This window comes from Poeciliopsis prolifica, unplaced genomic scaffold (assembly GCF_027474105.1).
Source record: "Poeciliopsis prolifica strain line A6 unplaced genomic scaffold, Auburn_PproV2 SCAFFOLD018, whole genome shotgun sequence".
NCBI lineage: Eukaryota > Metazoa > Chordata > Actinopteri > Cyprinodontiformes > Poeciliidae > Poeciliopsis > Poeciliopsis prolifica.
The window spans coordinates 9,035,959-9,108,047 of record NW_026562393.1 but is presented as its reverse complement, the minus strand read 5'-3'; the positions used below and the strand labels follow the sequence as shown (position 1 = coordinate 9,108,047).

Below are 72,089 nucleotides of genomic sequence, written 5' to 3'. Positions count from 1 at the left end.
TCCATTCAATTCCATTGAGTTGGATTCTTTTCAGTGTTATCCTTTTAAAAAAAATCAGTTTAATTCAAATTGTGTTCACATCAAGTTGCAGACTCTAAATCAGTTCAATTCACATCAGTTCAATTCATTCCAGTATAATTCAGTCATATGATCATAATCCAGGGGGGAAAAATACAAACCAATTTGAACCTTATTGCAGAAAAGCTCATATCAACTCAGGCAATTCAATGTGATGAAAACGAAGAAGGACAAACATTACATTTTTGCAAATGTTATCAAAAATTGTCATCATAAAATATTTGACTGAGCATTAAATTACTCTATGTTCCAATTATTCATTAAAGGCAATTTGAAACAAACTGCATTTTTAGCTTTGACTTCAAGAAACTCTGGGCTTCTTTAAACCAAGTAAATTACATTTACTTGGTTTAAGTCTTTGCTTAACCCTTTAATGGATTATTATTCACCTGGTGACATTGTTATTAGAGCTGTGCATCATTTGTGTAGTTGTGGTAACTAATCTTATTACCTTGTTATACTGTGAGCTAGAAGTAGCATGCAGACATAAAATTAGCAAGGCCCAAAGATGGAACCTTGGGGCACCCCGCATGTAATATACACAAAGACTTCACAAAGAAGTCCCTGTTCTTTAGATAAGTCTCAAACCAGTCAAGCACTGTTCCCCGAACGTCCAACCCAGCACTCCAGTAGCACAACAAGATGCCTCTTTTTGTTTCCCATTTTCTATCTGCACTGCTCAAATGCCCAGCTTTGCATCAGAGATGCTCATGGTTGATGATTTTCAAATTTATTCACGACTCTTCCAAATGAAGGGCACAAAAGGCTGAGCAATCAGTCCAAGGCTGGCTGCTTTTGGCCCAGAGAGAAGAGCGATACTTTACAAGTGGAAGGCAAGCATGGCTGATCTGAATCATGAAGAATAATGTTTAGCCTGGCACATGATTAGGGATGTTAATTTCTTTGCAGTGGGGGTAGGGGCAAAGGGGGCTGGCACTTGATGATGTCACTTTGGCTATTTGAACAATCTGGCAGGCCCAATGCTGGCAAAAAAACACTGCTCAATTTGCTGGGGCTCCTGCTCCATTTGCCTGTTAATGAGCGCTGTTGTTGGAGGTACCCATGTGTACCGTGTCATGAGGCGAGCAGGCAGCACCTTCACCTGACGCTCTGACCACAGAGGAAAATGGCAGCCGCTGTGACAGATGTTTTTGCAGTCCTGGGGAGGAGGCCATGAGAGACCTGTACAGTCAGAGGGCCTGGATGAATCGTTTGCAACAACTGCTGCGACATGTGTTCGCCTCTGTGTACATCCAGCTCACTCTGAAACAAGGAGGCAGCTCTTTCTTCAAAACGACAACAAAAACATCAAGCAAATGTCACTGTGACTAAATGTAGTCGTGATCAAATTGACATCAAAACACTGTGTGCACATTTTTTTTTTTTTTTAAGAAAACCCAAGAGCATATTTCAGTTTAAAGCGTTAAAGTGTTGTGTCCTGGTGTTTTATTCAGAGGGAGGAGCCCTCAGTGTCACAGGATTAATGGTCAGGGTAAACTCATTACCTTACAGTATGACAATAGCACTTAATTACTAATGAAAGGATCGGCACTCTGCAGCCTGTGGATTACTTGATCTATCACTGAATAAACCATCCAAGTGACTCATTTTAAACTTAAAATGTTACTTTGACAAGGGATGTTGAGAAACAAGTTGGGGGTTTTTTTCAGCTTTGATTAGAAGGAGGAAGAAGGAAGGTGGTGCTAAGACTATGCTTGCATGACGGTCATTTTGAGTGTAGATTATAAAACCAACATAGCAGATTTAATACTTACTCCACTGCAGTCTTGCTCTAAAACAGCTGGTGCTGTCATTGTGGAAAATCAATACAACACAGGAAGTAGCAGCTAAAGAGCAGCAAGTCCATTGCTGAAGTCCTCACAGCCTTGAGACTAATCCATATATTTTGAGACTAAAACTTTCAGTATGATTAGATATCCTTCGACAGACCAACATAAAGTAGCACATGTCAAGTAATTATGTGTTTTTGTTAATTATGTCTGTTGTTAGTAGTGTACCCAGAATTTCAGGATGGCCTTTCAGTTTAGTTGGTTGGCCAAGTTTCAAAATGTTTTCAGTTTTGCTATTTTCTTTCTGTTTCTTGTATTTTGTTCTCTTACAAACCTCTTAGGCCTTTCACACTACAACTGTATTTATAATGAGATTAGATTTTACACACACACACACACACACACACACACACACACACACACACACACACACACACATACGGGCTATATTTTCTTTGTAGCTGACTTCTGTGGAGTGTCATTTTTACTGGATTTCTTTCAGCGATGTTGAAAATAAATGCATATGTCACACTTTTCAGAATATTGGTAAAAAAAATCACTGAATATTTTGACAATTATTCTATATGGGCTGTGGGTTTATTGCATACATCCTCTACAAAACAGATTGACGTTCGAGGGTGCAGCATCATAAAATGGCAAATATTCAAGGAATATGAGTATTTTTGAAAAATATTTGTACTTAATATAAAAGAATATCAACATAAACTCTGAAAACAGAGTTTGCGACACATTGAATGAAATGTGTTAGTAGTTCTTCTGTACTCTGCAACAGCATTACACCATGCATTAATAGTGCCAGCGATAAAAAAGACAGGCAACTGGACTGAATTTCAATGACAAAAGCACTGATCTGATAGAAGTATAAATACAGTGTAATTCAGCAAGGTTTCATGCCTGGTTAAGCATGTACATGTTCTGGCAGGCCCACTAACTGATACTACTTCAGAGCAATATTTCAGAGCACATCAACATCCTGGTGAAATTAACTCTGATGTGTGAGCAGACCGCGGGTCCGACGCTCTAAGCTGTCTCATGATTATATAGAGACAGATAGAGCAGAGTTGTGCAGGAAAACTCCCCGCAGTCTGCAAGCTGTCTTGGCAAATTTAAATACACCTCTGAGAAAAAAACGGATGCAAAAAAACGCTCTCTAATGTTTGCACTGCTGGAAAATAGGTAATAGATGCGACGCCCTGAGAGTGTTTTCAGAGGCAGTTGGTTTTTCCTGTCTGATTGCTGAATCTGGGGTTGATATACAGATGTAAATACGCTGCTCAGGAGCACACTCCTCCGCCTCCTCTTTTTCCTCCCTCTGTCTTCTCTTCCATCTGTCAGACAATAGTTTAAAATTCTTAATCCATGAGCAACCATTGAACATTAGTGCAGTGCAAATTACAGATGTTTTACGGTCTCCCCCCTCTTCCCTCTATATTTTTCCCCTGTTTTGATCTGTGCATCCCACTGTCACTCAGTGTCGCATGCACATCCCTTGCTCCTCTGCATTCATTAGACACCCCGTGCCATCATGGCACCATATGACACTGTCATCATTTGGTAATTAAACCTTTGCTCGTTTAAATATGAAAAGCTGGCAAGGGTGTGATCATAAACAATGTTGCGCAAAGCAGATTTGCCAGACTAAATGAGAATTCAAGCAGCATTATGCCAAAGATGTTTATTATTTATTACTAATTCAGGGATCCTACTGAGTTTGGAAAAGAATGGAATCTTGTATAAAAACAATATTTATATCCCTTGGCCTTCCTCTATCCATCCATCCATCCATCCATCCATCCATCCATCCATCCATCATCCATTTCCATCCATCCATCCATCCATCCATCCATCCATTCATTCATTTGAGAAAAATGTGATTTTCATGTATAACTTCCGTTCATCTCTTGGACCAAATCAAAATTGAAAATAAATGTAATAAAAGTTACTCGTTTACCGCACAAGTCACTGCGACTCATTAGAATTTATGTAAACAAGCCCAGAAAGTGCTCCATAAAACAAACATCTATTGCAATGGTCGTTGTCACAGCTTCTCCCTGTTCACTGATAATATACGCAATAACACTTGGATGGAAGAGAGATTTTTAAATTCTACCTCTCAATCACAAATATTGCACATAACATCGGTGCACTGTTCAGCCTTCTATCTTATAAAGACAGTTATGCGCTTGATCATGTTGGACCTCCAGACAATAAAATTTCCTCTACGCATGCAGGACGAGCATCAACCCCGGCTCTCATCTACATTCACAGAGGCCTCCGTCACTGAAGATTTAGTCAAACGGCTGTGAAGAGGAGGGTATAGCCCGTGCCATTACAAGCCAAACCACGGCTTTTTATTGCCCCCTAACAATCTTCCTCAGAGTCGTCCTTTTAGCGCAGCTCCGGGTTGAGAAAGTGCATGGGAGGAGGCCATTCAGTCACATTATGGCTTTCCATAGATCAAGGTCACAATTTTCATGATCATTACACCACTGAAGGTGACAGGAAGCATTTACAGAAGTGATCAGGAGCTTATGTAGGAGTTGCTCATCCGTAGATTTCTGTGGAGAGGAAGATGTGTGTGTACACAGCCCCCCTGCCCCCCTACACACACATACACACACACACACACATACACATACACAAACTAATCAGCCAATCACACAGTGCTGCCATCATTCCTCATATTATCATGAAATCATCACACTAAAGAAAGCAAGGGCAAAGACAGAGGGAAGAAGGGAAAAACAAAATGACAAAAGGGGAAGATTATTAGTGGTGCCACCAAGGGGAGATCAGGGGGCCATTTGCCACCTCCATAAATTTACTGGCTTCCTTCCTCAGTCCAACCCATCAAGACAGACACATATGCCAGTTTGCATGCCAGTTTATGTAATTATTGACAGAAAGAGTTGTAGCTTTATTATTTTTTTTTTATAATTATTTGGAATTGTTATCTTTTAACAGTTTATTTATCACTGGCTCCAGAACCCACTCTGCTGCAGGTTCTTCAATGAAATGGAAGACAGTTGAAAGGTTTATTTCATTAACTCGTTTCAAAACGTGAATGTCATGTATTATACATTTTTATTCTACACAAGTTGATATAGTTTCTTGGGTGGTTTATATCAGCTGATTTTGATTATTATGGTTTACATCTAATGAAAACTTGAAGCTCAATTCCAACGTAAAAGCCTTGAATGAATCTTCATGTACGGTACAGAACATACACTCACTGCGTTTCCCTCTTCTTAAATTACTGCATCCATGTGGCGTGACATAGAAATCATCAGCCTGAGATTTTGCTGAGGTGCTACAAATGCCCAAGGTTCTATTGCAGAGGCTCTACTACATTGTAAGGTCTGGTGTCTCTCATCTACAACTCAACACAGTGGTTGCTTTTGGTTCTTTTGCACTCGGGTTCACTGATTTTAAGCGTTTGTAAAAGAGATTTCTGACCATGGAGAATGGACCTCTCCGCTTTTCTTCTAAAGAACTATGATTTCAAAGTAAACAGCAAAATCTGACTTTATTTGAAAAAAGTATTTTAGGCCACTGAGAAGCAGTACAGTCCTTTTGCTCTTTAGTTGAGGTAAAAACATCTCTGGAAGTGTCTCTGGTTTAAAACAAGAAATGTGTCAAATGTAGCCCTGTCCTGATGGTGTCTGTGGGTGGCGGTGGTGAAAGCTGTGGTTGTTGCTGCAGGTGATGTCCAGTGAAACATGAACACATGAATGAATGGGCTTTGACTTTACAGCAATAATGTTGACCTTTACATCTCCAGAATTGGTGTACTGCACCTTTTGGATATTTCTTTGGGTTCTGCACATCCAATTTGAATTGGGGTGATACAAGACCACAGCAGAACCTGATGATATAATGACGAGTATGTTTAAATCCACAATGTTGGAGCACTGCATCTTGAGAATCAGAATTCAACACCACTCGTATGTATATTCTAGTTGTTCCTGCTGCTTGTGCACTTTTTTCTTCCACACTTTTTTCTTCCACTAAACTTTGCCTGAACATCCAGCTTCGTAAGCAATGAGCTTTTGTGACTCACCTTCCTTGTGGACAACTACAAGGAAGTTGGCAATATTTACTAATATTGTGCAAGTGAGAATGTGACCATAATTCAAAATTCCTCTTGTAAAATTTAATGCCAATTTAAATTTAATGTTTCACTCCAACAAACGCATGCAAACACGCACATATGCACATGCATATAAATAAATACATGCATATGGAGTTTCATGTCATTCAATTAATTAACTGACAAGAAGAAATTCGCTTTTTGATAACATTTTAAATTTTGTTTATTGAGATGAACCTCTGCCATGATGAGAAAAATCCTGATATACTGTCATGGTGTTGCAGTTTCTTTGTGCTACCTCAGGATTATCAGTTGTCCCCCATGTGGCCGCCTCCCTGAAAACTTTCTGGACGTGCCTCCGGAAGTTAGAGAAACCAACTTGGCTCATGGAAACATACATTTTCTTTTTGCTCAAAGCCTGCAGCTATGGGGTGCATGACTGCTACATTATGCATGCACATGCCAAAGGCTAACACATGTCAGCGGCCCACTGGACAGAAGCTCTGTTTCCCATATTGCGGACATGTGATTGGAAGCTGTTGGCTGTCTGGTTGGGGCAGAAGCAGCTGGCAGGGCTCCTCTGAGCTGCCTCAGGCTGATCTCTGCTGCACACACAGTCACACACGCTGCAAAAGACTGATCCACTGGAGGATCCTGCTTCTCCCACAGTGATGAACACAGGGCCTTGTGGGGAGGGATGTCTCATAGTGCTTTTCCTTTATCCACTCAGATACTGGCTTGTGTGCAGATCTGCTGCTTGTTGAAAACAGCAAAGGTGATTCTCTGCTGGACCGAACTTTGAAATAAAAGAAGAGATAAAACAAGCTGTTCAAATTAACCAATTTGCATACATTTTTGGGGTAGATTTTTCATTGTTAAAAATCTCATTTCAATGTTGTGGAAAGCATTTATTATAAGCAACATTCTTTGTTGTTTTACAACGACTATGTGGAAGGGCTTTTCCAGAAATAGAGCCTGTTTTCTTTAACTCCTAATCCCCTAACTAACTATCCACACTTTAAGTTACAACCAGAGGGGGCACACATTTAACTATTCATGTGGAAACTTTGATGGGGAGGAAATGGGATTTAGACCTTGTTCCCAGTACGACAAATGCAACACTTTTTTCTTTTTTTTTAAATGACAAGATACAGTCCTATTTTAATCCGACCCTGCAGGGCACATTTAACAGTTACTTACCAAATCTGCATAATGAAGAAAAACCTATGCTTTGTCTCACAATTTAGTGGATTAAATCATGCTGAGAGATGCAAAGACAAAGTCATATGCCAAATGTTTTTCTTATTTAGATAATAATAATAATAATAATAATAATAATAATAATAATAATAATAATAATAATAATAATAATAATAATAATAATAATAATAATAATAATAATAATAATAATAACAACTTTCAATCTTTAAATCCCGTTCTCAGAGCAAATTGATCTAATTAGCATTCGGATTCTTAAAACATAAAATCTCCTAAACCGCTGGGAGTTTGTGTGTTGAATGTTGTGCAGCCATCAGCTGAACAGCCGACCTGAAAACTCTGCAGCTATCAGAGGAGTTTTAATTGGAGCTAAGCCGAACATGAAGGCAGGTGGTAGATTTAAAGTGATTGGGAGGCGGCTTTTTTTTTTCTTTTTTTTTTTTTTTTTCCTACTCGAATTTATTTTATACTGACAGAGAGCAGCAGCACGCTCTTTCCTCTGTGGGTTTTATCATGTGAAATATACGCCCCTGCATGGCAATCGTAAACTTTCGCATAGACTTTTACGTCTATGGTTAATTTTTGATGATTCGCAATTAAGAAGGTGATCCGAGCGAATGCACTCTCATGCTAAGCACCAAAGCGCGTTTAAAAAAAATAAAATGTAGAAGACCTGCACGTACTAACATGACAGTGAGATGTTAGTTTGCAGACAAAAATAAAATAATAATAATAATAATAATAATAATAATAATAATAATAATAATAATAATAATAATAATAATAATAATAATAATAGTAGTAGTAGTAGTAGTAGGCTACACATTTTGTCGTGCAGAGCACATTTGAAAGTTTTGAGAGTCAAAAAGGAACAAAACTGTAGATATTCTAGGAATATTATAGCTTTAGGTTGCAATTTTAAATGCAAATGCACAGAAACACTACTTTAGTTAGTTAGTTAGTTAGTTAGTTAGTTAGTTAGTTAGTTAGTTAGTTAGTTAGTTAGTTAGTTAGTTAGTTAGTTAGTTAGTTAGTTAGTTAGTTTAAATAAAACCTGCCTAACTTGGGGAAAATCACTTGTTACAATAGAAAAAAGTTGGACTAGTAACAAAGCAAAGTGATCAAATACACTATTAATACATTATATTATATTATATTATATTATATTATATTATATTATATTATATTATATTATATTATGAATTATTCAATTGTTTTTGTTTTATATGCCAGACTGTAATAAAATTACAATTATTTAAAATAATCCAAATCTTGTTTACTGATAACAGGAAGTGGGGGCAATATGGCACTCATATGTAAAATGTAACAGGATTGTGATTAGAACAGTGAATAAAACAACAATAAGCATAAATAAAAGCAAAGAGATCAGGCTCTTTCATTTTGCCTTTAAACCGGAGAGTCGATGGAAATCAGTTGCAATGATTCAATTAATTATGAACAAAATTAAAAGCCAGAGCAAAAATCAATCGTTGAGAGTGAAGCTGCATCTGCTCACTTCTGCGAGTTTTGTAGCCCGGGATCCATAAAAGTATACAGGAGGAAGTCTAACATAAACCACCGCAGTTTTTTTTTTTTTTTTTTTTTTTTTTGTGGTGGAAAGCACAGACATTTGCGTTTGTAACCACTGTAGAAGAAATAAAAACCCAGACAGCGCTGATATTTTCAGAATATTTATTTCAAACATGCATACAATGAAATGTTGGCCTTTTAGAACGCTCTATGCGTAAATCAAACTAATAGAACATTTCCTTTAAGACCAAAAAAAAAAAAAAACTTACACCCAGAGGAGTCAACTCCCTTCTGCAGGCAAACACGCACCGATTGGTGACGCTGGTCTTAACGCAAGACAATCATCGAACAGGCCTGCAGTTAAAGGGAAACGTTGAGATAAAACTGACAGGACAACTATTTGAATAAAAGTTCTTTACCAACATCCTCCTGATCCCGAGCGAGTGTGATCCATAATGTGCGGAGCTGCATGCTGGACCAGCGATGCTGCTTCTCTCCTCTCCTCCTCCTCCTCCTCCTCTTTCTCCTCCTCTTCCACCTCCTCCATGCCACCTCTCCTCTCTGCACAGGCCATTAGGAAGCGGGGCAAAAGATAAATTGCTCTCTGTCAATACATTACACCTCTCCTAATGGGTGCACGCCAGGCTCCGAAAACATTTTTGCAAACTCTTGACATGCGGCTGCGTCGTCTTAAACGCTGCAGCTGTGAAGCCAGAGAGAGAAATGCGGGGTTGTGTTTGAGTTTAAACTGGAGGAACTGCTTCTTTCCTCAAGTTTATTATTCCTGGATCTCAGAAAAGAAAGATGAAGCTAAAAGTTGCAGTAACGTTTCTTTGACCTGTCCTGCTTAATTTTATCCTGAATGCGCCGATTATCTGACCCTCGCATTGTAACTGCTGAACAGGGTGGCCTCCTGGAATAAAGAAGAACGAATGAGAGAGAGAGAGAGAGAGAGAGAGAGAGAGAGAGAGAGAGAGAGAGAGAGAGAGAGAGACAGGGGCCACACCGCACGTGCTGTTCAAACAAAAGTTAAACAATAAATAAAAAAATCCAAAATTGGGATTCCCCTCGATCCCCTATTTTCTCCCCCTACTTATTTATTTATTTTTTTTATTTTTTTACATTAGATGGGTGGTGGCGATGGTTGGGAGCAGGAGGAGAGAAAAGTGGGGGTGTAAAACTGAAGAAGGGGGCGACGATGGGGTTGAGGGGTGAGGGGTTGGAGAGGGGGTTCTTATAGTAGGTGCGTGTGTGGAGGGGTGTAGCTTTAAGGGAAATGTGCAGCCGGGTGTGAAATTACAGCCTATAGTGCTACATATTGTACCAGAAGCCCTCTCCAAAAACAGTAACAAAAAGAGAAATCATCCCCTAACCTGACCAGGAGGCTGCCTGCCCCAAAGAGATGGCCCCCATCTCAAGCCCCAAAATATGGTGACATAATGTCATTATTATTATTATTATTATTATTATTATTATTATTATTATTATTATTATTATTATTATTATTATTATTATTATTATTATTATTATTATTCAGTAAAACAACAATAATAAAAGAGTTAACCATTATCAACTACAGATGATCAAATTTATTAGTTACTCAATAATCAATCAATAAAATCTGAGTTAGATTATAAGCTTTATTTATAATAAGCTAGATTGTTTTTTTTGTTGTTGTTTTTTTTTTTAGCAGTGACACGTGAATTGCTTGTAAACAAGAGTAACTCACTTGCAACAAGTATCCAGTGATAATCTTAGACAAACAGCATTGATTGAGATTGTTCCACTTCAAAATCAAATACTCATTTACAGGCTTACTGTTGGATAAAATAAGTCTGTCTATAAATAGTTACTAAGTTCCATGTCTCTGCTATTGCTGTATATTAACAGAGTTCGCAAAATGCAACGAAAAACTACAATAGCATGACATAAAGAGGTCATACAGTAAAGAACTGCTGAGAATACAAATGTTTCACAGAAAAAATACAATCTATATAGTAACTTTTAAAGATAGTTCAGTGTGTAAAACACATAAATTACTTCAGTTCCAACAAACTTTCCAAAATGCACTTGCTCAGCTAAATTAGCCAAAGCCTCCAAAATGATTTCCCCCAATCATTGGAAGAAACCAAACATAAGAATTGATTTGTGATAAATCTTCACTGTAATTCACATTTTAAATGTATTCTAACATGATGCGTTTCAGCCATTTCCCTAAATCACTAAGATGTGACCTTCATTGCCTCAGACTGCCTCAAGCCTCAGCAGCTGAACTCACTAGCATGTTTGACTTTAGCATAAGTACTGTCACCAAACAATAGTCAAAAATGCAATAATAATAATAATAATAATAAATATTTTAAGTCTTCAAATATATTCTTCTGTGGATACTGTTGCTGAGAGCAGCATCTGACTGAAAACTAAAACATTTTCAGGCTCATTCCAACATATATATTCAGAATAATTTTTATTGAAATATATACAAATTTGAGGTATCAATGAACATGACATTCATACATTATTTTGCTTGAATATGTTGTTTAATCATTAAGATTTATATGTGCAATTTTCTTTAAAAATCACTTTAATTACTGATTATGATATTCTCCAAAAATATTTGTGAATAATTTATTAGTGTATATATATATAATTCTTTGTGAGAACCTTCTTTATAATTTGTCTAGATCACATTGAAATAACGTTAAAATAGTTTTTTTTTTGTCTAATAATCACTTCTGTCTTCTATCATAATTTCATATTTAAAAAGTTACTGAAAGTTAGCAGTTATGTCAAAAAGCATCATGTATCTAAACATAAGTGTAAACATACAGCTTTTTATCTATCATTTTTTTATTCTGGAATATCTTTCCCAAAAGTTTTTTTTTTCTGCATGACACTTAAGTGCTCCCTAAAATGTGATTTGTTTCAGAACCCCTTAGTTCAGCTGTGTTTAGGTTTGAGAAACTATACAGCGCCATCTACAGAAGGAGCGTTGTTATTGGTGCAGAGGGACCTTCACCTCCGACCATCACCACGCACTGTAACTCCCACTCTGGAGCAGCACAATCATCACACCATCAGCTGCGTGCAATAAAGGTCAGCACATCTATTTTTAACCTTAATATATATTTAATATCCAATTAAATCAAGAAAAAACATCAGGGGCTAATCTCTGGGGCCTGTTCGGGTTGAAATTCAAAAAAAATTATATATATATATATATATATATATATATATATATATATATATATATATATATATATATATATATATATATATATATATATATATATATATATATATATATATATATATATATATAGTCACCGGTTTTTTTCAGAATTGCTTTTATTATCATTAATATAATGTGCTCTTTGTCCGACATAGACACAAAGATTTGTTCTCATTATTTTTGATACATTTTTTTTTTCCAAATTTTACTGTAAGCAAGAGCGTAACTTTCTACTGTCTAATAAACACATGTTTGCAAGTCGGACCCTGTCTCTTATTTATTACCCCTCCTCTTTTTTTTTTTTTTTTTTTTTTTGTGTGTCAGAGAACCAGAGACCTCCTCATTTGGACCCCCTTTTTTTCTTTTTTTTTTTTTGCGCTGGCGAATCACAAAGTGTTGGCATCTATTGCCTTTGTCTGACAAGTCATCCATATAAGCAAAGAGGGGGTCTTGCAGAGGGGAGGAGGGGGACGGAGAGAAAGAGGAGGAGGAGGAGGGTTGCAGCTTTTAGAACCACAGACACAGAGAAGAGGCTTCATTCCCAGCTCCAAAAATCCAGCCTCACGCAGCCTATTGCGCCAAGAAAGCCAGAAGCCGGCGTGTGAGCCTTTCTTCGTCCGTGAATCGAGTCCACCAGGACTGAGGACATATCGGGGGGGGGCCTGTACGGAGAGATTCCTGCGAGACAAAAAATAAAGAAAAAAGAAAAAAAAGAAGGAACCGGGTTCGGTGCTGGCATGCTGTGAGAATTACCTCCAGCTTTGAGAAGCGCTCCTTCCGTCATGCAGTGCACCTGCAAGAAGACATCCAGTTGACGGACGGGACTGCTGAGAAAAAAAGGAGAGAGAGAGAGAGAGAGAGAAGAGGGGGAACTTTAAGGGGAAGAAGTTGCCATCGGATCGGGGCTGGAGGGGGATCCAAATTATAAGTCCCTCCATCGATTAGAATCACATTTTTTTCTCCACAATTTCCCCCCTCGATAGGAAGGCGAAACGGCGACTTCAGTTGATTATCTGTCTTTCCTTTGCTATCCAATGGATATTCACTGCAAAGCAGACCCTTTCACGGCGATGCACCGTAAGTAGCACAACCCGAGTTTGCCTGCCGCTGCAGCTTTTTACACGCGTGCATATGGATCAAAATATATTTTTACACACACGAAAAGGAAGACGCTTAATTCCTGCACACTGTAGCGCAGCGCAGCAGTTGTTAAAGTGCAGCCAGCATATAGCGCATAAAAATACGCAGAACAAAGGCCAAACTGAGACATTTCGGACTAATTGTGACTTATCCAATATCAGTTCCGAAACTAATTAGAATTCCCCACTTTATTTATTTATTTATATTTACAATTATCCGTGAAAACGCCTCCAAAATATGCAATAAAAATGAAATGTGTCACAGTAAACAAAGAGCACGCTTTTCAGCAGGTGCTTTCTCTATTTTACGCGTGCACCCAACCTGAATCTTTCCGCGCGCCCATATGCGCGTGCAAGGCCTAATAAGTCAGGACATATTAGTTACACATCTATTATTCAAATTATCCGTGCAACTACATCCAACTTAAATGCGCATAAAGGGTGCTTTAATCCTAATTTGAGGAGTAGCTCTCCATAATTGATTACCTCTTTGTTTACAAGATGATGTGCAATATGAGTAATCAGAGTTAAATTGTAGGGGAACATAATCAACATGCATGCGTGAATGATGAGCCCTGAGAGTGATTCGCAGAAATATCACAGTGGGTGCAGATGAGAGTAAAGAACAGTTATGAAGTATTTTGTTTCATGGAATTAATCTGTATTTTCTATTACTTTTACGGTAAAAAAAAAAAAAAAAAAAAAAAAAACGATGTAAACTTACGCGGAAGTGTAGAATGGGTCAGAATCTCACATAAAATAAATATTTCTGAACTTAGCAAGTAATTACTACATTTTGTGGGTTTTTGTTTTATCTTATTATCGAAATATTATCCAGTCATATTTTTTTGCAGTAGAATTAGTCTGGCTATTTTGAATACTGGAAAGTTAAGGAAAAAATATATAGGCCTACATATTTTTTCATTTCAAAATTGTTCCCTATTGTAAATATATTTGTATTTTCCATTTTAAAAAAAAAGAAAATACATATGGAAATAAACAATTTTATTTTTAAAAATTACGTAAAGCAAGATACGTGAGCACCCTTTCTGGCATTAAAGTAAAAAAAAAAAAAGTTTTCAAACGAAACTATTTATATATTAATCACAATTTTCGTCCGTCACTCCATGTTTTTTTCTTCTTACAACGTAGTAAATCATTTTCCTATTCTTTTTGGGGGTTTTTATCCACGTTTGTTTCATTTGCATTTTATTTTTTATTATTATTTTTTTTCATAACGACCTTATGTAATGTTACGTCTGTGTGTTTTTGCTGCTGTTGTGTCCCACGTAGGGCACGGAGGTGTGAACCAGCTCGGCGGGGTGTTCGTGAACGGCAGACCCCTCCCGGACGTGGTAAGGCAGCGGATAGTGGAGCTGGCCCACCAGGGCGTCCGGCCCTGCGACATCTCCAGACAGCTGCGGGTGAGCCACGGCTGCGTCAGCAAGATCCTCGGCAGGTGAGAGAGAGGGGAGGTGGGGAAGGGGATGATTCTCCGGGAAAGGCAAACTTGAATCTAAATAAGCGTGCTTTTCTTTATTTTATTTTTATTTTATTTTTTATTCGTCTTCACAGTCCCCTAAAGGTGGGAACTTTGGGTAAATCAGAGGCGCAAAACTTCCCTAAAAGTCACGTCGTTTTTTTGACACTGCACCTGTTTCCTTTCACGTTGCTTCGTGCGATGCTTCGTTTGTTTCTAATGTTCCACTCTTACTTAAACTCCAAAAACAGTCACTTTTCAAAGAATTCACCTTTTTTTTAACACTTCTGAGTTTAAAAATGCATGAAAGGTTTTAACATTCTTATTTCTTTTTGTTGTTCTTGTTGTTGCGCATTCAACTCTTGCAGATACTACGAGACTGGTAGTATCAAGCCTGGAGTCATCGGTGGGTCCAAACCCAAAGTGGCCACTCCGAAAGTAGTGGAAAAAATCGCAGACTACAAGAGACAAAATCCCACCATGTTTGCCTGGGAAATCAGAGACAGACTGCTGGCAGAGGGCATCTGCGACAACGACACTGTTCCCAGCGTCTCATCTATTAATAGGTAGGAGAAATGATATGCAGCTTCAAAAGTTACCTTATTATAAATATGTATTGCTTTGTAGTGCTTAGATTTATGTTTAATGATAATAATAATCTTTTAGTTTTATTTTACGAGCTATTTTAGTAATTGAAAATATTAATAGCAAAAATAATTGATGTTGGCTTATTTTATTATTTTGACATTTTTAGAAAATATTAAAATTATTTTAAAAAATCACATGAATCATTTTTATTAGATAATCAAAAGATGAGGCTGTGTTGGCATTTAATTTGGAAATTAACATAATAATGATGATTATATAAAAAGGAACAAAGCTTAGCTAAATCTAACTGATGTCGGATGGATAATGAAGGGAGCTGACAAAAAATAAAAATAAAACAATAGTTTATCACATCAGCCTATCTCTGCGGCCAACTGCGGGAGCAGCACATAGCTGGAGCGACTTCTCAGAGGTGCAATTCAATCTTTGAGATCAACCCCCCTCCGGTCTCCCTCCCTCTGACAATCAGCAGTTGTACATCCAGGACTGAGTGAATCTGTCGAGATGAAAACCGATCAATATGCGGTGACCAGAATCCCGTGGCGCTATAAAGCAGGCCAATTTTCTTTAACGCATCTAAAGTGCAGGAGGGCTGCACTGAAAGAGAGAGGGAGAGAAAAAGAGGGCATTTCTGGTGATTTTTATTTATTTATTTATTTTGTAAAATGTTGCTTAACTCAAAATTTAAAACAAATGCTTAAAATCTCATGATAATATATTGTTGCATTCGAAGATAATGGTGCGTAAAAATGCATACGAGAGGAATATTTGTAGTACATCAGGTCAAAATATAGAGCAAATTTTGCTCTTGAAATGTTTGAAGTTTTTTGTTGTGGCTACACCCAAAACTAGGGGCCTCTGGCCCCTCACATCACCTCTCTTTACCCCACCACCACCACCAGAGATCCCTGGTGATGAACTTTGGTTAAGAGGCACTGTTCCATATAGAGGCAGCATCAGCATTACATTTTAATGAGCTGATGGGAGAGCCTGGACAGCTCCACACAAGACATCTTTTAAATAGAGAGAAAGAGAGAGAGAAAGCAAAAAAAAAAAAAAAGGAAAGGGGGGGGGTTGAAGAAAATTCATTTCATGCTTCGTGGCTGCTTAAAAAGCCCCATTTAAGGAGCCTCAGACACATGTATGTGATAAATTCAAAATGTACGTTAATATAATCAAAAGAGCTATAACTTATTTTTTTCCAATTCCAATTAAAGGTAGGTCTATTTTGGAAAGGAAGATGGAATTGGGGGAGGCTTTGTGTGTCTTTGTTTATATGAGGAAATTAAATTCTGAATACAAAGAGCCGTAATTCTATCAACCAAATACGAGAGCTGGTGTGAATTTCCATCTTGGGTGGCCCCAGGCAAGCAACAGGAGGAAATTTTAGCTTTTTTTTTTTTTTTTAAGAAAATTATTTTTCCATAAATAAATTATTTTTACATAAATTCAGTGTGTTTAAAGAGTGTGGCACTAGTGATGATTTACTCCTGGTTTAATCGGTCTATTTACTGTCCCAAATTAAAGTAGTATGCCAAAAATGTACTTAAACGTCTTTTTCTGTATCTTGTTTGAAACAGAAAAAGATTTTCTCAAATCGTGTTTAAAACAATATCTGTTCAGAACCAATTGGAGTCCTGTTATTTTAGATTTAGAACAGCTATTTAAATGTAATCCAGAATCGCAAAAATTTTATGTAATAGCCCCTTACTTTCATGCTTTTAGGAGTCTGCAACCAAATGCCAACTTTGTTCTAAACAGAAGGCCATATTTTTGTTACGATGCTTACATCATGCACAGTACAGGGTGTACTCACTTTTCCACTGCCTGAACTTGACAGTAAGTAGGAGGAAACCTATTAATTGGGAAAATTACAGGAAACTTTTGTATGGACTCTGGTGACCCCTGACACACTGGCTCCCTGGGCAAAGGCCGTATCACCCACATCATATATCAAACCTTATTCCTTTCATTCTCTTGCTCTGTAATCCAATGCCACCCACAGTGAACATGAAAAAAAAATCCTTTGTAGAAGAAGAAAGAAGAATTTGTTTTGATGTAGCAAATGAACACATCTTTAACGGTTCAATTTTGAGATAGATTGTCACTGGAGATTTCCAAAAGAAAATGACTGGAAACATTCAAATGACAGAAGACTTTTTTTTCTCTCTCTTTAGATGCTTAAAGAATAATAATAATAATAATAAAAAACACTGGAGCCAAACTCTTTTCCAGTTGGGTGCTTCAGTGGATTCCAGTGGGAGACAGTCTGACCTCAGAACCGTTAACAAAAGAAGATGCTAGATTTAAACACCTTTCTCCTGCATGCATTATTAAATACAACAGAGTTAGTGTTGTAGCTATAAAGAGCCGCCAAAACCAACACTTTCTGCTTGACATAAAGTGAAGAAAAAATAAAAACTAACAAAAAAAAAAAGAAAAAGTCTTCAATGGTGCTCGATATTATTGATTCAGAAGTAAAGCAATTTTAATATCTCTTCAGGGGATTTTCAGCAACAAGCAGGTCATTAATTCATTCTGCTAAATTGCTTATTCAATATGAAGAACATGGACACCGAATAAAATTTTTTTAATTTATGTCGCGCAGACAAGTCAAGGGGTCGAATAACTGTTGTGGGGGGGAGGGAAAAGAAAAAAATTAAAATATCAATACATGCTTTTTTTCATTTGTGACACTGTCGAATTTATTTCTTGAAAACCTCCAGGCTCCTGCGCTAATATTACGATCCAAAATAACTCAGATTTTACTTTTAATCTTTAGGAATACAGAGGACAAAAAGTGCAAAATCACAGAAATCACTCAGCAAACCTCTGGTGAGGGGCTCCCACGGCATCCATGATGAATAGTTTTAAAGTTTACAAATTATTGTGACAGCTCCCTCTCTCCCCGAGTGCCATTCAGATTAAAGGAATCTAATGCTGGCGTAAGCTTGTGCAAGGCAATAAGGAACTATTGCTTTCCTGTCACATATAATTTATAGCTTTCTATTTGCATCTGTTTGCCCGTGTGACTAATCCCCAACTTTTTCCTCACACTGGCCTCAATCAATACAACCTCATCCGCATTGGCACATGGGGGGCCATGGGTTGAGTTTGATCGGTAACTGTGAAACCCCTTCCATCCTGGGTGGGTCAGGGCGGCGGGGGGCAAGTGGGTGGAGGTGGTGGCTGCTGATTAGTGTGGGCCAGGTAGAGCCAGTGAAGCTGATCATTGAGGTGAATTGATGTGATTTTATGCTTTGTTTGCAAGTTCACCCAGACCAAAAAGTGCAGTAGAGAGTTGGGTTTTTTTTTCTTTCAGCTTTTATGACAAAACCACTGACCACATCCATGTTTCTGAACGACTTGAATTTGATAATTTTGTCACAAAATATATTTTTGGAAGCTGCCATGATGCTCAAATAAGAGGAAAAAAAAATAAAAGAAGTTTTCTTAATGTTGGTGATCAGACCAGCTTTATGTCCTACGGGTCTGGTTCTGGAGGGCTTAGGGCTCCCGTTGATCCTTAGAGCAACAAAACTACTTGAGGCAAATTTTTCTCCGGTCTGTAGGGAAAGGCTTACTTTTAAAAACTGTCTTCAGTTTTTAAAAGCAAACTGAAAACAGATATGTTCAGGTAGGTTTGCAGTTTCAGATGTTTCTGCATAAACTTATTGGTTTAGTAAAGATTTTAACAATCACCAGAAGCTGATCTGTAATCATCGGTGAATGGAACAAATACAATCTTAAGGTGCTCTCCAAAATAAATAGATACATTTTGCACACAGTAATATACAGTTATTTGCATCTAAGACAGAGTCGATAACATTGTAATTTGATCCGAGTTGTAAAACACTGCAGCCAAGTTATTTTGCCTGTTGGTAAAACATTTTCGAACTAAGCAAGAGCAGTCAACTGAGGCGCTGACTTTGCAGTAATACCACCTCCTGAGCAAGTGAGTAGCGACAGTGGACAGTTGACTGCATCAGCTTTTCAGCAATCCTGCATAATGTGCATGCATGTGGTGACAGTTGAAAGGAAAACTCCTTTTTTTTAACGGCGGCAAGGTAAAAGCGAGTCATTGAAGAAAAACTAGTGTATAAAGATTTGTATTCAGACGCGTCCTTGGAAAAGTAGACAATAGAATCGGCAACTGTTCTTATCGTCCTGATGTGACCCCAAAAAGCAGAAGAATATCTACTTTGGCTTTGACATTTTAATGTTTCTTTGCTTGATGACTTGATTGCATTTCCTCACTTCCTTATCCTCGAAAATTATATATCTGTTTGATCATTTTTTAATTGTTTGTTTCCTTAGTTTGATCATTTTTAGAATGGTTTTATGTCTGTTTATCTTTGGTAAACACTTTTATACTTCTCTGCATAAAACGTATTTGGAAAAAAACATTTCACTGGATACAAGTTGACTGAAAACCACTCATTACATCTCTTTTCTTTTTGCTCCAGGATCATCAGAACAAAGGTCCAGCAGCCTTTCCATCCATCTCCTGATGGATCATCGCTTTCAACGCCCGGTCATACAATAGGTAAAGAACTACCATCTCAGAACCTGCACATGTGATTGTTAATTTTCATAAATTTTTTTAAATAAAAATTGTAAAATGAATGATGGGGATTATTTATGAAACATTAAGTTAAATCTTCAACTTCTCATTTGAAATTGGTACATTCCATGATTAACTGAAAGATGGAAAACAATTTCTGTACACAAACCGGGAACCATTTCTAAAACTGCTTCAATTCTGATAAAAGCTACTTTTTTTTACTGTCAGTGTAAATTTAAAAAATGTGAAAACTGATGAAAAAACAGAATTTACAGTCAGAATAATTTTTAATAAAAAAAAAAAAAGAAACTTAGTATTTCTAAACACCCCAAATCTTTAACTAAGGTTGTACGTTTCTAAAAACCTGCTTTATCAAACCAGATACTTGTTTTCTATCCTCTGGAGGAAGTTTAAGATGAATAGTTACACATAATAAAATATTTATTGTGTGTAATAAAGAGTTACACATAATAAAATATAAGGTCTGTCCTTATTCTTACTAAAATATTCTTATTAAAGACAAGTTTAAGCAGTCACAACAAAAAGCAATCTATGCATCTTCATATTTTACAGAAAAGAGATAATAAACATTATGTTCTTTTCATGTGAACTTTTCTGACTTTAATTTCTTGTATCAGTTTTTCATAGTGGTTTATAAATTGAAAAGTTACAGGACAACAGGGTTAGCTTTGAGCTGAACACAAAACTACTTCAATAACTGGGATCGATTTGAAGATCAGTGTGTTTAATTGTGAGTAGACTTTGCGTGTGGTGTATCACAGAGGTCTGTGTAGGGACAAAAAATATGCGTATGTATTAATTAAAAAAGTATTTCAAAGGTCAAAATGTGATATTTGCTGATGGGTGGGTGAAAATGTACAGCAACTTCAAATTCATAAGAATAAAGCAGATGGTTTAACGGATGTATTTGGTCACCTAAGCTTAAATCAAAGCAAAATTCATGGCATTCCTGTATTCCTGTATAAAGAAAGAAAAAGAGTACCTGAGATCAAATTCCCATTAGCTTTGACAAAAACAGTAGTAAAATGTGCTGGAAACCTCATATTAACCACATGCAAACACCTGTTTGAAAAAACTAAGACTAAGCACACTCTAAGCCAAAAATCTGTTCTCTTGGTGGAGCTGTGGAAAAAAGACTTTAAAAAGTTAATTACCTCATCATTATTAGCAAGAAAAGAACAAAATTAGAACACCAAGATTTACTGTCAGGATTAAACCGTTCTGTTACAGAGAAAGTGTTATAATTTAAGAGACATATTCAATTTAAACATATAGCTCCACGCAATTAATGTCTTAGTTTCTTATGTACATACTGCCTAATGAGTGTGTTTGTGGACTTGCATTAAACTATGCATATTGGTTGATATTGACAGAAATTGATTTGTAAACTCAGTAACCAGCACTAAAGAGGAGCAGATTTACACTCCTTTTCAATCATATAAATTGAATGAGTAAATGTGATGGCTTCATATAGGTTGATACATTTGTTCACTTTTAAATGTCCAAAATAAAAAAGCCAATCAATTAATTTTCTTTTTGCGTTTCCCACAGTACCAAACACGGCTTCCCCACCTGTAACCAGCGCCTCCAATGACCCTGCGGGATCCTACTCCATTAACGGGATTTTGGGTATTCCTCGATCCAACGGAGAGAAGAGAAAAAGAGATGACGGTAAGAGGGCCATGTTTAAGATTTAATGAATAAATAATGCCTAAAAGGGCTGAAAGAAAGTTTCGCATTTTGAATTGCTTTATCCTACAAACTCCTCTGTGCTGAGCTTGCATTAAAGCCTGCCTCAGTTCCAGTATGACCCCTATAAAACACCTGAGTCTGGACTCCGTTACACCGCTGTGTCAACCTGCCAACGAGTCCTTTGATTTGAAGACACGACCTCCGCTGTTGTCTCCTGCAATTAATCTTTATGGAAGTGATTAAAGGGCTTTAGATAATTACATGTCAAGATGATGTAGCCAACCACACAGGTCAGTCAAGAAAGCTGCTGTAGCTCTGAGGAGAGCGTTTCAGCCCCCCACCCCCTCACCTCCCAACAACCAAAAGTAGCTTCATTTCTTCTGCTGGGTTGGTGGGTATAAGGAGGCCTGAGGCGATATAGATTATTGGTTCTGTAAGCAATAGGCCTCCCTAATGTCACTACATAAGAAGCTGATGAGAATGGCTAAACAGATTCAGCCGAGTTAGAAGGCATGCATGGGTACGGAGCAGTTATCTCAAACAGGGTGGGGAATGAGTGCCTTATTTCTGCAGTTCTCCTGAACGAGAGCTAATCAGAGCTCGATGGCAGTTTACATAGCGTCTTTCTTTGTTCTGGCGTTTGTCGGAGGGGGGGTTGAAGGAGAGGTTTGTGGGATATTGAGTGGAATTGATGTTTTATGTGCGTGTGGGGAGGGTAGGGATGACTAATGACCTGTCAGAGGTAGATTTCCTGGCAAAGATATAAAAACCAGCATGACGTGGACATGGCAAATGACATAATCAAGTCTTTTCCCTGTAAGAGATGCAATCGCAGGGGCATAATGCAAACGTCTGGTGTTTTCTGGAGGTTCATTTTCAGTCGTTCGAGGACCCTCTCGTATTAGCCGGGGTGTAATGTCTAGTCACTGAATGATAAAATGCGGGCATTTCTATGCAGATTGCTTCTGAAGGGCAAAGAGGTATTAAAGGGCATGCAGGGGAATAAGCAGCGTGTTTGAGGGGAGAATGGCAGGGCTCTTTTTTTGTGGAGGTCTTCCAGCTGACAGCGCCATGTTTCTACAGCTATTCAGCCTCAAATGATTCCCCTGATGTGTTGCCATCTCCATGATTTAGGTGCTCGGCCAGCGTTACAATGAAAGAGAAGAGAGCTGTGCGGTGGGTGTGTGGAAGGGTCTGTGTTTGTGTCAGAGCAGGACTTGCTCTGAGAGTGGTGAGGGAGTTTTGGTTTTTATATATATGTACTCCCTCAGTGCCTTGCCTGGTGTCTACCTGAAACCACAGAGTCACAGATACTTTATCTCTCCCCAACATAAACTTGGCCAAACACACAAATGTACACGCATGCACACATGGTTGCAAAAGGAATGTCTTGCCTTGGGCCACAGTTTGTAGGAATAGTATATTACACAAGGTGCTACCCTGTAGACACAATCGTCCTGTTGCTCTTTTCTCTTAAAGAGCACCTCACCTAAAAGAGATACAAAAAAAAGCAAAATTTTAATACTTTTTTTAGGGAGGTGACAGCATGTTTAGGATTTTTGCTGTAATAAACAGTCATTTCTTGAGTGATTTCTCTTATAAAGATTGTTTAATAAGTTTTATTACTTGCTTATGTGGCCTGTGGGAATCAACAATAGCATGCATTCACTCTTAAAAATGCAGCCACTCAGCACAAACAATGAATGTAATTATTTGCAGAAATTATTTTAGGTAATTTACAACTATTAAGCTCCTAAATTTATTTATTTGACAGTATAATTATGTTTCTATATAACTTCAAGCTTAATTATGTTGAGCCAATGTCATTTTAAGTTTATTTTAAATATTGCCAACTTACTATTTGAAATGAGAATAAACAAGAAGTCTGATTAAAGTTTTCCTCTACGCTGTTTATTACAATCTGGTAGTAATATAAATGTGAATATTGCTGGAGCTTGCATTCTGCACAGATTTCCATCCTTATTTTCAGTAATATTTATAATATGAATAATTTATTTTACAGTTTTTACAGTCTTTTAGGATTTATATTTCTTCAATCAAGACGTCTGATCTGGCTGGTTCAATTTTTTTTTGTCTTTGTAGGTCATTATCCAAAAAGTTTCTTTATTTTAGGTCAAAATATTTTGCATGTTTACGAGGTTATTTAAGAAGCACAGCATCACAAAAAGCAGCTTTTAAACTTAGTGTATCATCTACCTGTTTATGGTGCCCCAATTCGTCTATGAAGAAAATACTTATATTCAATGAATTAGAATGCCAGAAATGTTCATTTATTTTTAGAACACAATTCACTAAGTGAAATGCATTATATATTGCACATAGACTAATGTTTTCAAGCTTTTATTTCTGATTATTTTCTGCTTACAACTAATGAAAACATGTCATATATGATTACCATATTACCAGATATTAATAGAAATCCCACCTGTCGACAGGTTGTTTTCAAAACAAGCCTGATCCGAATGGATTTTGTAATTTACTGCATGTGACTATATCCTGCAAAAAGCAGCTGCATTTGGGAATTTCCGAAACTCACTGTTAAGAGAAAAAAAATGCCCTTAGTTTTATTGCTGTGCTTGCTTGTTGATTTTATCGTGTTTTCGCGATGCCTTGTTTGCTATTTAGACATATTTTACCTCGCTCAGTAGGCCGTAGTCTATACTGCGTTAATGCTTGGATTAAATTTCCTCACAGCGCAGTAGCTTCCCTGAGCTCTATTTAAGTTGGTAAGCCTCATGATTATTATGGCACAAGCAGTCATTATCAAACACGAACAAAAAAACAAACGGAGGGAAAAGGAGGAGGGGAAAGAGAGGGGACAGGGGAGGGGAGAGCAACACAAGATCCAGTAAAATGGATTGGCTGTGGAGCTCCCAGTATTTGTTTTAGGCCGTGTCTGTGGCTCTCTGCCAAGCATGCAGACAGCTCCTAAGTTTCCAAGTCAGCAGTGCCCTTAAAAAAGGTCCCCCCCTCCCCATTACAGGAAGGATGTAGAGATAATGTAGTGTGACACACGTTATGTACACTGGGTCTCTGCTAGAAGAGCTTCAGGGACACAGGTGTCATAAGAGCCATTAATCTACCATTGTCACGTGTTATTGCAAATTAAAAGCACCGTGTTACAGTTGGCAGCTATTGTTGCGAACGGACAGGGAGCGGGAATGCAAGCGAGACCCCTGGAGACGGTGACCCAGCCTTTGGTGAACACGGCTGTCCGAGCCTTTTACAAATTGTCACGTATTAGAATTCACAATTCTGCAGAGAAAAGCTATTACTTCTCAGATTAACATCCAAGTAGCTTTCCACCACCCCCACTGATTCTGACTCTGTTTGCTTTGAGAAAAAACAAAGAAAAGAAACCCAAAGAGGAGCTCAAGCTGTGTTTTACTGAGGAATGCAAAGACAATTTGTCAGTATTTAGAAACAAATTTCATTCATTCACAGTATGAAACCACCTGAGCACACAGAAAATATGAAGTTAGAGGTGAGTTTTGCATAAATGGCACCTTGATAGACTGATTAGAATATTATCAATCGATCTGAGTCTGTGACCCAGCAGATATAAATTTGAGGTATGTATTAGGGAACTCGTTTATTTATTTATTTCATAAATAAAGATTTTACAAATATAATCAGCGTAGAATCTGATGCAGGTTGGACTGAACCAACCCAATCTAAGAATTTCAAAATTTGAATTAGATTTTCCAGTTTCACACCAAAAAGAAAATTGGCTCTTTACTTTAGCAAAGACTCAGGAGGAATGAAAAGCAGCAAAGACCTGCAACACTGTCTGTTCATAGCTACAACTTATTACCATATTTTTTAGGCAGGTTTTGACAACAGGAACTGATTCTTTACCCCACTCTGTCTCTATTGCCTGACCTAAGCAGGGTTTCCAAATCCAGTCCTCGAGACGTACCATCCTGTTGCTTTTGACTGTGTTCCTTCTCCCATAACACTGAACTAAATGGAACGAATTCCCTCATCACCTGAGGCCTGGTAACAAGCCATTCATTTGATTTAGAGAAGAATGCATCTTGAAGCTGGAAGACAGTAGTTCTCGGGGACTGAACTTTGAGCTCACAAGTATCCAAAATCATAACTTTTAAAGTCCACTGAGTAATACAGAATCTGGAATTAGCTGTTTTTTTCTTCCAATATCTGCATAAAAATCCCGCAACACGATAGCACCAACAGGAAGAGGAATCTTTTTTTCTCTTCTTGTCATTTGAAACCATTTTTTTTAACACATGTGGAATATGCCATTCAGAAAATGTTGTCTATAATCTGAAAATGAAACAACTTGTAATAATTTGTAGCGTGACGAACTTGATATGTCACCTTTTTGCAAAGGATTGGGTACTTTTTGTGACTCAGATCAAATGTTATTAACTAGAGCCGAGGAGAAAAGTGAATGTTTGTGTTGTAAAGTTGCTGGAACCGGTTCTTGAACAGTGGGTTTGAAAAATGGTGGGAGCTTTACATTCCTTTCAAACAGAGTGTGCATTTCCCTAATGTAGAAATGTAGAAAAATAGGAATAAATTCCAGGGAAACAAGTTCCAGTAGAAATATGTTTAGGGCCGAATAATCAAAATGTTATTGTTTTTTTCTGCCTATGGTGTCTACTACATGGTTGAGTCAAAACATGTACGTATTTTTTATTCTAAAGCACTTTTGCAGCCTTTACCCCAATACCGTCCATGGTGGTCAGACCGATCTGTTGTATTAAGAGCTGCCAGTGAATAAAGTGAACAGAAACAAACCTCTGACATGAGCCTGTCAAGCATGATACTTTATTTCAGCCTTCTTGCTTTTGGTTGAGTTTCTTTTTTTTTTTTTGATTTATGATCAAAACCCAGGCTGAAAAACGTCCTGATAAAGATTGTAAACATACAATTCCAGAGCAGAGATATCCACTGACCATCTGAACGTACATGACCGTATTCTATGATTTAATTATTTCTTCTCTCTGCGAGTCACGTGGACTAAAATGATGGATCTGAGATGAGTGATGGAGTAGGCCTCCCTGTTCTGTTTACCAGCATCTGTTTTGGGGGGAAGGAAGAATGCAGAAAGTCAGAAAGCAACAGAATGTCTGGACCTAAACACAACAATCCAAATTAGATTAATAAGCCATTTACCTCCATTTTTGCAGTTATTCCATTAGGCTCACTCCAGAAAATGCACAAATCTACACATTTTTAGCTTATAGTAAGTGAGAAGCTGCAAATATTTGGAGTTTTGCTCATTAATTGAATTTCCATCAATCCACTGAGCAATTTTGTGCCCAGTCCTTAAAAACTAATTACAGATCTTTAGTGATGCAGAACAAACATTTTACATTCCACAGACAGTATTTCATTTGTGTTTACATAATCAAAACATTCAATTAGAAAAGCAAAATGCAGCTGAGTTCATCCAAATGGATGCAAATGAGTTTTAATTTGATTCCATTTAGTCCAGAATTGAATCAGGCAGGGAAATTATAGAGGTGTGTTGTTGCAAAAATGTATGTTGGTTTGTTAAGGTTATAAGAGCGAATGTCTGTTGCCATGTTATGTAAAGAAACTATAGTGTTGGTAGGAGAGAAACGGAGCTGGAATTTGGAGAAAGTTTTCCCTGATTTCAAGATGTCAGCTCAACCTTCAAACACATTGAATGAAAACTTTAAGGCCTCCGTTTTCGTTTTTATCGTCCACTCAACTCAGGCTTTTGAGAGCAAAGCCAGTTTTGTTTGCGGAGTCGCACAGACTCATTCGAGTCCTTAGAGATGTGTTGGATGAAGCTGCTTGCTGGGGGTCATGACCTTTGGGTGCCAAACCCGCAGAGAGGAGTCTGTCTTACGGAGCTGGCTATCTGATCCTATGGAGGCCGTTTCCTCGTTACCAGAGTGTTAATGCAGACTGATGTCAGGATGAATATTATCACTCCGAGGGATAATCAATAAACGAGCAGAGAGAATGAACAGCCATGTAGCTCACACATACAGAGCCACTGTGGTCAAAGATTGTTATCACTGCTGTGTAATGAGCTCATTTGGGGTATGTCCAAACATTTGCCTTGACTTCCTGTTGTGAAAATCTGCACTCATGGACACTTAGTGGAGCTTTTCTTCTTTATATTTATCTTTTAAAGTTAATATCCAAAACTTCTATTTCAGCTTAATTCAGAATAAAGGCAAACTAATTAAGCAGTGTTCATAGTTTGATGAAAAATGCATCAAAAAGACAATCACTTTTTTGCTCAGGGTACCAGAATAGTTGTCACCAAGACGGTGCAGGAATTGAATCCAGGTCTTTCTGTTAGGAGTCTGCACGTCCTCCACATGCATGTGTAGATTAACTAGGGCTACATTGGTTTCCCCCCACAGCCAAATGCACATTAAGCGTACTCTCCTCATCAATATACACGAGCATCTTGGACCTTGCGGACAAGCAGGCACCCCCAGTTGTTCTATTTTTAGCAGAGCCGAAACTCAGCGTTCCACTTGGAGACATACAGCTTTTTATTAATGGGGCAATAATGTGGTGGCTTATTCACTGACCAATCAGAGGAGAAGATGAAGAAAGGATCCGAAAACAGGAAATTTGCCACCAGAATGTCATTGCAGTTTTGTTATTGCTGGGAAATAAATTATTCCAATATAAAAGACAGACAATCTTTCCTCGCTTCTTTAAAACAGTTGTTGTTTTTCTCTGTCTCCTCATTAATCTGATTATTTTTGTTTATCTGCTGTGTATTTGATTGGGGTTATTGTCAGACTGATGACTTATTCAGGATGTAAATACCAAGAAACTACCGGTTCATTATGCTAAGATAATGTCAAAATATTATAGAAATATTATAATGCTGCTACACAAACTGGGAGGGGAGTCTTATCTTTACTCAGTGTCATTAATGGAGTTGTCACAGAACACTGCAGGTTTGTCAGAATTGATGAGGGCAGATTGGACTGTCTTCAGTTTGAATGGGAGGAAGAGTGTGCAGCTTGACCCAGGATGGCTCATCTTGTGCGTGGGAAGTGGTGAATGACAAATATGGTTGTGGGTGGGTGAGGGGCGGTATTGATCAGGTGCTGTGGCTCAGGCAAGCTGATGGAGAGTAATTAATGACTCTATTTGCTTTGGTCGAAAAGAGAGCAACTGAGCTTGATAAAGTGACCAAGAGAAGCAGTAACAGGTGAGTGGGATTCATGTGGCTGTGTAGATTTATTTATTTGTGCCAAATTGTCACAGAAAGAGTCAGAGTTGTTGTTTGCTTGTTATGTATGTTTGTAAAGAAGTTATTAGGATTTGGTGGATATGTGCCTCTTTATTGCTGCTATGTACTAATATAGCCATTTTTGGACTGTTTGGACCAGAATGTCTTTTTTTTATGATTTCAAATTACAACGCAGTCAGAATCTCTTTATTGTTCCTTTGTTCTGTTTAAGTTAACTGTTTGAGTTAACTGTTTAATAACTGCTAGTCAGTTATCTTCCATATTTTTTATTTATTTATTTAATTTTCAAATGTGGAGTCATGGCAGAGTTGTGAATTTCCTCTATTGTCTTTCTCTATAGTCTTCTATTGGTGATTGAATCCAATCATCACAATAAATACCTGACATTTTTTATGCCAGGTAGTGGAAAAAAGTGATTTTAAAGACTCTATAGGAATACATTTTCATACTAAGTACATACTCCTGTTTTTTTTTTTTTTAAATGAATGTCAGCCTCTGAAATATTAAAAAAGTTTTATGCTCTGGAAACAAGGAAACTGTTAATGTTTGCTTTTAAACTATATCCAACATTATAGTCTGGCAAAAGGTTTGCTGTGCTGTTACACCATCATGCATCATCCTGACTTCTTGTCCTCAAAGATGTAGTATACTTAAAAAAACAATGTTAAGTATACTTAAAGACAAAAAATAACAATGTAGTTAAAGTGTAATGTATTCATATCTGCCATCACAATGCAGGCATTACAGTCTGTTGCATCTAATCAAAAATGAAATCATACAGTAAAACAGTACTCTAAGCATGAGAGAATGTTGTGAGAATATTTTAATGTTTTGTGTTAAGTGATACTGCGGCACCATGTAAAATACTCCACACCAAAGCAATGTATGACTTTGAGTTCCTATGTATTTATTGTATAACATACCTTTTAAGTCAAGTGCTTAACAAGAGCTACCATTATATTACTCATCAAAACTGAATGAGCACTGATGGCTGCATTTAGACAGTTTATTTGGAGATACTAACTGTGTACAAGTCAGGTTTTTGTGCTTTTCTAATTCTGAACTTAGAAACAATTTACTCATAAGGCAGTTCGACTTCTCTGCTGTGCTGATACAGTTTGATGAGACTTTATGTAGTGTTAAGTATACAGTTAGGGCATAAGCTGACCATATTTATGGGTTTTTCTAAAAAATTTATGACAATCAATAGCTTGGCATTCTCAAAGACCAGTATTGTTTATGTCTTACTTCTTGCAAAATTCAAATACAATCTGCTGAAAGCGAGAAGTAAGTTTGAAGTAAAAGAAGAGAAGAACTGCTTACACTACGAAAAACTGCAGAGACTTTAGAATTAATAGTTGACCATTAAATAATAATCTATTTGACCATTCTCATAAGAACTGTTATCTATTTTTGTACTTTCCTCATGATATTAAACTGTTTTTATAAAAAGAGAGATAACTTTCTGTGGTGAACTTATACATTTTTTGTCTTGTAGCCAGTAGGGGATTCTATTTTTTTACTAATAGACAAATTACTACGCCTTTAATAACCTATCTAAAAGCCGACATGATGTATTATGCCTTCTGTGTTGTTGTGAGTTTGTTCCTTCTATGAACTATTACAGTTGTGAAGAAAACAGTGAAGTAACTGCTCTCAACAGTTAAAGGAACGTCGACTACAGTGGACCCTCACGTATTTACAGTTCAGTATTCGGGAATGTAACTCCAAATTATTCATGGGTTTTATTTCAGTTTTCTATATAGCATATTGAAAATATAATGCATCTTGAGAAGCTAAAATCTCTTGTTCCAAGAAATTTGGAAAAATAAATTTGTTCCAAATTGCTGGTATTTGCAAAGCAGCCATTCAGGAGCTCCTTTTTCCTCTTGCCACTGATTAGCTGCACCCCTAAGAGTGGAGACAAGAAAAACTGTAGATGTTAACTTCTGCAGAAGTGACAATATAGTTTCTAGTGTGTGGATTATTGCATATTAAAGTATGTTTAGTCTTTGAAGTATTAAAATAGGCAGGTATAAGCTCAAGAATTTGTGGATTTCCGCTATCTGCAGTAATGCACAAATGTAAGCATTTCTTCTTTAACTCCTGCTATTCAGTTCTTAACTTGTGTTATTTTCATGTTTTTTTTTTATCTGCAAACTGACTAAAAAAGTACAGGAAATTGACAACAATAAAAAAAAAAAAGAAAATCTTCAAAGCAAGAATAAACCAATGATTCTGTGAAACTGTTTAGATAATCCAATAAGAAAATGTTATTTTGTGCAACCAAACCGTAGAAAAACGATATCTTCCACATCTTGGCGTCAGCACAAATTTGTGTTCACACAATTCCAGATTCACTGACACACACTCCTTCTTCCACTCCATTTTGCAGCTCATCCATGTCCTTTTTGTGGAGGTTTTTGAGGTTCATCTTTTGACCCTGGAAAAAGGTCACGGAGCCGGGTGGAAAGGCACTAACCCTCTTAAATTGGCGCTTTTGCACAGACAAGACTGATCAATTGAATTGTATGGCAGGGGAAAACGTGGGATTAAGTAGAGTATTATACGCACAACGAGTTGAGGCATGATGTTCATTTCGAGTTCATTTCTGCTCCCTCTTGCCACCAGATCAGGCAATCAATAGCTGGGCCTTGCATATCATATATCACCGCTCTCCCACTGAGGGAAGAACATAATCTGCAGCAAATTTAGAATGACAGATTTGTAAGGGAGCTGAAGCTTTCCTGGGATTCTGGGAGGAGACCTTCGCTGCAGCCACTGATGGGGGTGGTAGGGTCTGTGAAAGGACTGTCTGTAAAAACGTTTTAAAGATTTGCACACAGCGATAAAAGCTAAGGCATCCTCCTCCGAACAGCCAGGTAATCAGGTCAGCAGTGGAGGGAAAATTCCCGTGTTTGGAGAGCAGGGATGATTGAACTAGACTGTGCCGTTTTATTCAGCCTCTTGTCCTCTGCCTCTGCTTCCAAATGGAAGTGCATTCGCAAAGAGAATAAAAGCATTATTGAATTGTAAAAGGGTGATTGTACTTTAAAAAGCCACCTGATTTTAACATACATTGGGCTTATTCCAGGTGGAGAAAGAAAGAATGAGATTCTCTGGAGGGAATGAAAGTGAAAAACCACTGTAATGGGCTTATAGCCGCTTTAATCATTCCACACACTTGCTTCAACGAGTGTATCTGTGCAAGTGACTGTAATCCATCAATTACCAGAGGGATCTCAGATTATGATGCCGTTAATTTTGTGCAGATAAAAAAACTCGTGTGATGTAGCAACTGGCTCACAGCAGCCATTTGGGTGACAAAAAAAAAATTACAGTTCCATTTTTATTCTCTTGAGACACTTTTACAGTGGTAAAATACATGAGCAGAATATAGAGTGCATATAGCTTGAAGTGAAGGCCAGCTTCCCGGGGTCAGTGTCTCGAATGTTGCTCTCTCTTCTTGTAGATGGTTCAGATGGTTCTGGCCCAAACAGTGATTCTCAGGGTAGCGTGGAGAGTTTACGGAAGCACCTAAGGGCAGACGCCTTCACCCAGCAGCAGCTGGAAGCTTTGGACCGGGTCTTTGAGCGCCCCTCGTACCCCGACGTCTTCCCCACCTCGGATCATGTCAAACCGGAACAGGTTAGTAGCTTTTTATTATTATTATTATTATTATTATTATTATTATTATTATTATTATATTATTATTATTATTATTTTACAGTCACTCAGAAAACTCATTCACACAAATTCCCAACTCCAGGAAGAATAGCTAATTTAAAAAATGGCTGAAAGTGGCTAAGTACAGGATTACAATCCAAGCATGCTGAAGGGATCAGCAGGAAAACTCCCACACATTATTGATTTTTTAATGAAAAACACATTCCTTATACCTGCTGTAATTGAGAATAACAGTGAAGCAGCATCAAATGAATCAATATCTAGATTTTCTTGTGGGGTTTTTTATGCTTCTCACCTTTGTTGTTTACAATTCTGCATTATATGTTTATTTGGAGAGATGAAGCATGTTTCAGGATGAGACTCTCATGGTATACATTTTAATAAAAATACCATTGCTATGCAATGTTTCAATGTAAATGTATTATGTTTCCTATATTTAAGAAAAAAAGCTCAACTGAATGCATCAAAGAATGCAAGCATGTGGCCACAGTAGAAAGTAATGACTCCCTTTTTAACAGGAAGTAGATTCAGGCTCAGAAGGAGCGGCCATCTTTCATAAGAATGTGAGGCTTGAGAAAACAGAAAGTGAATATAGTCCAAATTAAAATTAAATGCTCTTAATTAAACAGCTCAAGTATGACGAGTTGTTATTTGATTGTAAATTAATGGCTACTTAACAGGCGGTCCGCTGACATATTTTTTCATCACAGTCAGAATCATCTTCATTAGCCAGGTTTGTGCACACAAAGACTTTAGCTGTGGTCCCCTTCGCTTGTTCCCTATGGATATTTTAAAATCAATATACAACTTCAGTGGGAATTAAAATAATTTTTTTATAATGAACTTGTGTGTGTACAATATTATGACAAAAGAATAAAACAAGTTAAATGAATGCAAACGCTTTGTGCATGTTGCTTATAAAACTAATAAAATTAAAGCATATCAAACGTTCTGAGGATTTTTGGACGAAATAAATATATCCTTTTAGACTGGATTTTTAATGTGAACATGTTAAACATCTGTCATGTATGATAAACATGCATGTTTATGAGGTAAACAAACATCTATTGCTAATGCAAGGTCATGCGTGTCAGTTTGGATTGTCAGTTTCAGAAGCATCCACCAAAATTAGACTTTTGTGTGTTTGGTGGCTTATATTTTTTGTCCTTTTTTTTATTTGTAAAATGCCAGAATATTTTGGTGAGCTTTGGGAAAGTACACATGAACATTGTCATTATACTTGAGAATCAAACACCAAAACATTGTATTGGAAAGACAAAGGCTGTCCCTGTGAATTATTTTATTTATTTATTTATGTATTTATTTTTGATTTATCATCAAACTAAGGGTTAATACTTTTTTTCAGCCAGGCTGTACATGAGCAGCCTTGCTTATCCTCATTATCTAAAGGGAAATATGCTGGCCAGAAAATAGTGCAAGTCTGAATTATTAAATGTTAGCCATGGCAAAATGGGATTTCTAGAAATTTCTAGAAAATTTTTTTTAGCAGTAGCTATCTGTTATATGGCCTGACACAAAAGTAGCACCCCACTGCTTTTGTGGTCAAATTAGTTAGCAAAGGAAAATAGTTTTTGCTTTCTTTTAGACAGCTGACATGCCAATGTTTAGTCGCTAGTGAGAGAGGTGTAACACTGAATTAACTTATTTTCCAAACAGAATCAGAAAAGGATTTGATTTTAGGTGTTTTGAAGCTGCACCTTTGTAAAACATTGGTATGCAATGGTAAAGGTTGCTGCCATATGCCTAGCGTACAATCGTCATGCCTGAAAATTGCAAACAGCATCCAACAATTGCAAATCATGAACACCGTACTCTTATTTGTAGAGAAAATTAATTGGTATTTGCAAAACTGCAAACCCCCCACACAACAAGATGACAATCAAATACCACCTTTTATTAAAAGCTCTGGGCTTATTACCATGGATAACCTTTATTTACAATTAAATAACAAGAGACGATTAATTTCTCCCCCCACCCCCAAACCACAAGTCAGACCCATAAAGCAAAAAGCAGTCCCCTAATTGAGTTCATTTTAATTTCTCTCCAATCGGGGCGAATTACACAGGTGATAAATCAGTGGGACAGGCCTCACCTCCAGAAGAAGGCCTAATTTGCAGCTAATTACAAAACTGATTCCTACTGGAAGATCAATACCAAAACGAATTGGAAATGACTTGCAATCACAAAGAGCGTCAGGGAGAGTATTAAAAGGTAGGGGGGAAAGGGTTAGACCAGAAAAAAGAAGAGAGGTAAGTGAGAAGAAAAAAAAAGAGAAAGGATGCATAGAAATAGTCCAGAAAAATCAGCTTTAATTTACTGCAATATTAATCAGAGCACTTTCCCCCTTTCATGGGTGCCTCATGGTTTTTTCTTTTTGTTTTTTTCCACGTGTAAAATGTGGCCCTATTAGCCACTGTCTGGGTTCTGTAGCACGGAGCATTAAAAACCCATTCTGGAGATGCAAAACTCAATGGATGCACCCCTCCCACACTTCTGCTAGCCATTTGGTCATCCCTTTCAGACCCATCTTTTCACTTCTCTCCCTCCTGCCCTTTATCTGCATGATAAAACGTCTGTGTGGCGTCTGAAGCCGGCGTGAATACAGGAAAACATCCGACATTGTGCCGGCGAACAGTTGTAGCAGACAATTAGAGTTTATCTGTGATAGTGACAGACAAGAACAGGGTCATGGGCATCCCCCCTGTGGGACCCCGGCCCACCGAACCACTTACACTGGGCTTTGGAAAAACATTGTCAACATTCAGTTTCATCTCATTAAAAAAAAAAACCTGCCAGCATCTGGTGTTGGTGTCCTTTTGCCTTGTTTGAAAAAAATACAGAAAAATCAGTTCTAGGTTATTATGTTATGTTTTGTTAGGTGCTTTTTTTTGACAATTTGATAAAATGAAATGCAACTCTCTGCTTTAACAGAGAGAAAGTAATTAATATTTATTTCAAAATAAAAAATGTTGAGAAAGTTTCAGATGTTGAGAATTTGCACTCACGGTAGAAGTTGGTGTAAATGCTGTGTTGAATCAACATAGAACGTTTCGCATCAAACATTGTGCATTTTTGCAAAACTGGGGAATTAAAACTTTAAACTTAAAACAAACTATAAACTCACTTTGAAGGAAAGCATATTTTATCCGTGGAGAGCACTAAACCCATGGCATCATGCACTGAGACTAATTAGTTTTAAAAAAATTATGAACCACATTAAAAGTGATATTATAAAAAAATAAAAAAATAAAAAAAAAACACACAGCTAGATAAAAAAAAAAAACTGAAGTCAAATCATCCTGTAATTTGGTTTCCACTACATTGGTACTCAATGCCAACAAAGGAAAAATAATAGTTATGAATGTGAGTTTTAATTAAAAATGGTTTAGACTCAACATTTGAAGCAACAAACTGACTAATAAAAGAAAAACTGTGAATTGTATTTTTTTAATTATTTTTTTATCTTGACCATGTGGTCCTTCTGAAACAATCTGTTAGAAACTTTGACAGTTGCTTTTCTCCCTTATTGTTAGGGAGAAAAGCACATAAATATTCAATATAAAACATAAAAAAATCCAGAACAGATGAACTGCATCGTCTACTTTTCTGTAACTTGCTTATGATTGATCAACGAGAGTAAATCAAAAGCTGTGCATGTGCTTCTCTTACGAGTTTTAGACTCCAAATTAAAAGCAACAAGCTAAAGGGAAACAATGAATTGTGTTTTTTTCAAACAGGACCACATGGTGCGTCTGTAACAAAGCAGAACTGCTTTCTCCCTTGGCTGATCAGGGGTAGGACAGCAGTCAAGCACAAAGGGCCAGCTGACGCCTTGGCTTTTCACTCATCTCCAAATCCCACTTCCTCTCTCACACAATACCAAAATACATTCATGATATGCTTGAACTGCCACCCTGCAGAATGCACACGCAGACACACACATAATGCGCCCCTCCAAATTTATACTCACACATGCCTGCGTGGAGTGCTTAATGGAGGAGGAGAAAAGGAGGATTTCCATGTCAGTATTGTTTGGTTGTGTAATGATTCAACTGTCCTTTTTTTTTTTTCCCCCAGGCTAATGAGTACTCGCTCCCTGTCCTGAATTCCAGCCTGGACGAAGTCAAGCCCAGTTTATCCTCTAGCGCCAACCCAGACCTGGGCCCCAGTGTGTCGCAAAGCTACCCTGTAGGTAAGATCAAGTGCCACATTAACAATATACCTTTACAATGCCAAACTGAGAGGGTTGGAACCATAGAGATGCACCGTTCTGAAATTCGTGGCCGATTACCAGTTGTTGCAAATATTTGACCTGCTGAAACTGATTTTAGTTGAGTCTGATTTAATTTTTTTTTTTGGAACTATTAATGTCAGAAGGAGGAAACACTTCCAAATCAAACTAATTCAATGAAAGTCAGACATTGAAAACTCAAAAGAATTACACACAGTATTCTATCTAGTTTTCCTGATGTCTACTAAAATCTCTCTAGTTGTAAAAAACGCAGTTCAATTTGAAACATTTCCAGCATTTTCTGTGCTTCATCTCACTGACACTGAAAATGGCTAACTTTAAACATTCTTCACTAAGCATATCCACACTCAGGTGTTTTGTTTTCAACTTCTACTAGCACTTTGGTTTGTGCTGCTTTTTCTTTAATACTTGCTGTATAACTTGCAATAGAATAAATTGCAGAACTTTTGTTTTTCTCTTGAAACTCTAGCATTACAGGAAAAGACTATCATTTTAATTTATCTCCCTAAATACATGATGGCGGTCTTTTAAAACTGGTGAGATTGGAAAAGCAGGCGCTTTTGGTTTCTGACAGGTCAATTTCTGATCAAACCGAAAATCGCCCCACTTCAGTCACCAGGCATTTTTTTCGGTGCATCTCTATGAAAACATAGAAAAGTTCTACATATGATGAATGCTGAGAAATGTGTGACAATAAAGATGAACCAAAAAGTTAAGTGTGAAGGCTTTTCTTAATGTCGAGCTGAAAAATGTAGCAGTGGTGTGCTAAAATCTCAGCAGCTGTCCTCCGTTCAGTTTTTCGCTGAGCAAGCATGGCAGTAAGAAAGACTGGGAGCTTGTTCAGTCACCGCTGGACAAGGACCTTTGGGTGTCAGCATATCAGAACTATGACTGTGTATCAGAACAAGGTCTCTGGAAAAAAAGTAAAAAAAGAAAAGGAAAAAAAAAACGAGCCACTGTGTCAGCTGCTCCTGTGATTTTTTTTTTTCTTATTTATTTTTTTTCACGAGGAGGCAGTTTGTGTGGCTCAAAGCAGGAGTAATGTGCTTCGGTAAATACGCTCTGGCATTTCTGCCGCCTGACTCTAACACCATGATCATTTATTTCACCCTCCTGTCGCTCCTTTGCTCTGTATCTTTCCCCTCCTCCTCCTCCCCGTCGTCTCTTCTCCTTGTCACAGTTAATGACTGCCTGGCTAATTGAAATATTGTTCCGTTGTTGCAGTGTTATTACCAAGAAGAAGGTTAAGTTTACTGAAAGTTTACGATGACTGTCGGCGGCCCGAGATTAATGTACGGAGCTTTTATTAAAATTCATATAATTATGCAGCAGCTATCAAAGGCAATGAGTTCTGTGTGTGTGGAGTGGTGGTGTGGGGAGTTTGGGGGGGTGATTGAAAATTACAGCAGCCCTTCTTCTCAAATGATAGTCAGGTGGTCTTACAGGAAGAGAAAGAACGCTTTTCTCATTAATATGTGGGAAGTAGATTTCTCCCCTCGTGAGGTGGGCCCCTCCTAGGAAGAAAGCTGTATGTTTGTCCTTTGTGTACGGTCCTGCAGAAAGCAGGCAGCTTTGTTTGCACCTGGGATATTTTAGGTGGCCTCTGCAGAAAGTCTCCTCTTACTGCTTCACAGGTGCAAAGAAACAGGTAGAGGAGAGAAAAAAAACGACAAAGTTGTAATCACATCAGCGGGCTGACCTGCTTTGGTATTAGTAAATACACCAGGGGAAATATTTTCTACAGTGTTGTTAGCTTGAAATTTACACCAGATGTCTGTAATTACCCTAGTAATCTACACATGCAAAGAAATCAATATAAATTAGTCCACAAATCAAGCTGTGTTTAATAAAGCAGAGTGGCACAGTAATTATGTATTTAACATGTTTTTTGAAATGTATTTGATATTTGTTTGGTCAAAACTTGATTGCTCAGGTGTGAATTTTAACCACTTTTCCAGAAACAAATGTTTTGGCATCGATTCCCTCTACTCTAATTTTTATTTCAAATTGGATGATTGGTCATTCTTGCATCTTTGTTTCTGTTTAAACCATTGAGACTTTCCTTGGCTCTATATTTTGAATCCTTGCTTACTTGCTTCGTCTTCACGTACTTATAAAGCAATGTGTTTCTCGATTCAATTTTATTTTCATTGTGTAACATCTGAAATGAACATATGCTGAAAAACGTCTTCACACCCCAATACTTACAAGTTCAAATTCCATGTTGGCATGGCTTTTTGTGGCGATGTGCAGTGCAAATCTTTCTACAATCAAATCTACAATAACATCCAAAGAGTTGAGTTTAGTTTCCCTCTGAGCACATTATACGCTCTCATAATATGTTTCTGATCTGCGTATTGGTGTATAAATGAATGCATCTTTGTGTGTCCGAATGGGTGAATGTGACTCTACTGTAAAGCTCTTTGAAAGATTGGAAAGTGATTGATTGGAAAGTGATTGGAAAGTGATTGGAAAAGCGCTGTATAAGTTCAGTCTATTTACCATTTACCATTCTCACTATCTCATTGACATGTCTAACTGCTCTGAAGCAAATGTAGTCCAACATGCTTTTTCTTCAGCCGTGGAGCATTGCAGTGATTGTGCAAAAAGACCATTGCAGTTGAGTGCAATACTTGCTATATTAATGGAGAAACTATACCTGTAATATGTCTAACACTGACGTTAGTCGTGTGTTGCTCTTGGATAACCGTTCCGATAATGTCTTGACTCCTCTGACAAAAGTCTTAGGAGGAGTTCCAGTTAGTGGCAGGTGTATGGTAAAATTATATTCTTTCTATTGCACCGGGCTTCTTTAGTGTGAAATATGTCTGTACCCAAATCCATATTAATCTTTTACAAAAGCAAGATTGCTAAGACCTTGTAAGAGCTACCCCTCAAAGGCATATCTGCAAGGGAAAATGTTAAGTTTATCCCATGCCTTTCTATGTTCTCACAGGAGGCAAAGAAATAAAGCATGCAGAGGTCAAACTAATGGAACAAACATTGCTGTAACTCTCTTGGTAATTACTATTTGGTTAGTGACTCCTCTGCTTGGTTTTTCCCCCTTAGTGCCTGTGTGGATAATATGTGATATTCAGGTGTGTGGTCTCCCTAATGACTGAGTATTACAGTTTACTTGCCAGCGATAAGCTTACCAGAGGAATTTTAAGCTGTGCAAAAAAAAAAAAAAAAAAACAGCAAATTATCTGCCACATTTAGGCTGAGATCCAATTTCAAATTAATTGTGTCTTTACGGTGGAAGGAACTGGAGAGTATGTTCATCCTTAAAATGTTTTTTTTCTTCTTTTTTTTTTTCTTAAATGCCAATTAAAAACGCCTGCAGTTATTGATCTTGTTGATTTTATGCCCTGGAATTTGCATAATCTATTAAAATATGAATGATTCATGAAGTGCTCATTGCCAGAGATTGGGATTCTCAGTGAACTGAAAGAGTTGAGAGATAGAAATCTTTTGTGTCCTCTGCTTATCCTATTAAGGTTCAAAAAGTACCTCCAATAAGAAAAGGGATTTAAAGGCATTGTGCACATCATCGAGGTTCAGAGGCAAGAAGGCACTTCCATTAAAAGTGTGCTTTTTTTTCCTCTCTCGCTCTCTCTTCCTCTCCTCCACATTAATTCTGTATTACCTGCTAAATAGTCCCTCTTACCCCATAAAAACACCAAAGGGCTCCATGAATATGTGGAAAGGACAATTGCATATTGTGAGGTAATTTCTATTGTTGATATGGGAAGTCATTTCTTTGATGAATTCCCTTTCGAGAGACAGATTTCATCTCAAGAGCTTCTTATTCTTGTTCATTCAGATTGCTTAAAATTCAAATAGTGAGGGGCTGTGTGGGGAATTGGTGAATAGCCGAAGGAGGAACCCTGAACTTTTTTTGTGCGTGTTTTTCAGAAATAAATGAGGAGATGGCCCTCGATATGGCCAATTGTCCACTATTTCAATAGAAAGTTTCAGTATTTTCCTGAAAGCAGTCGGAAACCGGCTGTTTTCTTGATGGCGCTTTAGACTGGAGGTCGGCATTCAGGCAGTGAGTGGTTTCCCTTGGGCTTTCACAGGAAGTTTAAAACATCTTACCTTGGTGATTGTTTGTCACTTAGAGAACTCAGTTTGTTCAATGATTTAAGACCAATGCAATATAATTTTCATACAATAATGTTAAGGTTTTGTGTTATAGCCTAAAAAAATCATGGGAAAGATTGTTAAATTCACTGCTGTCCAGACAACAATCACTGACACCCTCTACAAGAAGGGTAAGCCAAAAACTATAATTGCTCGAGAGGCTTGATGCGCAAAGTGCTGTATCTAAGAATGTTAATGAAGAGTTGAGCGGAAAGAAAATATGCGGTGGAAGAAGGCACACAAACAGCGAGAATGACTGCAGCCATGAGAGACCTTTGATGTAAATCCCCTTCAAGAGTTTGGGGGAAATTCATAAGGCGTGGAGTGAAGCTGGAGACAGAGCTTCAAGAGCCACCACACACAGACATATGGAGGAGAAACGTCTACTGTCGCCTGAAGAAAAGGAAAAATGTCAGCGGTGTCTTACCTGGGTTAGGAACAAAAAGGCTTGGCATACCGATGTCCTTTTTTTGGATGAAAGTTAATTTTGGACTATATTTAAAAAAAAACATGGGTCGGAGAATTTGGAGGAAAAGTTCAGGAGCACAGAATCCATGTTTCTGTAGGTCCAGGGAAAAGCTTGTACATTTGAGGAGCCATGTCATGCTGCACTGATTTGGTAATTCCTGCAAAAGGAGCCCCAACCGATGCATATTGTATGATACATGTACAACATTTCTATTACAAAGATTATTTTTAATTGGTCTTATGTAAAACTTTTTTTTTGAGAAAACAAAGTTAATTGCTGCAAGACATAGTAATAATAATAATGATAGAAATAATAATAATGACATATGAAATAATTATTTAATAAATGCGTGAAAATACATCATGTTGTGTGTAATGGGTCTTTAACAGCATCATTTCATTTGACAAATTAAACAAATGTACATAGATATAAAACTTTTTTATATCTATGTACTTTACATATAGGCACATATTCTTAAGATGTGCCTGTATGTAAAGTGAGGACAACTAAAAGTTCACATCAAGCATCAAGACCTGAGGAAAAGAGAGTAAACTCACCACCATCCTCACAAACCATTGGCATGTCACCCCACAGGGGAAAACGTGGGATCTGAAATTAATGCTCATCTCGTCTTTACAAAAGCAAACTAACCTTTGAGCACACATTTGATAATGAATGACTTTCAGCTGGTGTTTGGGGAATTAAAGCAATTTGGCTCTCCAAACATTCTTTACTTACTTGTAATTAATTAGGGTGAGTTTTTTTGTGGGGGAGCTGGTGATAAATTGCCCCATTCTGCATATTGCCCCGAAAATGGAGGTCAGAGATTTTTGGTTGTTGTTGTAGCAAACATGAAGGTGTCCCTGTCATGCTAAATTTAATACTCTTGCAAGCAAAAGAGTCATTCACAAATGACTTTGTTCATGTGCCAAATGAAGAGAAGGTCACCCTGCTTTTCCATTTGTGTGTGAAGAAACTGAGCCGACGCCGGCGCAAAGCCGCAAAATCAAAAACACAAGAATCAAATAATCCGTTTTAAGATAGCCTCTGGTTGATTTCAGTTGATCTGTGTTGTTCATATAATTTCATTATTGTACTCAAGCAAACTCTAGAGTACAATACATTGTCTTCCCAGATTGGTATTTACTCCTGCAAGCTGCTTCTCAATTTGAGGCAGAAATCAACAGGTTTTTGTAAGAAAAAAAAAATCTTTGAATAGATTTTGGTTGGGGAGGAGGGGAGGAAAGGAGGTTTAGAGGAAAGTAAATAGCTTGATTTGCTGGCGTTCAATCTAAGGGGGACTGTCAGAGGAAGCAGACAGCATAAAGGAAGGCCATCTTTTAATGAGAATCTCGACACACATCTCTGTTTGTAAAAACAACAAAAGACTAGGAGGCAGCTAATGAGGCTATCATTGCTGTACAAAGAGTTCTGCGAATCTCTGAAAGAGGGCTTGAAAAAGAGGACATAAAGCAAAGCGTCAGAGAGAGTCCACTAAAAACATGATTCAGCACAGTAGTGGATATACATGAAAGATTAGCTGAATTGTGTGCGTAAATGGAAAACCAACAGTTTTTATCATTTGTCCATTCATTTGTATTCACTTGTCTACCCTAAAGTAAAAGTGTTATTGCACTAAAAATTGGATGTAAATCTGAGTGGGTAGTATCTCGTTGTTCAATCGATCATCCAAAAACAGAAGATAGCTATTTTTCCAGCACATTAGATATTTATGCTTAACGAAAGAGAAAGTTATTGGTGAAAGAAAACTGTAATTCCTTTTAGTTTGACTCTTTATACATCCACAGGTTTGTCTCAAAATAAATGTGTCTATGAGAAATTTCCAAAGCCAGGACATAATCTGGACTTTTCCTGATTTTTCAAATAGATAGTAATCATTCTGTATATCAATTTCTGATTTTGAAGACATTATCATTTTAATCACTGATATGTTCTTTCTCGCACTATTGCAGTACTTAGAAAATAGAAGTCATTTTGGTAATTCTAGCTGACCTGAAACAAGCGAAGCTTATTCTGTTTTAACTTTAGGCAGGCGTACATGTATTTTTTTTATTGAGAATATGTAAAGTTCTTATTTTAACTATCTGTACTGCTTTGTGTTGCTCTATCACATAAAAATTGAATAAAGTACTTTCAAAATGTGTAAAAGTTTCAGGCCTGTGAATGCTTCTGCAAAGCCTTGAAGGCTTTGTTGAGTTGCAACAGTGAGGTTGAAAAAACAAAACACTGTGTCTTAATGATGCTATTTAACTCTGAGTGAAGTGTGGGTTGACCTGAAAGTATTGGTCACCTGATTTGATCCACTAAATCAATATCAGGGCTTGTATTGATGAAGTGACCAACCCACATTAGCAAGTTTTTTAGTCAATCATCAATTTTGTCTACATTATTTCATCATCTTAAGACTTAAGACATTCTTGACATAGAGGGAAGATATCTTGCAAAAAGACCCTCAATCTGATGTGTCTGTGTTATGTAAAATTATTATCATAAATTAGCGAATTTAAGTCATATGGTGACTTTAGGAAATAATTGTAAACACAAGACTTTCATTAAAGCAGTGATGCCTTTTGCAGTAATAACAAAAATAAGGTCAGTGTGGAGACACTGGCAGTAGTTACCCTTGTCTACACGCGCACACACGTTCGCACACAAGCACACAATGGCTTCACCCCTGCAGGACCCCCCACTACAGTACTCCCACGGCTCCCTTTGACTTATGTGCACTGGCTTGTGGCTAACTAATTCTTATAATAAATGAAAGGTCCAGCATGACCTCACTCTTCTCTGCAAAGCTCTTTAACTCTCGGCCCTGGAGTCTGAGCGCTTTAACAAAAAGACACATTTCAGCAGGCACTCATACAACGTGGCCACCAGTGCAAACAAAGGAGAACAGTTGTTAAACAAGAGGTCGTTAAGCAGCTGTTTAACGTGAAATTCTCAGCTTCAGATGTTGGAGCTGATCATTTATGATCATAATAAAAATATCTATACTATTCAGCATTGCTTTAGCAGCATATGTGATTTTTTCTTTTTTTTTTTAGCAAGAATAGTTTTATGTGGATTTTTTTCAGTTAGTAAATAAATCCAGAATTGCAAAGAAACACAGACATTGTTTAAAAAGAAAGAAAAAACATCTAAAAGTAATTTAAAGTAGGATTTTATGACTTGTTTACCTAGATTTCAGCTGATCTTCCTGTTTATAATCCAAGATTAAAGATAGGAAAGTATAGCTTAATTAGCATAATCCTTAAAAACCAATTCGCTCAAGGAACAAATTGCTTTGCTTTAAAAAGGTTAATTTTTCTTTGTGAAATAACAAAAAGGCATTTGGATTGTAGTTCTGTTTTACAAATTCTTTCGAAAGTATTCATAATACTTTGATTTTTGTTTTTTTTACATTTTGTAGCAACTTCAAAGGCTTCTCTGCCCCTGCAAAAGAAAAGCATTCCCGCAGTATGATGCTGCCACTACAGTGTTCCAGAAGATGTGCAGTTGTGTCTCCCGTGTTGCATGCGGCAATTTGCAAAAGTAACTTTCATTTTAGATTTTTCTGTCTGAGTTGTTTCAGCTCATCCAGAGTTGGAACAGGAATCTCGGCTGTTTCACTGATTAATGTTCTTCATGTTCCCTCTCCTGGCCTGTGTGTTTAGACAACATGTCTTGGCAGGTTTGCAACTGTTTTCAAAAGGTGGTTTGAACTTGTGGAGATTTAAAACCTCTGATGTTTCGTTTTTTGTATATACAATCTTACTGGGCCTTAAACATATTTACAACTTTCTGCCTTACTTGTTTGCTGTGCTGCTTTGTCTTTTGTTTTTGCATTGGGTTTTATTTTGGGCACCAAAGTGGGGGGGAGAGGAGAACACTTTTCAGATTTGTATCTGTAAAAAAATTAAAATCCATGTTTAACTTTCCTTTAACCTTATAACTTAAAAAAAAATCTAGTCAAAACCTATTGACATTCATAGTTGCATCATAAAATGTGAAAAAGTTTTTTGAGTTACACTACTTCTACAAATACAAGCCACAGTGAATTAGCTTAAATTAATCATAAAATCATTGTGCCACTACAGTTAATAATTGCTCTACTGTCATTTCATCCTGTAGTTCCTCATTAAATCTATTTATAGATGAGCTTCTCTTTGAGACCAAGTGGTCCTCATGGCTGACAATATAGCAGGGGCCTTCTTTATCCCCACCACTGCGTAGATTGGGGTTACATGCTGGAGTCCTAATGTCCCCGAGTCCAGATAGGACAGTCGAGCCGTCACTTCCAATTATAGAGCTGAATATCTGCAGCTGAAGAATTGATGCTGTGCAAAAAGCTCCTGAATTTTTTGGACTGTTCAGCGAAGAAGCCTTGTAGGGTTTGGCCAAGTTGATATATTTAGACCAGCTTGAACTGGTTAGTGAGGGAACTGCAGATTATCTGGTCCAAAAGGCAGGAGTAGCACAACTTAAAAAAAAAACAATACTGGCTGATGTATTATGTTAACGTAACACCAGATTACTTTGTTGAGTATGAGATATTGCATTTATGGACAAATGTGAAAGGCCATCAACAGCAGACCTGTTCATAAAAAAAATCACTGAATACATTTCACTGACAGGTATCTTACCTACACTAAGTTTCCTTCTCTTGTGGAAAACATTTCAACATTTTCCTACTTCCATTTTCAAAGTAGTTTGTCCAATTTTTCTTATTGTTAAGGCGAAAAATTCACAGAATTTTAACATAGAAATATTTTCTGTAAAATGGATTTATTTTATTGTTATATCTGATAAATATATATATTTTTTTTCTTTTCAAGAAGTAGGATGAATTGGTGAATATTAACCCATTTTGCCTGTATCTCCTTTGTCTCTGCAGGCCGGGATATGGCAAACACGACCTTACCCGGGTATCCCCCTCACGTTCCCCCAACAGGCCAAGGCAGCTACCCAACCTCAACACTCGCTGGAATGGTTCCTGGTGAGTTGAAAATGGCATCACCGTTTCCTGCTATCAACAGGGTCGAATATGGTGTGGTGACACCCTCAAAATGAAAATGTGTGGAAGCTATAAAGCAGGGTGTGGAGACGTTAATGGTGACTTATGCAGAGAGGTGAAGAATATTGATTTCTCTGTGCAATGAAAACAGTAAAAATACATAAATCATCACAGCAATGGCTCTAAACATAGGAGCAAGAAATACAAACAGAAAACAAACGAAAATACACTTAAGGAATAGCTACAACACAGTCAATGACTCCATCCATAGAAACACAGAGTGAAGAGTTTCCATAGTAAGGAGTGCAATGGCTCAATCCAGAAAAAAGACAGAACCAAACAGCCACACTATGACAGACATAATTTTTATTGGTAAAGAAACTAAATTGGAGACAATAGTAATGGCAGGACATTGGTCCAAAAATATATATGGGAAAAATACACAAAGTTAGGTGCAGCACTAGGTCCATCAGTTGCTCAGCTTTGAAATTTTTAAACACAGAAGAAATGAGTCAGAGGTACTTTCTATGGAGAAGAAATACAGAAAGTGCACAAAGTGAGTGGAAGCAATGACTCCAAAGATGACTGAGGTGAGGAATTTATAATACATTTTAATGATCCATCAACAAAAAGATTATTTCTTTAGGGCTTAGGGATGGGTTGTTATATATTTTTTCTACTTTTTGGTTTAATGATATAATTTAATTTGTTCTTGTATATCCTTCATAGCGAATGAATTAACCTGACATCAAAGTGAGAGAAAAAAAAATCTGGGTAAATTTACTCTTTGAAATCAATAGATTTTACATTTACCAACATACTTCTGCAAACAGCAACGTCCATTTAACAGCTGATAGTAAAAATGAAGCAAAGCGCTCCCAGTAGCAGTTGTAGTCTACATTTATGTTTGGATTATAGATGATGAAGCCGGTAAATCACACAGGACAGAAAGAAACCAGACGGACCTGCTTTTACTTTCCATTTGTTCTTCTGTGGCAAGCAGCAAAAGATGAGCACCTTAATCCAATGGCTTGTGGTTTTGTATCATAACCGATTCATCCTATACACAATCGACTCGTCCTGTCACTAATTTTTAGTGACAGGACCCAAACACTGTTAAAGGAAAGCCATTTCTCACCAGCCTCATATAAAATCTAGCCTTTATTGTCTCATAAAAGAAAGAAAGGTGTTATACAAACAGCGATGCTCACAGACATGTTCCAAGTTACTTCCCCTGCAATGAAATTCTTCTGCAGGAAACCTCCGAGCTCAAACCAAAGAGGCTTCAGATTGAACACGTTAAAATTCTCCAAAGAAAGGCAGCAGGATTTACGGCAACAAATCAGAAACGCATGCATGAAACTGTTTATTACCACTCTGTATTTATTAGAGCGGCTTGAAATATGCTGGCCACCGAAGAAAGGGTTAGATATCCATAAATGGGACAGGGAAAGCCACCTTCAGTGTCACATCCTGTATTGTTCAGTGTTGCATAACTTAAGTGAAATGAAAAAGAAATAAATTACTTGCTTGACTGGGTGCACACTGATGACTATCACTCCCGGTCTCAAATTGCGTCCTGTTTTGAATGACGAGAAATGAGTGCATGTGAAGTGGCATGGGTTTCGATGTATTGAAATGCTAATTGATTTGTTGTTTTGTTTTGCAGGGAGTGAGTTTTCGGGGAACCCCTACAGTCATCCACAGTACACGACCTACAACGAAGCCTGGCGATTCAGCAATCCAGCATTACTAAGTGAGTAGTGTTTAATGAGAAGTAAATGACTGACAAACTTGTCTCAGTGATGCTGGTTAGAGTTGCAGCGTACCAGCTGCTGTACCGGTCCAGCAGGTTACAAATAAGTGATCCAGGAATCATAAATCCCTAATTTATTGTTTTAAGACAGATGGAGTCTTTATCACTAGATGTCCTCATCCACAGAGTTTTAAAATGCACAATTGAACTGTCTTTCTGCAGAACTACAGAATATGATGTCATATATAAGGGACTTTATGAATAAGATTTGTTTTATTATTTCTGTGTAGTTATGCGACAGAAAAACTTTTATATTTATTGTTACTTTCTGTAGGGTTTTAACCAAAGGAGCTCCAGTATTAAATAACAATAAATTCAGCCCTCAGAAAAGTATATAAAAGTATATATATTACGTTTACAGGAACAAACTGAGATTTTGCCAGCGATTTTGCAAATCACCAACAATTTAAGTAACTGTTCAATATTCAGACTTATTAAATCATTACACTTAGAAAGTGTCCAGATCCCTCTAGCAACTTCTTTTGAGAAAATCAACTAGCTACTTTGTCCTGTGTTATTAGAAACTTTTGGCTATAATAATGTTTGCCAAAGCTATAAATATGGTGACAGAGATCATTTTCTAAGACGCTCTTCAAACGGGCAAGACGAGAGATCATTCAGTTCAAGTCAGGCAGGCGTTCTTCATATGTCAGGTAGTGACATCAAGAATATTATTTGCCAGAATCTGTATGAGAGCAGTTGTTAAAAAGCATAAAACAACTGGAACTATGACAAACAAAGTGGGGGGTGAAGTTTACCTGGCCGTTGTCAGATAATTAATAAAATAGCATCAAGGATAATTACCTGTAACTCCTATATAAGTGTTATACAGATTATTGTACGTATCATTCATGGTCATTTATAAATGGCAGTGAAAGCTGTAATTTGTTGTTTCAAATGGTTCATTCTTCTGTTAACTTTCAGGTTCCCCTTATTATTATAGTGCCGCGTCGAGAGGCTCCGCCCCTCCCACTGCTGCCACTGCCTATGACCGTCACTAGTTACCATGGAAACCAAATCAACCTGCAGGACCACGGCCTCAGCCTCCATATTGCCCAGGTGTGAAGAACACGGTCCACTGGATACTGAGCAAAAAGCGCATAAAATGTCCCCGACTTACAAAAAAATAACATTGAAAACAACAAAAATAGAGGAGAAAATTCATGGATTCAAGACAACCGCCATCTTCTCTTATTACAGCTTTTCTTTGGATTTCTTTTTCTTTCTTTTTTTTTTTTTTTGGACACGCAAAGCCAAAAAAAAAAAAAGAAAAACACAATTATGGAACAGTGAAAGTTTAAACCTTGGCTAATTGCAATGGTTTAAAAAAACAGGACTCCAGACAAAAACATCCTGAATTTATTTTCCCCACCTGTGGTGCCACTCTTTCATCCATAACAGATCAATACTGTACATTCTTTTCCTCAATGGGTCCCAGCAGGGGAAAGTCCACAGCTTGAAATGTGTCATCAGGCTTTTTTTTTCTCTCTCCCTTTTTTTCCCCCCTTTTGCCATTTGTCTCCTACTCGAATCAAATCGCAATGCACAGAGATCAAGGGAGATAAGCAGCAACCCGCGCGCAGGCTGTGGCGGTTGTTTTTCAGTCCGTCTGAGCAGGCACTGACCAAACATCCAGCATGAGTGGAAGAAAAAAAAATCAATCGCTTTTGATGCCGTGAGAAGATTAGGACATGTTTTCTGTGAGACACAATCAAGATGTAAAAATGGAAAATGAAATAAACACCTGTTTGAAAAATAGCGGGAACCATGTTATTATAGCACCATGGCTCACTATTTGCAAGGTTTCCAGTTAAAATAATTTTTTTATTTCATTTTTTTATAATTTGTAAAGACTAATTTGCAGACTGCTTGGCTAATGTTTGACTTGTTCTCTGTCAGGAAGGTAATCAGGCAAAACCTTTTGAGTGTTTTATTTTTGTGTTACGTTTGCACTATTTTGGAGGTTTGCAACACTGGACTGTGGTTATGCAGAAAAACTAAATGTGCATATTTGTTTTATGTAAAAAAGAAAAACTGACTGTAAGTCTTATGTGTCTCAGTCTGTAAAGGCACTTACAGTTTTACAAAGCCCATCATCTCACTGACTTGATGTGCACTATAGCCTACTATTTTATGTTCTCACTGCTTATGTTTAAGTTCATTAAGTCTTTGGCATTCAACTGCAGAAGTAAGGATATAACAGCCATTCCAAATCTAATTTGTCTGGATTCACTCTGATTGGATGATTCTGACATCGAAAAGCAGGGTGACAATTTCAACTATAAATGCCTTAAACATGTGCCCTCCTAACTTTAACTCCCGCATGTTTCTGGACAAGTAATTGTTTTTTCCAGCAAAGCTGGAATCATTTTTTTTTTCCTCATCTGTCAAGTGAATGTATTTGCATTTGCCAAAGACTTAGTTCTTTTTAATGTTAATTTACAGGCCTCCGATATGCATCATGAGAGCAGTATTATTATTATTATTATTATTATTATTATTATTATTATTATTATTATTATTATTATTATTATTAGAAAAGCCCACAATGGTCACGAGGAAAATTATATGTATAAATTCTATGCAGTGCAAAGATGGTCATCATATGCATATTCAGCTGTAAACCTAAAGGTAGGTGGAGTTTATTTAATGTTATGTTATTTACAATTTGTTCATTTTGTAGAAGCATTTTGTGTGTGCGTTTGCGGGTGTGTGGGTGGATGAGCGTGTGTGTGCGTGCGTGCGTGTGTGTGTGTGGATGTGTGCGCGTGTGATATGAAGACACTTCTCTGTATATACAGTAAGGAAAAACTGTCTTTCATGTTCATGGGTATTATCACTTTCATTATGCCGGTATCACTTGTACAATAATAAAAGTGTCTGAAATCTTTTATGCAAAACGATTTGTGTGATGTGTCTGACTGAAGCAATCAGATAAATATATCAAGTTAGGAATGGTTCCTATTCTGGTGATTTAGCTCATAGGTGGAACTTAATGTTTTACAGATCCAGTCTTTATTTCTGTTTTCTGTAGATTATGATTATTTAAATAATTGATGTAAGCCACAATCATGAAAACTATCAGAGACTTGAAAGTTATGAATGTATGCAATGAATCAGTACGACTTTCACTTTCTGAATTGAATTATTGAAAAAAATTAACTTTCCAAAGACTTTTACAAGGTGACTTTTTATTATTGTTAGATTATTATTTCCACAATAATGACAATGTTTTTTTTTTCAAATCAGTGATTGTTTCTGCACATAAACTCATAGCAAGACTCCAAACCTAACAGTACTTTATAGGTCAGTCAACTGAAGAATTATTTTCACCTGACAAGAATTTGTATAATTTTTTTTTTTAAATCCTTTAAATAAAATATTTTAATGCAGAGATTTTATTTTATAAAACGATTTAGAAAATGTACCCTTTAATTTGAGCACATCTGATGAACAGGGAAAGAAAATACCTTGAATAAAATGCTTTAACAGAATTGTCAGTCACACTAATTTGCAGTCTGAACAATTCCTTAAAAATAAAAAAAAATCAACAAAAGCATTTTTGTGATCTCTAATTTATATTTTGAGGTAATATTAGAAACCTGCAAGTTATTAATCAAAACTTGTAGAACAGAAAACTCCATTTGATGCCCATTTTTAAATTGATAAAAAGGGGAATTTTGTTTTTCAAACCATAAAAAGTAGAAAACTGTTACAATATATGCTTTATGTTGTCTGACATTTAGAATGAGAATTAGAAAAGGATGCTTTTGTTAATTTTTAACAAAAGGAAATACAATATTTAAGAAATGTGGCATGACCCCTTTCATCTGAATCTGCCAAATACCAAAGTCCAGAAGTCACCTGATTAGTAAACTGAGTCCACCTGTGTGTAATTTACTTTGAGCATAAATCCAGCCGTTATATGAAGGACTCAAAGGTTGTTGCAGGATGTTAGTGAACAAAAGCATTGTCAAGACCAAGGAACTCATGAGACAGGTCGCTGGTAAGAAGCTTAGATTAGACTTTGATTAGAAAGTAATATCCCAATCCTTCAACGTCTCATAGATGACTGTTCAAATAAACATCTGAAAAATCAAGAGTTTGGCAACTGCGCACAAATGCGAATCTACTCAGACAAAGCTGTCTTCTGGTGCGATTCTCATCTCCCTTCAGCACTCGGTCTGATTTCTCCCATTGAGCTGGATTTGTCAAGATGAATTTCAGAAGGTTTTGTGAACAGTGACGCAGCTTTTGAATTAGGATCTGTTTATAGCTGTAGTTAGGTAATAGGAGTGGAGGAAGTGTGTCATTCTGTTCAAGATGCTTCCAGAACTTCACCAATTAAAGTCGGACCAAGACATTTTATTGCTAGCAAAGATATCATGTCCCCTCTCGTTTACAGCCATTTTGTTCAGCTTAGCACTTCTCTCTTTGCAGTGGGGGATGGTTGTTTACAGCACATGCAACTTCCGGTAAACTTCATTGACCTGCTGCATTAGAAACATTCTGGCCAAATATTAGAAAGTCAGTAAAGTTAGACCAATTGTTTAAAGCTTTAACAGAGTACAAGCCTTCAGAAGACAATCATTTATCAAAAGTTGAGGGACCAGAACCTCTGCTGAAGCAAAGCATATAACAAGAGTTTATGCCACTCCCTAAACTCACAGGCCTGGCATGAAGAGTATTAAACAAAGAACAAGCCAAAATCACCATGTGAACCGGAGGAGCTACAGTTATTCACAGCTCAGGTAGGATAATCTCTCAACAGGATAATTAAGGGTTATGGAAGTTTCCAAACCTGGGTTTAATGGAAGATTGGTAAAAAGAAAGTCGGTGTTTAAAGAAACGCAAAAGAAGTCATGAAATTTAATGCACTTCATGAGCCATGTTGGCTAATATGTGCAACCAACGTTCTGGCAAGAGAAGACCAAAATGTATGCCTCTCTGTATGTCTACCTCAGAACTGCATTACATTGAACAATCTTGCAATTGTTTTTTATCAGTTTGGATAGATTTTTTTCTCAATGTTTTTTCTCCAAAGTAACTAAATATTGATGGATTTCAAGACTGAACAAGTCAATGGGAGCTTATGTTTTGCTCCCATTGTTTTAAGTATTCCAAATTCCCATTTTCAGTATCCTATAATGTGCACAAAGTGATTCATTTATAGCTTTCAGCTGCATTTTACAGCCAAAACCTCTTTGTGTGATTCGCCTATTCTTAAATAAATTAATAAAGTATGCAATGTCTACAAATTTAGCTCCAGATGACAGATAACTGCATCTGTATTGTTTAAAATACACACATTTCCTTCCAAGGTATAAAGATCACAGTGGAGAGAAAGAGACTACAGTGAGAATGCCTCTGAATGTTTTCTCCATGATTTGGATCACTGAGCAGCACATAAAGTGTTTAACCTCTCCCCGCTTTGTAAAGCTGAATTAATTTTTCTAGCACTGTGCCTGAATTCAATTTGTGCCAAGTTACAGGGAGAGATTTATGCATAAAATCCCTCTCAGAGCTTCTTTTCGCTCTTTCTTTGCTCCGTAATCCCTCTGCCACTGCCACCTTGTGTGATTTAGTTATATCGTTATTGATTTATGTGAAGTGGACACTGTTCTGATTAGAGTTTTGTGATTTGCAAAGGATTTGGGCAGAGTGCGTACATGATAAACTGGCACGTACATTAAAATTTATGTCAGCAGGAGGAGCATTTCTTGATTAAAAATTGTTTTAAAGCTTGAAAGCAAAAGGGAGTTTGACATAATTGACCTGGGAGAATATCATTGCCAAGCTTCAACAATGAAACAGCTTTCTTAGCAGAACTCCATAACCTCCGCTTGCTTTGTAATTCAATTTCTCCGCCTTTTGTTTATTTCATGGCTCCCCCACAAAGCGTCAAAATCTGATATTTTGTCAGCTTCTAGCTGTCGTGTATGTTTGTCATTCACAGCTCTAGTTAGAGAGGGAGGAGGAGGGGGAAAAAAACAAAAGACAGAATCGGACTCTCCCTTTTTCTGCATGTGAGAATTCCCAGAAGTGAAATTATTCTATTTAGATGGAAACTTTTTGTCACTTTCCTGTCCAAATTGGCAGATCTGGCTCTCTCTTCTGAAACTAATAAACTGCAAACCTGGATGTATCTGTCACTCAAGCTCAAATTGAGTGCAGCATGCCAGATGACAAAGGCGTCCTACATATAAATAAATAAATACATAAATACATAATTATGTAAACTTGATGTATGAAAAGGAGATCTCATTGGCTGTAATCGACACCTGTCTCGGTTTTTACCCGTCAAATATAAAAAAGGATTTTCCGTTGAATGAAATTGAATATTGATTAAAACCAAAAAAAAGTTTTATTTAGCAGAAGGCTAAATCGGGAGCTCAAGAAATAATAACAAAATAGTAATCATCTTAATGCGCAAGTGTAGAAATCTTGATTCATTGCTACTTTAGATAAGAAGCTTTAATTTATTTGAAAGAAATGTTTTCGTTTTTTTTTTTTTTTACTTTCCTGCTTCATCTAACTATGTCCACATTTCCAGAGCCAACAGATTAAATAAAGATTAATGCTTTACTTCTAAGTTGATTTGCGGTAATTGCATTTATGAGTGGACCCCATTCTACATATTGCTTCTGAAGTAATTGAATCATTAGGACTAAAAGTTGCACCACATGAAAACACTTACATTTGGCAGGATCTTAAAAATGTGCGTCATACAAAAGCAAATAAGTACTATGAAGAAAACATTAGTATAGATTTTTCACACTAAATATTTATTTTTTCAACAAGTAAAACAAAATGTTTCCCATTCAAAAGTATTCTTATGTCTTTATCTCTTGCACATTTTGTCACTTTGCAAGATATGCGCATTACATTACTCATGCAAAATATGCATAAGTAATACTTAGTTATTAATTGCAAGGAAGTTGACTCATTATTTTTCAAATGTAATGCAAATAAAAATCTGAAAAGTGTGGTGTGCACATGCACAATACTCTGTAGATCCACCTCTCGCTGTAATTTTTGACTCTCTACCAGCTTCACTCATCTGTAGACTGCTTGTGAAATTTCTGCCTGCTTTTCTTGCCCATTTACTTGACGTAGGTCTAGACTTCAACTATCCTATTCAAACAACTGAACATGCTTTAATCTTAACTATTATATTTTAGCTCTAGCTCGCTGTATGATCAGCGTCATTATCCGGATTTAAAATAAAACTCTGCTCCAGTCTCAAATCTTTGCTCTCTGTGACAGGTTGTCCCCTAGAAGTGCGATATTTAGCTCCATCATTCTTACCTTAAACTCTGACCAGCTTCCGTTTCTCTGCTAAAGAAAAGCATCTCCACTGCACAACAACACGCTTATCATGTTTTATACATGTGAGCTTTCCATGTTTTACATGTGCAGTTAGTGTTTATATGTAGATGAGGAAGTTCTTTTGTTTTGTTTCTTCCCACCAAGATGACTTTAGGTAAACAGCAAACGGGACTTCTTGCAGCTTTATTTCAACAACGGCTTTTTTTAAATCTACTCTTACTATTCAGACTTGTGGAGTTCACAGATATCTTTCCACAGCTTGTCCCATCTTAGCTGTGGCTCTCTGCGGCGCCTTTAGTGTTACCAAGGATATTGTCTGATTTTCTGATAAATGTGCTGCTAGTAGATTGTAGATTAGCCTTGGCACGTTTGCAGTTGTCAGTATGGAGTATTGGAGTATTAAAAATCTTCCTACCCTAACCACCTGTAGGTATCTTTCATTACATTTTAAAGCTAACCATATAAAAATGTCTCTAATCACATATGTTTAAACATAGTTTTGGCAGCAATTAGAAGCCCCCAGGTATCCTAACTGAGAAGCTCTTCATGCATAACATCAAACCACACCTTTTATCTGACTGCTGACCTTTTGGGCTGCTACGCACTAACACTGAACGCTCTTTCTGTGTGATTTATACAGTGGTTCTGCAAATACGCCGACTGCTGCTGAATTATAATTTGGTTACTGGTGTGTCAAATGTACAATAAATCCTCAGGATGTTATCATTTGTCCAGACACGCGAAGTAGACGTTGGAAAAGGGAGAGAGAGGAGAGAGAGAATATGAAAATGCATTTCACGTCTTCATTTTATCTGAGTGTCATCTGAGCTGCGGTTTGTGAATAGAGGGAATGGATCTGCTGCTTTATGTGCTGTATCTAATTGGATGTGGCAATATATAATATGATTTCTCTAGTATCCATCAATTCCTGTGTTAGACCTGTTTGTATGGCCGTGTCAGAGGGGCAGCCTAGCTTGTTATGATGCCTGAGCAGCAATTATGAGGTAAATTTTGACTCTCACTCCATGAGGCCATCCAGAGGATACTCAGAGGGAGGTTCCTAATGAGTGAGCATTGATTGATTGGACATAATCGGTGCCCTGATTGACTGAAGGTGAGTGAGGAAAAACCGGAGAGGGGTTTGGATGGAGGGTGCATTTCCAAATGAACCAAATTAGCAGCTATTAGATCTGTATAGGTGAGCGCCACACCTCTGCCAAAACTGTGCTGGCTCAGCCTTGTGCCAGCCCTCATTTACACTTCACCAGTAAATAATTACCCTAATGGCTATTGTGTGATACATGAAGCAATTAAAATCCTCGTACAGTGCACCTTGCTCAGTGATCCTGTCAGGTTCCACATACTGTAACAGGCACCGGTGGTCCTGGGCTGCTAGTTCCTCGCTACCTGACTGGTCGGTAATGGGGATACCCTCCAAAGCAGACGGAGGAACTCGCTAATCGGCTGGAGCTGTCAGGCAGACCTGTTTGTTTGGGAAATATTCAGAGAACGAGTGAGAAATTCAATGCAGACTGTGGCTGGATAATAGATGGAGAACCATCAACCCCCATCCTTCTTTTTTCCCCCTTCTGTAACCCCAGCTTCTCCTGTAGCTTCCCCCCCCACACACACCCTCCACCTCCGCCTCCACACTCCCAACACCCCAGTCACTGTCAGGCCAAACACATGATGAATTGCCCTGTCAACAGAATTCATTCAGGGACCAATTAATTCAGCAGAAATGAACTAGAGCCATCAGTCGCTGAAAAACTCAGAGCAAAGAGAGCAAAGTAGCTCGCCGCTGCAGAAGGGGAGACAGTGTGAGGGTGAGGAGGAGGAGGAGGAAAAGGAGGAGGAAGACGAGAGAGACGGGGAGAATGAGGGAGAGGGTGCCAGGGGAGTGCAGTGGAAGTTAGCCTGACAGGAATTGGTCATTTAATGCTTTAGCGCACTGGAGACAGCCCCTGTCATAGAGGAAGCCATGACAGGACTCCCCTGGTACTTTATTTATTAATTATCCAGAGCAGCGAGGGGCATTTAACTGTCTCACTCCAGGCCTGTCAACTTGACTTCTTGTCATTTTCTTTTCCACAAACAGGTCCTTTTAGAAACAATCAAAGCAGAAGGAAATGTAATTATTCACAGAACAGAAAAATATTTTTTTTGCAACAGCTGTTGGAGTCAAATAAACATTCAATTATCTACCTCTGAGTTGTTCAAAATGTGTTACTCTGTTTGACAATGAAACAATTGATTGTCAGTGAACAACAGTGCAGCAATTTCTTGTATTTTTTTAACTAAATAACGGTGTCATAAACGCTCACTGCTTCGTGCATTATTTGAAGTTTCCCCCCATTAAATATGTTCTTATTCTGTATGGATTCATCATAAATCCAGAACTATAGAGTCTTACTGACTGTGGTGGTTGTTGGATGAATTGTGCTGAGGGCAAGCATTTCCTATTTTTGCCAAACCATTGTAAAGCAAACAGTCATACTTAAGGTCACAATATGTTCAGATCATGAAACAAGATACTAAACAATGCTGAGTTTATGAAAATGAAGTAAAAAATAAATAATTATACATGTAAAAATACATATTTTTTTCTATTTTTTCCTAAAATTTTAAGAAGTTTAGATTTATTAACAGAGTAAAGACACCTGAGGCTAAGCCTGCCACATCTTACAGTGAAAGTGGATCCCACTTATATGTGGTTGATTATTTGCAGACTGACTTATAGTCTGATTTTTCTGTTGAGCCATAAATTATTTGCAGTAAAATCCACCTGTAGACCATATCAAAGATATCTGAAAAAAATGCAGCTTTGGATGCTGAAATACTTTGGCACAATGTGACTTGACATGCTATTGGTGGGCATTTGCAAAACAGCCAATGCAGGAGCACTATTAATTTTCATGGCTGCTGATTGGCTGTACCCTGTAGAGCAGCAGAAAGGAAGACTGTAGATAATAGCACAATTAGTATGGTGCTTATTTATACCTTATAATGGTATATTTTGCATCTGAAGACGGTCTCAAGTATTAGATTTTAGCTTTTCGCATGCAGTTGTTGTCCCTAACCTCCTTAAATAAAGGGGTCCTCTGTATTTTGTTTTCTCTGTGCACAAAACAGGGAGGCATTCTCTGCTATTTGCCAATGGAAACTTTGTTCAGGGTGCTCATATAATACCCCCACTGGAAGGCCACTGGGGGTATTACAAAATAAAGAAGAGAAATTTTCTAAAGAAAATATTTAAACACTGCAATTAATTATCAATCAATCCATCAAGCAAGTTTATTGGTATACCACATTTCAGCAAAAAAGGCTGTTCAAAGTACTTTTACATCACAAAAACACAAGAATAAGAAGCCATAAAAACAAGAGTAATTAACACCAAGCCACTAGCTTTAACAAAAATTATGTGACGTAAAAAGAAAGACAAAACTGAGTAAACTGGAAAAAGAAGAAATATTCTTACAAAATGTGTGTGTTGTGAATTTCCAAACTGTTGGAAAACATAATTCTATTCTCTTCTGTTCAATTCAAAATATTTTTGCATTTCCGCTAAACGTTAATATAGAAATTGTTTTTTTTTAACTGTGTACTTAATAAACTTGTTAATCTAAGCGTTGCAAAGCACTTCTAACTCATTCCACATGTGGAGAAGTGGCCGTCTGTTTCTACTCTTAAAACTATTAACCTGTCAGAAAGTAACACTTGTAGCAACGATGATGTCGGTTCCAACAAGTGCAATTACCAGAAACTCACCAAATATATTAAGAAAGTCGAAACTCTTTTGAAAAAAAAAAGGACCTGTTGCAGTTTCTGTAGCACGAGAGCTACTTTTGAAGTTCTGTTTTCTGTGCTTGAAACCCAATAAGTCTGTGGTTGACTGCTGCAGTCAAAGGTTTGATCTCTCCCTATTGTGTTGTGTTGATCAAGTTTTAAATATTTGATGAAACCTTTTCTTCAGCTCATCATGCGTTCCAGTGTAACAGGAGGATGAAGTAGCAGCTGGGAAGCTGCTGACGCTATCAGATATTCCTTCAAGAGATCAAACAACAACCAAAAGCAAAAACACTGTCAATCTCCCCAAAGGCTATTACGAAGCACTTTAATGATGCAGAAAATTCACGGAAACTTCATGACGAGACATGATAAATGGTATGCTGAGGGAGTTACAAACCTCAGACACCTATTTCACTGTCCTCACATGAAAGTCCCACCGCTTACTGAACAGCAACACCCAACTGAGAACTGACGTTCCCTCAAGTTTGAAACAAAGCCGACACAATCCGGAGGAAGCCAGAAGTAAGGAGATGTGCCGCAGAATATAATTAATTAAATGAGACTAATTAGGAACATGAGAGCAGGTGCCAGGCTATGGGCTGACAGCATAGACAGCCAGACAACAGAAAGGGAGGAAGGAAAAAAAAACTATGGGTAAGGGGTGTAACGTGACAAGAGGAGGGACAAAGCAACTTTCTGTGTTTTGTCACATGAAACCTCTGAGGAATATACGTGACAGAAATTGTAGACCCAGACACCATGGGGGTCTCTTCCTTTGTTTAAGACAGGTTTTCATTTCACCAAATTGAGGTTGATGCAAGCAGGAGATTTTCCTCCTCATTATGCCTGCATGTTGATTTAAAAAAAAAAAAGGAACCAAATCACTGGCACATGAAGATGTGCGGAAGCTAACAAGAAACGGCACTGAAATGTCACACATAGTGACAAATGCTGGTGAATGCTCTGTTTAGACTCGTAGAATCACCACATGGAAAAAATATATTTCTGATGGATTCGGGTTAATTCAAGGCATCCACGGAAAAAGATACATAGGCATTCAATCCATCTTTTTCTGAAGGATTTTGAGTTTTAAGCAAAACAAAAAAAAAACTACAAACTGATGTGTCACTGCATTGGGAGGCATTCACTTCTTTCGCAAGAATGTGATTTCATCAACATAAATACTGATGGCCTAATATGCCTGATTTTTTTTTTAATTAAAACTTGCACTCACAATGCCAAACCTTTTATTTTTAATCAGTCAATCAAAACATAAAAAATATTTACATCTATGTAATAAAGCTTAACATTCTCACAGGACTCTTTATGTATTTAGTCGATTTGACATACCATGTTGAATTGTCATAGTATTTCTCGGCAAAACTTAATTTAACCCTTCTGCCCGGACCAATATGTTTTCTAAAGTCATAACGACATCAGGTGATGTGATTAGCTCTGAAGATATGTCATTCCAACTTTATTTAGCATATTTTAACTAACTAGGCACTTTGCCAACTGAAGAATGTCTCGATGCATCCAGGTCATGAGAGAAACAAGTACATTTACCTTAATATGCTTTAATATGCATGCTGAAAACCTTCTTAGCACTAGCGTAGAAGCTAACATCTGTGGTCTTTCATATCTTCACTCTTGGTGGTACAGCCAATCAGAGCCAATGAAAATAAATAGCGCTCCTGGATTGGTTGCTTTGCAAACACCAATCAATAGTTCATTCAGTAGCATTTCATATTTCAGCTTCCAAAGATACATTTTCTTTCAATCATCTTAAAAATGCTATATGAAAAAAAAATCTGCAAATAGTTTAATTTCTACAAATTATTTAGTCACGTTTCCACAGAGAAATCCATAAATAGGTGAATCTGGGAACGCTGAATTTCACATGGGTGCTAGTATATTGTAAAATGGATGATTTGACTAGAAAAGTGGTAAATTCAGTCCATTTACCATTTAAAAATAATAAAGTCTTCTTCAACATTACTGTAACTAAGAGCTGTCAGCTTGTTAGCCAAGTTTTTCCAGCTTTCTGGCTTCTGCTGGAATCTCTCCATAGATTTGTTGCCATTTGTTAAACAAAAAGTAGATGACATTAAAAAATATATATATCTGAATTTCTTCAACAAAAGAACCCTTCTCCTTTTTCTCCTATACCAACATTATAGAAAGTCCAGCATGATCAGCCAGAGAAGCTCAAAGGGGGCATCGGTCTATTTTATCACAATTTGCTCGCTAAGCAGTTACAAATGTGGCATGTGATGACAATAATGAGGCTTGATGTCACTTAGCCTTTGGGTTGTGTGCACAGAATAGTGAAGCAGAAAGCTGCGTCGCTGCAGGTTCTTCACTCCAACACCGAAAGGCCTACTGCAAGCGAGGTGACAGACACCTCAGTTAGAGACTGAGCTGCCGCTCTAACAGCATTATAAATGACTGTAGATCCTATTTGTGTCAGTGGAGGCAAGTGAGGGGAAAATTCAGCATCAGCCTATTTATTCATTTACTTATTCCCTGGCTCGATCAGGCTCACCATCTCAGAGGAAGAGCTCTGCAGAGCCATTCTGCCTGAGAACAAATGTAACATGTTTACTGGGGGATTTATGGGCATATCATTTTAAAACCCCAGTAAAGTTGGAGGCACTAAGGGCAGAGAGGGAAAAGCATTGAGGTGCATCTGCATTTTAATGCTTGATGCTACATTTTTAAACCCCTGCTAGTTTAAGTTTGGAAAGATGCAGCTTTTAAGGTTGAAGAAAGAAAGCTTTTACATCCATTTGGTGTGTTAACCAGGTGAGCCATTTTGAGGTTGTAGGAGTTATGAACATACTGTTGCAAAATGATAATAAAATTAGATGAAAAAAATAATTTAAAAAAAGCTGTTTCAGGAATTTCTTAGACAATTTTGTCACCTTCATTAAGACTTTTTCAAAGTTTATTAGTGTTATTTGTAAAGTAGAAGGAAATAATAAGAATAATAACAATAATCAAAAGATATGTTGCACATTTGTTTTCAGAGCCTACGAGTCAATATTTTGTAGAACTACCTGTTTGAGGTTTTGGAGGGGACGAGCTCGGTGACGAGAATCTCTCTACCAATTTTGCACATCTGGAAACAAAAAATTTGCCCTTGTTTCTAAATAAAACATCAGTTTTCATGTTTTTCCCTGGATTCTTAATTAGATTTAGGTCTGGACTTTGACTGGGCCACTCTAACAAATGTATATGCTTTATGCTTGGTTTGCCTAAACTCATCCTTACAATGTCGCATATTAAATTATATCACTTTCCTTCCAAGTTACAGCCATGTTAACCAAAATCCAAATAGCATACACAGCATTTTATGAATATAATAATGTATATGGACATAATGAAGGGGTACCATTTCTGACTTTTGGGAAAATATAACAGGTGATAGAGAAGGATTCTAAAACAATAAGTCTTGATTTTGAATAGACAAATGACTGCAGCCCATATTTCTCCATGCAGATTGTTCATTTACACAACAGGCAAACAAAAAAGCAAGCGCAGAAAAAAACACATAACTTTAGTTTAATTATCAAGAGATGGCTTGGACTGTGCATCATCATTAGTTTGACAAAATAGCACTGGTCAGTGACTCAAGTGGTGGTAAATGGCACAATTAGCATGCTGAGCAAGGAGAGGTATATTCAATTTGAAAGCCTTCTTTCTTAATCCATCTCCTGTGATCATGAGAACTGCTGAGCTACAGGGTTTTATGCTCAGTGACATTAATCAGGTTAATTCCAAGTAAAATGTCAACATTGTAATCAAGAATTAACACACTCCAGCAAAACATAAATGCCTGCAGATGCTACGTTTAAATGCTCAAGAGTTTTAATCTTCTCAGATTGATTTTAACACAGAGTTCCTTTTTGAAGTATTCATAACGTTTTTTGTACATTTTCTTATGTTGCAATAATAGTTTTGAAACATTTTTGTTTGCAAAGAGAAAATTGGAAATCTGTGGCATGCCCCATTTACTCTGATACCTCTAAATAAAATCTAGGGCAACCAACTCTTATAAAAATTCAATATTTTATGTATTTACAATTTAATTGTTGGAGAAGATGAATGTGAAAATCACCATGACAACAGTGAAACAAGGTGATGGCAGGATGATACTATGGGATTGGGCCATTTGATAGATGAACCTCTTAAAGAGCCGGTGGGCACATGTTCCCTTCACATGCAGCCAGAAATTGAATAATTTAGACCAAAGCATATTTGTATGTTAGAACGTCCCAGTAAAAGTTAAAAAATAAATGAACTAATAATCTGTGGCTATATTTGTTCGAAGTTGTCCTCTTCCTAAACTAAAAAATGGGCAACATTTTTTTTTTATCTCATCTCAGATTTGCAGATATGTGCAGCTAAGATTGTTGAAAAACGGATGTGAGGTAAGTTAGATGAAGTTAATCCCACACATATCATCTTTTTATTTGTGCGTGGAGTTTTCATTTAGCTCCTACAAATATGAACTTATTTGTTTCATGACATAAAATTTAAAAAAAAAACATTCACTTTTCTGGTTAAAATTGACAATGTGAAAAAGTCCTCTGAACCTTTACCAAATTCAATCTGTTTGCAAATGTCCTCTTTGGCTGGACATATTTAATTAAAAGCTTAAATAGGATATCATTTGGTTAGGTTTGAAAACCTTTTTTACCAGTGTCAGCAGTGAGTGACTTAGGCACAGACGCCCACTGGGAAGGTGTTGACATGCTTCCTTAACATGGATCTGTTGTTCCTTGTTCTACTTTTCCCAGTGCCCCGGTGCCCTGGTGCTTAATCCCCTTGGTGCACTTGCTCTGTAGCCCCAGCAGGTGCATTGAGAATCCATAAACACAGCTGGTCCGTCTCGGTATTCAAAAATCCTCAGATGTACCCTCACCTCATCCTTCACCCCACCAAAGAGAAAGAGAAAAAAAAACTCAATTTAGCCCAAATACCAGACATTGCACAACCGTAGGATGTTAGCCAATTCCTTTCTCCAAACCGAAGTCCAGGCAAGGCTTTTTGTCACAATATAATGAATATTGTGTTTAAGTACTGAGTAAAATACAGAGCAACATAGTTTGATGAGATTTTCTGTTTTGCAATTTGAAAATGCATCACATAAAATATTGTTGTCAGATGAGATTTGACTTAGTGACAAAAAAGTTGCATGCTGCAGTAAATCTCAAAGTCTCCCAAGAAAGTGCTCAGATTTGTTTTTGCAAATTTGGAAACAAATTACATTAAAATCTTTACATTCTGTTTGGCATTATAATCTGCAGCATGCTTGATTTTAGTAGAAAATGTTTCTGCTGCTGGTTTGTCAGAGTTGATGATGATGAACACAGCTGTGCAACAAATGTGGAAGCGAACAATGTGGTTGTAATCCAATTATATGTAACATATTTCATGTTTGTTTAAAGGAAATCACATTTAAAAAGATCACTCATTAGAAAACAAAAAAAAAATGTTTTGTACTAAAATGTATAACATGTTCATAGAAAATGTTCAGTGTTTCTAGGAGCATGTTTTGTGTAAAATAAAAAAAATTTGATATCTTATTTGCATTGATTTAAAGCCCTACTTGGCTTTGCATTTTGGTTTGTTAAAAGGTGGTAGTCTACACCTGCCAGGAAACGTTAGTCCTGATTGCTTCGCAAATTCACTGCTGCCATCCTGTGATGAAAGTGGACAGAGGTTAAAACAGCTCAATGGAAGAGATAACCAGTCTTTGATCCAAACAGCCATGCAGAACCTACAGGCAATGTCATCACAAAGTGTACTGTCAGGAATTTTGGATTTTAAATTACACCTGGTTAACCTGAAGTGTAGAGGAGGAAGAGTTTGTTGGGTTTGGACAGCAGTCACGTGTCCATGATACCTGTCAGGTTTTGTAAAGTCTGCAGGCAGGCTTAAAGCCTAGGGATAAACAAACTTGCAGAACATCTCTCAACAAATACAACAGTGAAAGCTCTTATTTATGCTGGGTTTTATTTCATGCACCTGTCATTCACTTTCATCTTCTGAGCTGCAGGAGTGTGAAAACAGCCTTTCCTGATCAAGATCAGTGAACAGTCTCATGTCTGCAGATGTTTGCTATGTCTACAATACACATCAGTCTGCTGCCTGGAGACATGCATTTACAACAAAGTTTGGACAAATTTGGTTAGAAAATATACTGTAAGTAAAATGTGCATACAGTTTAGTTTCCTATTTCTAAAGCCTTTAGAAAAGCTTTGATTCATAATATTTTCTGGCATAGTTTCTGGTTAATTTTAATCTATTTATTATGTTGATTTTTTTAACAAGTCCAAAGCATTCCTTTTTAGACCACCTGATCCACATAATAATAATAATAATAATAATAATAATAATAATAAATTTAGGTTTTGTCTCTGTGATTACATCTAATGGTGTGACATGACTTTAATCTTCTTAATTAAATCAGGTTGTTTTTTTTTTACAAATCATATTTTCTGTTATTTATTAAAAACAGTAAATTGATTCTAAATATTGTTTCAAATCCCTCAGCTGTTACAAAATTCATAAGGGTCAACTGAGACGAGCATGATCAAACAGAGTTGCCACCCCTTCATAGGCTGACACTGCCTCTCAAAACACCTAAGGGGGGGAAATTACTTCCTCATTGCCAGGCTAATGGTATTCATTTCTGTTAATCTATAGCCCAGTGTTTTCCAATTTGGAGGGAGTATCCCCTCCACTGTCTATTATGCTCCAGGGCCATAGCGGCTACTTTCTCCCCCATCTTGTGGCACTTGAATTAAATAGAAGCAAGTTGATAGCTGAGAAGCACGGAGGCTAAGTGAAAGCAATTAGGACACTCCAATTCTTTGCCAGAAGATGGAGACGCAACGGCTCAGGAGAGAATTAATTTGTGTATAATGAAACCCTTTTTTATTCACGTTTTGTTTCATGGCTCTTCTGGGCTCTTTTGTGTGAAAAGAGCTCTCCTCTTTTCAGGATGTCAGTGGGATGAAAACAAATCTGTGCTTAATAGGTCCACTGAGGAGAGAAGAGCTCTATTATAGGAACGGATGTGAAGGCTGGCTAAAGAGAGCATAAGAAAAGATTCAGAACCTCAGCAAAGAATGGTCACTTCATTCCTTGTCTCTGTGGAGGCTCTAGTACTGTAATTAGAAATAGTTCTGATCATTACCAATTGTTTATGTAGATGGTCACTCCTTAAATGATCAGTTTATCCATGTAGGCTCATCTAGCATTTTAAGACATAGGGAATAAAAAGGTATTTGGTTTCTGATGCAAGCACCACTATACATGAGACACTGAAGATTTTTTCACTATGCAGTAGTAAAGTTTCTCTTTTTTGCTTACATAAAAACAATTATTTAACCAACCTGGACTGGAAGATCAATGCCCTACGAAGAGTGTGAGAGTCACAATTTTGTAAATTTGTACTTTTGTCCATTTTGTTTACAATATTTTCCAGTACAAAATCTACCTCTGGATGTTTTGTATTAGCCTCCTTGTAAATAAACATATTTTGGTTTTCTAGCTGTGGTGTTAATTTCAACCCCACAATGACCTTAATTTGACATTGATAACAGACCAGTATTTTATATAAAATATGAGATCTGATGGCAACCAGCAGATCCATCAACATAGAACCAGAAAAAATATGATTTTAAGGCACTGGAATATGAAACAGCACCAACAGAAGCTTTTAAGTGTACAATATAATACAAAAAAGCCCATGTTTATATCAAAAGGACCTTACTCTAAAAATAAAACCAGGTCTCCCAATTTAATCGCCACTCCAAGCAATCGGTATTTTGAAATAAATTAACCTTCATTAGTATAAAGTGTCTACATAGAATGGCATGAGATTAAATACTTTGCTTTTGGGTCATTGCTATGACATATCAATAAAATACAAAAAGTCCATGATCATGGTACAGTCTTTAGTTATGAAGTATTGGTATTTTTGAGATGTTCAAAAGTATCAGCCTGGCTTGACTTGAGATTACATCTTGTATTCCACAATAGTATAGACATCATAGAGCATTAATACTGAGGCGTTATTTGCTTAAAATCACATGTCTTCTTCAGGGATTAAATGAGATGACAGGAAACGAGACAAAGGTAAAATTGGTAAAATCTTCAAAGTGCTACAAATGACATCATATTTGTGATGTCGAGACCGCAGGGGTAACAATGTTTGCTTTTCGATCATTTGGGTTTGCTTTTTAGATGTAATGCACTGGCTTTATTTTATCATTCTTACTATGCACACAAGGCTGTAACTGGAGTATTGTTCAATGAGGGGAAAAAGAAGTGGAAGAGTGGTGATCATTTTCTAATCACAAGTGTGATGGCTTTTAGACACTAAATGTTTGAGAGCAAACAATTTTCTCTCCAGCTGGTCCCTTTATAGATCATGAAAATATACTACTTAAATCAATGGGAGACATCCCACACACAATGGCAGCCCTGCTGTTCAATGATGGCTTTTGTACTGGGGATAATCTACAAAGGTCATCAATCATGTGATACGTCCTCCTCAAAACACACACACACATTGTTATGTACTGGATGGAAATAAGATGAGTTGCTGCTTCTTCGCAAAAAAGAAAATGGGAGGGTCCTTCTTGAAATATATGTCAAGAAAAAAAAGAGCATGCTATCACAATACTAAGAGAACACACTAGTCTAAGCTCCAAGGGAGTCAATAAGGCAAATTGTTCCAAATTCATTGTTGGGCATGTGGTGAGACAGGCATTTTCACAGCAAAAAACTCCCTGTTTGAGCTGGAAATGTACAATTGACCCTGTCTGCCTTTTCAAAATGGTGCAACATTATAACCTGGGGGAATGTGTTGTCATCCAAATGAGATAAGTTTATTTTCTGCAGTGAGGCTATAAAGCTAGAAGGATCAGTGGGGAGTCGAACTCGGCACATGTGGCGCGAACGAGGAGCGCGTTGAAAAGGTTTGGCCACCGCCCAAGTCTCTCCTTCTGCCTTCTGTGCGGGCCCAGCCTTGGAAAGCAGGAGGCCACAATATTGTGAAACAAATTTCCTCTAATCTGAACGTGCTGGTCCAGGAACTCCGGTGGGAAAGCTGCTCTCATGTGCCCTTCGCCGCCTGTCCCACAGATCGGACTGGTTTATCCTTCGCTGTGCCAACACACGGCATGACGAATGAGATGTCGGCAGGAGGGGGTGGTTGGAGCGGTTGGGATCTCAGCCTCAGTCCTCACATAGGCCGCTCATGTGTGTTCTCAGCAGGCTAGCGCTTTGCCCCGGGGAAGGGGGGCTGAGCGGAGAAAGGCTGGCACAAGATTGTCCAGCTCCCACCTGCATCCTCTCCGTCAAAACTGATACAACTTTAATAACTTTTATTGTCTTCATTAGCCCAAGAGCAGATTAAGCTACAATAAACACTTATATTCCTCCTTGTGAAATGCTTGAGTTATAGCAAAATGGATTCCGATTTTATCAACCGATCAAACAGATTTCCAGTGCTGGCCATGTCTCCTAAAAATGTGTTCTTTCATTGAGGAAACATAATCTGCTCATGAACATTTTAGAAACTATTCCACCCTCAAAAGAGAGCACTTGGATACAAATTCATACTGATTTCTATTCAAAACAGTGATTGTAAGCACAGAATACTGGAAGGGTTGATGAGTCTTGCTCTAGCAGATTATCTTTGCTAGCTATTCTTTAAAACTTCTCCTATTTCAGTACGTTCCTGTTTGAACATAAATTTTGTTTCTGATGCAAGTTTTTCTTGAAGTCTTTGTGAACCAATAAACATTGTGGTTGAGAACTTCTTTCTAGAGAATACTTTTTGTAATATTTCAAATATTGATGATTCTAATAACACCCATAAAGCAGAACTTGTTTGTTCAGAACTCCTCAAACAACTAAAGGTGCAAGGATACAAAATGGAAAATGCGAAAGATGCTTGAAAAGTCACATGTACATGTTCTGACCATGTTGGATTTCCATACCCCTAGTACACAAGACAATTTCTAAAGCTGGCTGTTTTGAGAACTTCCTACAAGTTAGAACTACTTTCTCACCAAACAAAAACCTAAGCCACCATATCGGTCAGTGGCCATATTAACCTGAAATAACTTCTTTACTTTGGCTTTCTTTTTCTGTTTTACAAGTTAGAAAGACTTTGAAGTACATCTCCTTCTCTACCTGTGGTCTCTCTGAAAAAGTCAACACGAGCACTGTTGAACACAAAAATGCACCCTAAGAAATGTTCCACTTACAGCAAGGCTAGTTTGAAACAAGGCGGAACAACAGAAAAGTTGACTTGTTAACACAGAGGAAAGAAGGAGAACTTGTATGGTTTCAAATGAGCAGTCCGGGGCATTTTCATGCACATTCGCGGGTGGACAGGCCCAGAGGAGGAGGTGGGGGACGAGGGGTGATTTCCATAGTAACAGTCAAGTCCCCAGCTGTCATGTTTGGGCTGAGATAGGTGCTGTGAGCACAGGGACCACTTAACCCCAGCCACACTTCATCTTAGGAAGTTAAAATGCTGCTGGGTGTCTGTGCTGGGCCTCACTTAAAATGCAAACTCTATACCCCTGGGAAGACCAGGGAATGTTTCTGAATTAACCCGGGGAAACAAGGGCTATGCAGAAAGCCTCCTCAGAAATAATTAACCATCAATGTTTTGGATGTCACCGAGAGATTTATGTTTTTAAAAAAAAAAAAAAAAAGAAAAAACAGAACAAAGAAAAACAGACAGGCAGTATTTCTAACCAGGCACACAAGTACAAATTTCTATTTCACTAACATTTTAAATGCTTAGAATAAGTTCACTGGAACTCAAGAAGGTAACCTGCCAAATAAATAGTCCTATGTGTAAAGCAAAATGTTTTTACATACATAAAACTCAAAATGTGCTAAGAACATAAAGTATGAAAGATATGTGTCTGTCATTAAGAGAAAAATTATTAAGAAGATAATTGTTAATATAATTGATTTGAGTGACTGGCTTTAACGAGTATGCGATATGCAATTTTCAAGGCTTGCAATGTCTTTTAATTCATAAAATATATATATTTTTGACTAACTGGGTCCGTGCACCCCAGTCTATATTTTGGATTTCAGGAACTCCTCCAGATTTACCATGGATGGGTCTCTGGGTTGCTTCTCTGATTAGTCCTCTTCTTCTCTGCTATTTCAGTTTAGTTGGACGTCCATTAGAGTTGTACTCCTTTCCTTCCCTGGACGGTAGATTGACAGAGCTCTGGAATAGTCAAAGGTTAGGATACTCTTTTATAAACTAGCTCTGCTTCAAACATCTCCACAACAGCATCCCTGACTTGCTTGGTGTGCTCCTTGGTCTCACTAATGTTCTCTAAAAAAAAAAACCTCTTCACAGAAGCGCTGAATTTATACTAAGGATAAATGACACATAGGTAGACTATTTGCAAATTAAGAGATTTCTGAAAGCAACTTGTTGCAATGCATTTCATTTTAAAGTATCAGAGTAAATGGAGCCAAATTCAAATATACATGAAACTTTTCAGATTCTTTTTCTCTAAAGCAAATCACCAAGTCAAGTTTTCACAACTATTTTGCACGAATGTGTCTCAGTGCAGAATGTCGAACATGTTTTGATGTACTTTGTGTGAGTTCTGTCTATCAAGCTTAACTTTTTTCAAAAATACACATTTCCATTAAGTTGTGAAATTTGTGAAAGTCCTCCAAATCCAGAGGAAATTATCTTTATGTTTAAACAGAAGTGACTGAACTCTTTCAAACAGCTTTCCTCAGCATAACAAATATTGCTTGCGATAGGCCAGATAAAATGTCCCAGTTGTTCTGCGAGGGAAAATGTAGTATTGTCCCCTTCTGGGTGTGAATGGCCATCTAATCAAGCTCTCCCTTTCACTGCAGCTGGTTTACAGCGAGCAGCACGCTGACCTCTGAGGGGCCCACCTCCCCCCCGCCCCGTCCTCTGGGACCCTTCAACAAGCTTTAGAGGCCAAATGAGGTGTAAGTCTATTAAAAGGGAGTTTGTGTGTAGATCACAGTCCCTCTGGGGATAGGAGCCTTTTGCCTTGTCATTCAGGTGCAGCTAATTTCCTTCTGCTCCACACGTAGACATGAGGTCCGCCCGTGGTCCTCATCGCAGTCAGACAAGATCTGCTGCTAGAATTTCAAATGACTGCTGCTTGCGAAGGCACCAGGTGATTTATTGAAACAGAGCAGTGAAACAAAGAGAGATCGGTTTGTTCGTAATAGATTTTAGTGCTAATAAAATTCTGCATGACAGTTCTGTGTTGGAAATCCATTGTGCTGTGAATTTCTACAAGATTTGTATATGCAAGTGATAGGGAAAGCTAACCTTTTTTTTGGACATATTCAGAATAAGTTTGAAATTTTGTGCGGACGCAGTCGAAACATATATGTTTGATATTGTTCATTTCTTCTAATGGAATTACCTCTGAAAAAGGTTGGCAGTGAACCAAAAGGAAAATGAAAAATAAGACCACAGGTGACGTCTGAGCCAATCTGATTTAGGAATTATGGCATAATTTAATTCTAGCTGAGGCTTGTAACATAACATCATGCTCTACCATTCAGGTTGCTGTACCATTCTTCTATTTATAGTTCTATTCATGGACAGTCACTGAGGAAGGTCCAAACAGTCACATCTGTAATCGTTTTCAATGTCATGTTGGAGCAAAAGACTTTTCATCTTATCTCGACTTTGGAGTGGCTCCACTAGCCCATACAATGAAGAAATAATAATCTTAATCTGGTACTCGATTAAATCTGTGGAATAGGCACTTAAAAGGATTGTTAGCCTTGCAGTAGTATTAAT

At 37.4% G+C, this 72,089-nt stretch overlaps 1 protein-coding gene across 2 annotated transcripts; it reads left to right on the top strand.

Moving 5' to 3' along the window:
* Window positions 1–12,487: 12,487 nt before the first annotated feature.
* On the top strand, window positions 12,488–49,302 carry pax2b (paired box 2b). Of its 2 annotated transcripts, none has more exons than XM_055043080.1 (10): window positions 12,488–13,036; window positions 14,392–14,557; window positions 14,947–15,144; window positions 19,651–19,730; window positions 21,321–21,440; window positions 32,177–32,352; window positions 36,490–36,604; window positions 46,171–46,272; window positions 47,960–48,046; window positions 49,050–49,302. In XM_055043080.1, exons 1-10 carry the CDS (start codon window positions 12,994–12,996, stop codon window positions 49,169–49,171), a joined length of 1,209 nt encoding a protein of 402 aa, XP_054899055.1. In that variant the 5' UTR covers window positions 12,488–12,993; the 3' UTR covers window positions 49,172–49,302. The 2 variants fall into 2 exon arrangements, with proteins under 2 accessions (XP_054899055.1, XP_054899056.1); XM_055043081.1 differs by having other exon boundaries at window positions 49,031–49,302.
* Window positions 49,303–72,089: the final 22,787 nt, after the last annotated feature.

Bases quoted from the DNA above. Each gene is read 5' to 3' on its own strand.
- pax2b (XM_055043080.1), top strand. From the start codon at position 12,994: ATGGATATTCACTGCAAAGCAGACCCTTTCACGGCGATGCACC. The intron at 14,558-14,946 runs GTGAGAGAGAGG...CAACTCTTGCAG, and splicing joins GTCAGCAAGATCCTCGGCAG to ATACTACGAGACTGGTAGTA. The intron at 21,441-32,176 runs GTAAGAGGGCCA...CTCTTCTTGTAG, and splicing joins GAAGAGAAAAAGAGATGACG to ATGGTTCAGATGGTTCTGGC.